This window comes from Medicago sativa, chromosome 3 (genome assembly GCF_051527215.1).
Source record: "Medicago sativa cultivar Bolivia chromosome 3, Bolivia_mono, whole genome shotgun sequence".
Lineage (NCBI taxonomy): Eukaryota > Viridiplantae > Streptophyta > Magnoliopsida > Fabales > Fabaceae > Medicago > Medicago sativa.
Genome location: NC_140751.1, coordinates 47,285,271 through 47,357,359, shown reverse-complemented (window position 1 = coordinate 47,357,359; position 72,089 = coordinate 47,285,271). Strand labels below are relative to the sequence as shown.

Sequence of the window (72,089 nt, the reverse complement as noted above, 5' to 3'; positions counted from 1 at the left end):
TTGTAGTTAGATAGGTGCTATATTGCTTGTTAGAGAATGTATACATTGTTGATGTAGAATTACTTTTGATGATGTGACTTTGATGATTTGGACTAGAAATAGTTGATTTAAGAATATGGTTTTTACATTTGATCAATGAAACTGAGGTAAAAAAAAAAGGGTTCAAGAGGGTTTCTCATCCAAATTAGGAGTCTCACATCATCAAGTGTAATTCTACATCATTAATGAATATGATAGTTACATGTAACTAATTTATATACTAACAATTTAATATTGCTTAAAGCAGTAGCTAGCTTCACATATACCTTACAAGAAGAGATAAAATAATGATCATTGACACATGTTCTGCTAATCCCTAAATCAGGATTTTTATCTCCAAAAAAATCCTTGAGAGCACTATCCTTATCAACCAAACCATGCCTAGAAATCAAACCAGTGAAATAACATCCAACAGTGTGTAACTCTGTAGCAACAACATCATCAACATTCAAATATTCCTTAAGAAACCCTTCCACCATAACTCTAGGCACACAAGTGAAGAAAACTCTACACCCTACAGAAACCAAAACCTCATAAGCCTTAAGGTTAAGATTCTCCATGTAAAACTTTGGTAAAACTACCCTTGCAATCATTTCCATGTCCTTTATTTTCAGTCCACAAAAAGTGATGAATATCATGACTTTAAGTTTGTGTTCATAGCTTAAAAAGCATAATATAGGACATGAACAAAGTAAGAGGAAAGCTCTTAAAATGCTACCACCTTCAAAGGCAACTAGCATGAAATAAGGAAAGAAAGAATGAGTCTTTAAGAGGACACTATGAATGTCACAAACAAGTGTTTGTGACTCTCTACCTTCCAAATCACAATTCAAAATGCTAGGAATATTTGAAGGTTGTTGAAGTGGCTTAGATGAAAGATCAACAAAATTAAAGCCATTATTTATCAATATCCTTGCAGTTTGATAACAAGTTTGGACAATCACATGGTACCAAAACCATTTTGTAAGGCTTATGAGTACTAAAAGAAACATCATTCTTTTTCAGTTTTTCTCCTTATTAATTGTTTGTGATAGTTAAGATATCACTGTTTCTGACATTTTTGTGTTGAAATGGAAGATAGTAGAGAATATTTATAGTCATTAAAATTGTATCTTGCTGAACGGCAGGGGAAAGTAGACTATAGAACCTTCATGAAGCTTGGCATGACTTAAAATAGCATTTGGTACCACCCTACTTTGATATAATTAATTATCTCTAATTTGACTTTAAGTGAGATAATTATATCATTGTTGAAAGACTAGTAAGAGTTGAAGGTTTCTGAAGTGGCTTAGATGACAAGTCAAACAAAAAAAATCCATGACTTTTCAATTTCCTTCTAGCTCCATAACATAACTTAACAATCACATGGTCTTGAGATATTGATGTTGCTGACAATTTGGTGATGAAAAGGGACATAGTAGAGAATATTTAGAGTCATTAAAATGGCATCTAGCTAAACTGCAAGGGAAGGTAGACTATACATATATAAAGTAGCATGTGGTTAAACACTGTAGTCGCATTAATTAACTCCGCCATCATATTTTGTATATGGTTCTTGTTAAAATTTCCATTTTCTCGCAAAAAATTGAAAAATTATTAAGAGAAAGAAATATTCTACATTAACAGTGCATACAGATGAAAGAAAAATATTATTTAAGCCTTCATTTATGAACACCTAACTTACATTAGTCAAGTTACTACTCTCATCTATCATCGTTCTCTTATAAGTAATGTTGGGACCATAGCCACAATGTAGTGTTATCCTAATAAGGGCAATAGCAATAGCAATGTTTATTGTTAGCAAGACCAATGAATTGGACCACAAGAGAGTCACCAAAGCACCATCATGGCTCAAGAGCTTCTATCGCTACTAGGAGGGTGCCTTTAATAATTTATTATATAGTAGTTTTGTTATGTTTATGTAATGCTTGAATGTAAGGTCCAAGCCCTTATGGGAACATTATCAACCCTAGCTATAAAAGGGGCTCCTTATGTCAGTGAAATGTTATGAGAATTCTGAACGCAGCTTTTGTTTATTTGATTTCTAGCAACTTAGATCTGAGTTAACCTAGCCATAGCTATCATTGGTGCTTTCATCCTTGTTCACAATGCCCCCTAAACCAAACGCCCAAACTTCCCGTGACCTCGACGACGCCATTCAGGCAACTCACCACACATCGATGATGCCATCCGCGCCACTCATCAATATATCCACGAAAGATTCCAAGCCTCTAACCAAAACCTTGACAGCCAACTTCAAATTATGCAAACAAAGCTGGATAATCAAGACCAGATCCAAGCTAGTAGAGAATCCTTGAAAACATATCTCACCGATTTCATCAAAGAAATGTCCATTTCTCAATCACAACAATCAACCCTTTCCACTGGCGTCGTCCCTTCCTCAACACCACAACCACAACCTCGTTTTCACAGCGGAAATTCCACCTTTCCACCACTTACATCAACCACCTCCAACCCCATTTCTTCTCCACTGCAATTTTCTCCAGGCTCGATCACAGGTTACTCTTCCCCTTTCACTTCCACTGCGACACCTATTTACACTCAAGCCACACGACTCACTACTTACCCATCCCCGCCGCTGCCACCACCACCTCCCTACACCACCCCTCATGGATCTGATTTCTATCATAACCAATACCCCTTCTTGACTCAGCAACCTCAACCTCTGCCCTTTCCCCCTTTTCCCCACACCTTATCTCCCCAATATTCACAAAATGCCCCTCTACCTAACATCAGAACACCAAAACTCGACCTAGCTCAGTTTGATGGATCTGGCCCTTTAGAATGGCTCTTTCAAGTTGAGCAGTTCTTTACCTTTTACCAAATCCCTACTGAAATCCGTTTGGTCATGTCCTCATTCTACATGAAAGGAGATGCCCTTTGTTGGTTCAAGTGGATGTATCAAAATCGGCAACTATTTGACTGGAATTCCTTCACTAAAGCCCTTGAACTCCGGTTCGGGCCTTCTACTTACGCCAATCACCAGGCCGAGTTATTTAAGCTGAGATAGACTGGTTCCGTGGTAGATTACCAAGCCCAGTTCGAAAAGTTGGGAAACCGCGTAATTGGGTTACCAGCCGACGCAATTCTAAATTGTTTTATTTCCGGTCTATTACCCGACATTCGAAATGAAATTGCAATTCAACGACCCCAAACAATCACCCAAGCAATAGGCCTTGCGAAACTTATTGAATCTAAACTCAAAGACTCACGCAACCGTTTCACTAAACCCTTGCCATCCGTCCCTACTACTGCTTGTTTTCATAAACCCTATGTGAACCCTACACTTACCAACCATACAACAACTCCACCAACAACCTCCAAACAACCAACTTCGACCCCCACACCTAAGCTACCTATTAAACGACTCAACCAAACATAGTTGCAAGAGCATCGAGCATTGGGCCTCTGCTACAATTGTGATGAGAAGTTCGTTGCGGGCCACAAGTGCGCAGCGAGGAGCTTCTTACTTCTCCTCGTAGAGGATGATACACAGGAAACCCTTGATGAATTTGCAGAAACAGATGACCCCATAGACCCTCCCATTGAAACCGACCCCCCTAACACCTATTTCACACTATCCCCCCAAGCTCTCACAGGACTCTTTTCTCCTCAAACATTAAAATTTAGAGGATCAATTGGTAGTATTCAAGTCACTATTTTGGTTGACACCGGGAGCACACATAACATTTTACAACCCCGAATTATCGCTCATCTTCGCCTTCCCACCCAACCCATTCCACAATTCTCAGTTATGGTAGGAAATGGTTCTCAAATAGATTATGAAGGCATATGCCCTAATGTACCTATCACCCTTCAACAGCAACAATTCCACATTCCCTTTTACTTATTTCCTATCCAAGGGGCCAATGTAGTGTTAGGAATGGCTTGGCTACTTGACCTTGGCCCCATTCATGTCGATTTTTCAATTCCCTCTATTACATTCACCCATAATGATCAGTCCATCACACTTCAAGGTGACCATCACCAAAACCCCCTTGTCTCAACTTACCATCAATTTTGTCATGATATCCAAACACACACAATAGCCTCCTTACACATTCTAACATTCCAGCCGCATGACACCACTAACCCACCCACCACCCATGAGCCCAAACCAGCCTCGGTACATAGGCCAGAAATTGAATCACTCCTCTCCAACTACCCCACTGTGTTCACGCCCCCCTGTGGTTTGCCCCCCAACCGTCCTCATGATCATCATATCCCATTAATTCCCAACACACCACCAGTCAATGTTAAGCCCTATAGATACCCACATTCACAAAAAGAAGCTATGACCCAACTCATTCATGAAATGTTACAAGACGACACAATTACCCCCAGCACTAGCGCTTTTTCGTCCTCGGTCTTATTGGTTCGACAAAAAGATGGCTCATGGCAATTCTGTGTTGACTATCGTGCTCTTAACGCCGTCACAGTTAAAGACCGTTTTCCTACTGATGAACTTGTTTCTCTGACCATTTGCTTCATTTAAGATTGATTTTAGACTTACTTTCAGCGCATCAGTATGTGGCCAAATTATCAAAATGCGTGTTTGCAGTGTCAACTGTGGCCTGTCTGGGCCATATTATCTCATCAAGTGGAGTACAACCGGACCCTGATAAGGTCGCAGCAATTGTTGATTGGCTAGAACCGACTTCAATGACGGCACTTCGCGGATTTTTAGGCCTCACTGGGTTTTATCGTCGTTTTGTTCGACAATACACCACTCTCGCCGCTCCCCTCACAGATTTACTCAGTTCTACAAAGTTTACATGGAGTCCAGCAGCAAGTGCTGCTTTTACACAATTAAAAACAAAAGTAACAACAGCGCCAGTACTCCAGCTCCTAATTTTTCTAAGGTCTTCGTGGTTGAAACTGATGCCTCCGGAGTGGCCATTGGAGTCGTTCTCTCTCAGGATGATCACCCATTATCCTTTTTCAGCAAGAAGTTGAATTCTCGTATGCAAGCTGCTTCAGTCTATGTGCGTGAAATGTACGCCGTGACAGAACCTGTGAAAAAGTGGCGTCAGTATTTGCTAGGCCAAAAGTTCCACATATTTTCTGACCAGAAGAGTCTCAAAAATCTCTTACAATAGAACATTCAGACTCCAGAGCAGCAAAAATGGGCTGCCAAACTTCAAGGTTTCAATTTCGAGATATTTTACAAACCTGGCAAGGCAAATCAGGTGGCAGACGCCCTCAGTCGCAAGTATTCCAATGATCAGCTCCACATATTGACGGTTTCCTCTCCGGTTCCCAAATTTATCCAGCAGCTGCAACAGTTTACTCTTCAACACCAGAAGGCAAAGCACTGTCGCAAAATTTACAGACAGATGAGCAAGACTCTCTCCCTTTTCAATTCACCAATGGGTTACTGTATTGTAAAGGGAAACTATTCATACCTGATTCACTTGACCTCCGTCAAGCTCTCTTGCAAGAATTTCACAGCACACCAACATCAGGTCACTCTGATGTCCAACCAACAGTAGCTAGGTTGGATGTTCCTTCTATTGGCCTGGCCTCTACTCTGATGTCAAAGAATTCGTGAAGTGCTGAGATACCTGCCAGCATAACAAGCATCAAACTCAAAATAAAATGGGTCTCTTACAACCTCTGCCAATTCCATCTCAAGTCTGGGACGAGTTAACCATGGATTTCATTACTCACCTCCCAAACTCCTTTGGACACACTGTAATTTGGGTAATCAGTGACAGGCTGACTAAGTTTGCGCACTTCATCGCCTTTCCTACCAAATTCAATGTCGAAAGTTTAGCTACTCGATTCTCAGTCGAAATCTGTCGCCTACATGGAATTCCCAGCTCCATCATTGGTTCAATCTAACATCTTTTCATGGTTCAATCATCAAAATAGGTCTTAAACCTAATTTTCAATTCTCACCAAGACTCAACCCTATCATGCTAAATTTCATTCTACAGAATTATACTCTTAATAATATTGAAAATTAGTCTCACCCTTACCTGGTAATTGCAGAAATCGCAGCCCTCACTCTCTTGTTCTCCTTTTCTGACTTTTTCTCCCTTTTTCTCCAAAAACGTACGTACTGTTTTTCTAACTTATGTCTGTCTATTTATTTCTCCTTTTTACTCTTCTCACTACTAAATTACTCATCTCACAACACAGCCTAAATTCTAATATTTTTATATTCTTTATCATATCTTATTTTATTTAATAATAAAATAAGTCATACCAACATAACATCTTCATGAATCATAAAATTCACACATATCAATCATGAAAATCACTTAAATCATATAAATATATATATATATATATATATATATATTTCTAAATAATCAAATAATTAAGACGGGCGTTACAATTATCGATATTGAATCGACTCATCTAATTGCTACCGAATCCTCTATAAAATTCGTGCCCTAATTCCTTAGTGACAGAAACGTTAATTCTAAAATAAACACCACTTCCGAATGAAACGTTAATTCCTTAGTGAGTTTTAAGATCAGAATTAAGCATGAACGAACAAGGATTCTCGAATGATTCCAAGGGTTTGCATCTATTCCAAGATTACAAAGGCAAAGATTTCTTATCTCAAAGCGTTTATAAATTCCACTTCCGTTTCACAATATAAACCGTAAATCAATTTAAAGGTGATCAATCAATAAAAGCATTAAGAACAGAGATAAGAAAAGCAATTCAATGAGTTTCATCAATAATAAAAACTAGGTCATATGACAATCATGTTCATCTAGGTTACTCATCCCCAACAATGGAGGGTTTAGTTACACATAGCAATTAAACAAGAGAAAGGGATAAAAGAAAGATTACAAGAACAATTCATGAATGATTCTTGCTCAAAATCTCCTCCAGTGTTGCTCTAGATCTCTCCTTATGCGTTTCTATGCCTTTTGATCTCCAATAACGTGAACCCTTAATCAGAAAACACTTCTTTGTATTTATAAGCAGGTAAAAATCGGCCACCGAGTCCTAAAATCGGCCCCCGAAGGCCGAAAACTCGTACCCTGAAACAGCAAAATCGGCGCCCGAACCAGGAAGGTCGGGGCCCGATTTTTCCAGTGCACAAACTTGATATTCTGTTGATGTAAAATCGGTGCCCGAACCAGGAAGGTCGGGGCCCGATATTTCCAGTGCACAAACTTGATATTCTGTTGATGTAAAATCGGCGCCCGAACCAGGAAGGTCGGGGCCCGATTTTGACTTGTGCTGGCAGCCTGAAATCTTCATTTTTGAGTGCTTTTAGCTTCCTAATCTTGATGAATTACCCTAAAAATTACATGGAAAGTGTCTACAAACATAGTAATGACAGAGATTCATCACAACCCCAAACTTGCATCGTTACTTGTCCTCAAGGAACCAACTTAAAATGAAAAATAATAGTAAAGTAACACTTACTCCACCAATGATCATGTCAAAAGTTCATCTCCCTTGTTAGCAATATGATGAGCTAACTTGCTTGGTAACACATCCATTCCACAACTTCTCGCAACAATTTTGAATATGACAGGGTTCACTCAGTCGACATGTAGAACTACTATATTACCAAAACTTGAAAAATTTCTAAGAATCAATCAAAGTCAATATTCTGTACACACAAATAAGGACTTTTCAGGTTATAACGGGGCTTAGGTTAGGGGTGGAATAATTTGGAAAGTATGTTTAGGAAAAACACGGAGTTAGACATCATCCTACGGGTCTAAAACACACCACACCATAACACCAATTCCCAATCAAATTCGGGGACTAGAGAGAATTATTAATAACTTGAACAACTGATCACTTAACTTGAAGCGTTCTTTTTTTTTTTTTTTGAGCTGCAAAATTTGACAATTCAGCTTGTTTTTATCATGCTTATATTTTTTTTTAGCACAAAGTGATCTCTTTTTTTTTTCTTTTCTCTAGTACCCCTACCCCAAACTTAGAATGTTGCTAGTTCCAAAAGCAACCCCAAACTTAAACTTTTCAAATATAACACACATAAACATGCCTAACTCCAACAAAATTTTGGGTACATTCCTAAGGTCTCTAGGTTTGTAATGTGGTTAGTCACTGAAACAAAAGGGTCTAAATCCTAGTGGCTCAACATGGTTTAAACAAAGGATAATTCAATATAAACAAAGGTGGGCTACAAAGGCTCAAGGTATAAGCAATTTGTCTTAGTGTGTACAATATATGACCAATCAAGTACAAAGAAAAATCGCAAATCTCAGAAATAGCATCTACATGGAAACACTCATAATTGTAAAAATTGAAAAATAAATTTAGGCCATAACCTTACAAGTTGAGGTTTCTGGAAGTTGTGGCTACCTAAGCATCTTTCCTGCCGTACACTTCCCATATAGAATCATGCAAGCACTACCTCCTTTGAACTTTTGACAAACCTTTGGTGAAATCTTTGTTACTGAACTGGTAAAATTCAAGAAAAGTAAATTCATTAAAATCAAACAAGTTCAGATGCAATTACAGACAGGGGGATCATATAATCATAATCAAGACACTTCTCAAGTCTGACTCAATACAAATAGAAATAACAGAAACAAATAACAAAGCAGGGAAATGGATGGGTTGCCTCCCATCAAGCGCTTTCTTTTACGTCATTAAGCTTGACGCATCAACCACTGTTAAGGTGGCAAATATGATACAAAGAACGCATCATCCTTCTTCTTCCTTTTGTTGGGTAAGAACTCCATGAACTTGAAAAATAGATGATGTTGCTTCCATATCCTTTTCAAGTGGACAACAACGAACAAGGCATAAATGGCATCTAGGACTTCATCAATCTCTTCCTTTTTCCCTGCCTTGTCACTAAAAAAATTTGGAGGAATGTTTTGTTGAGGAATTTCTGGTTGGACATCTAAATCTCTCCAAAGTTGGGACTTTTGAGTTTCCTTACCAACAAGACCATCCTTAATGTTTATCGATTCCCCGGCAACGGCGCCAAAAACTTGATGGCGATTTTTGCAAGTGTACGAAATCGTTGAAGTAGTAAATTTAAATCGGTAAGACCGAGTGTCGAACTCGAGGATCGCGTTATACTATTGAATTGTATTTATAACCTAATCGAACAAAAGGTTACGTGATTTGTTTTATCGCAATATTGAAAAGTGAGCAAAGTAAATATGGTTCAAATTTAATAAGAGAAAAGTGTTGGGGATGAGTTTTACTGGATGACTAATTCATGTTAACAACCTAATTATCGCTATTGAATCGACTCATCTAATTGCTACTGAATCCTCTATAAAATTCGTGCCCTAATTCCTTAGTGACAGAAACGTTAATTCTAAAATAAACACCTAATTCCTTAGTGAGTTTTAAGATCAGAATTAAGCATGAACGAACAAGGATTCTCGAATGATTCCAAGGGTTTGCATCTATTCCTAGATTACAAAGGCAAGGATTTCTTATCTCAAAGCGTTTATAAATTCCACTTCCGTTTCACAATATAAACCGTAAATCAATTTAAAGATGATCAATCAATAAAAGCATTAAGAACAGAGATAAGAAAAGCAATTCAATGAGTTTCATCAATAATAAAAACTAGGTCATATGACAATCATGTTCATCTAGGTTACTCATCCCCAACAATGGAGGGTTTAGTTACACATAGCAATTAAACAAGAGAAAGGGATAAAAGAAAGATTACAAGAACAATTCATGAATGATTCTTGCTCAAAATCTCCTCCAGTGTTGCTCTAGATCTCTCCTTATGTGTTTCTATGCCTTTTGATCTCCAAAAACGTGACCCCCTTAATCAGAAAACACTTCTTTGTATTTATAAGCAGGTAAAAATCGGCCACCGAGTCCTAAAATCGGCCCCCGAAGGCCGAAAACTCGTACCCTAAAACAGCAAAATCGGAGCCCGAACCAGGAAGGTCGGGGCCCGATATTTCCAGTGCACAAACTTGATATTCTGTTGATGTAAAATCGGCGCCCGAACCAGGAAGGTCGGGGCCCGATTTTGACTTGTGCTGGCAGCCTGAAATCTTCATTTTTGAGTGCTTTTAGCTTCCTAATCTTGATGAATTACCCTAAAAATTACATGGAAAGTGTCTACAAACATAGTAATGACAGAGAGTCATCAATAATTGACTAGTTTATTTGTAGCTGGAATAGAAGCAACTATTATTTTTTTTTTATAATGAAACAAATATTCTTATTATCATAATAATATTCACAGCACGCATATAAGAAAATCAAGAGGACAAAGAAAAAACAAACCTTAGAAAAGAGAGTATGCAAGCAGTGGACTTTCTGTCTCCTTCCACAAATGCATAAAATTAAGTAATACCCTTGAGAGTGAGCTCACCTATAAGATTAATGACATATGGTTTATGAAGAAACCTATCTTTGAAGTCCTTCACAGTAACAGGATATGTTGCAGAAAACATCAGGATTTGACGATTTGCAGGAAGAAAGTGAATCAGTTCCTGAATCGAGGGTTGGAACTCTGGGGAGAGAAGCTTATGAGCCTGAGAAACACATAAAGCAATGTAAAATTGTAGAATGATATGTTGGATTAATTATTTAATTAATCAATTATGGATTGACAATAATCAATTATTGTAAGTCGGTGTCATAATATAAATTATGGTCTATTGTGTTAAGCACTAATTATATGATGAATTTGAGTGATTGGGCTTTTGTAACTAAATGGACCGTGATGGGTTGGACCATTTAGATAAGCCTAATGAGAGGTCCCTGCCCTCAGCCGTTTAGCTATTTAAACGTCATCCCATTAGACGGTTAATTATTCTGAATATTGGTGAAAACCTAAAGCTAGACGGAATGAGGGTAGTTATCCCTCTCATAGTTGTCGGGGTTGTCTGCGTTTATTTTTCATCAACCTAATTCAAAGGTACACAGTCTCTTATTCCTTCTTTGTTGTCTTGATATGCTATATTTTGTATCTAATGATCTATGGTTAAATTCTAAATTTTTTATCAATTGGTATCAGAGCCAGTTCCTGAATCGAGGGTTGGAACTCTGGGGAGAGAAGCTTATGAGCCTGAGAAACACATAAAGCAATGTAAAATTGTAGAATGATATGTTGGATTAATTATTTAATTAATCAATTATGGATTGACAATAATCAATTATTGTAAGTCGGTGTCATAATATAAATTATGGTCTATTGTGTTAAGCACTAATTATATGATGAATTTGAGTGATTGGGCTTTTGTAACTAAATGGACCGTGATGGGTTGGACCATTTAGATAAGCCCAATGAGAGGTCCCTGCCCTCAGCCGTTTAGCTATTTAAACGTCATCCCATTAGACGGTTAATTATTCTGAATATTGGTGAAAACCTAAAGCTAGACGGAATGAGGGTAGTTATCCCTCTCATAGTTGTCGGGGTTGTCTACGTTTATTTTTCATCAACCTAATTCAAAGGTACACAGTCTCTTATTCCTTCTTTGTTGTGCTATATTTTGTATCTAATGATCTATGGTTAAATTCTAAATTTTTTATCAATTGGTATCAGAGCCAATTAGATACAATTTATGGCTATCTGTATGTTGAATGTGAATCTATCGATGTATTGCTCTTACCCTATCTTATTGAGTCACCGTCGATTCATAAATTTATACCAAACTATAGAATCAATACAAGAGCAAAACGCTAAAGCCATTATTGGTTCCATTGTTAATTGTGAATACATGCTTGAGTCCAATTTTCTGGACAAATTATTTATATGTTATTTGTAGAATTCATGACCATGAATCTTTAATGGCTTTATTTACCGAAATCTCAACACCTGAAACGGGAAACGGATAAAACCCCATTTTCCTTGATATCGACATTTTCTCAAATCTCTTAATGATTCTCAAAATTATGCTGGGGCTATTCTCAAGTAATGTATTGCGATCGTAAAATCATTAGAATCATTGTGATGCGTTAACCGGAATCATGAAAAAAAAAAAAAACCCATTTTTTTTCTTGTTTCGGGTTTTGCTAAACACACCGTATTTTCGATCTTTGATATCTCCCGAATGGATTAATCATTCGTGAAATTGAAAGAGGGCTTATCTTAATCGATCAATTCCGAACCTAACCCATACTCGATCGTTATTTTCTGAATTCTGTTGTGCTATATCGATTCGGGTTATTTGCGGGTCGTTACGACCCGTTTCTGGGTTAAATCAGGGAAACAAAAAAAACAAAAAAAAAACTGTTAGGACCACTTGCGTGCCAGACTCCAGGATTCCAAACTTTATTTCCTTTAAATGCCAAATAATTGTTATTTACTATTCTTATAATTTTGGCACATTATTTTGGAATTTTTGGACACATGTACTTATATGTTATTATTTAGGGATAATCAAATTACAATTATATTCTCACATTTATTGTGTGAAAATTTTATGAACATTCCTTACTCTTATATGACACTTATGAGAAATAATTTCAGTCTTTCAAATTTGAATTTAATGTGTCAATGAAGAATTGTTCATCCCCAAAATTTAAGTAAATACTCCATTATTTAGGGATAATTTTTCAATTTCTTTTGTACCCAAAATATTTAGAAGATTTGATTTATTCTATACTCTTAATATATGGGATTTAAATTAGTTTATGAGATCTCTAAATATTTGATGTATACTAATATGAGAATCATATGTTCTTTTAAATCATGCATTCTTTAGATTTGAGTCTAAAATATAACACTTATGTAAATTATTCTTTTAAAGTGTTAGTATTGTGAAGAATCTTTAGAGTCAGTCTTATATTCTTGTCTCAAATATCTTGTATAAACTAATATATTTTTGAGAATTGTTGATATTGTATTTTTTGATGCATGGATTTCAAAATTTTGTCAAATCTTGAAAAGATCATATATCAATTAAATTGAGAATAATTTATTTCAAATCATGTATTCTCAATATTTGAGCTTAAACTGTTTTTGAAAATTCTCTCTTATATTTACTATTGTGAATTTATAGAAGGCTCAATTTTGTTAATTTTAATGCCAAGTATAATTAATTTAAATTTTACCATTTTAAATATTCTTGGCATTATAAATATTCTAATGTAAGATATTCTTTAATTCATATTGTCTTAGCATAAAAATCCAAATTTCACTAATTGATCATTCTTTTGGCGACATATTTGAACTTAGACACTTGTGCCTGATTCTTGTCACAAATTGATTTAAAGGGTCTTAATAATATTTTGTTTTCAAAAGAGTATAGTAAGTTGTATATTATATATGTCATTTATATTAATTGAATCTAAAATTGGCATATTTCTCTTTAATATACATTATACTTTCTATTATACTCTCTAATCTAGACCGGTAGTTTATAACTCTAAATTTTGTGACAAACATCATTAACTATATAATTATGTACCTTGTCGCAATTAAATATTTGGATCACAATTATGTTGAACTATGAATGAGGCGTGGTTGCATTTTTTTTATGCTAAAATTCTAATGATGAATTAAAATTTGTAAGCCTCCTTGTTGTTTATCTGTTAACTATTATCAAAACAACTTATTAAGAATTGAGACAATTTTTGAAATATGTATCATCCTTACATCTGAATTCTTATATAAATCATATTAATTTATAATTAGAGTCTCATATATGTTTAGTTATAATGACTTATTCTCTATTCATGATTATTTTGAGATGACTATATTATAAGATATTCTCCTTAAGTCATCAAAAGTCATTGGCTCTAAGTATAAGGATGGATGTCACACTCTCCGAGGTTAGTTGTGATTTAATTATTTTATCCTCTTGTGACTTATTGCTTATTATTGCACATATGAAGAAATTTAGTCTTTCTTCTCTTTTGTTGTGCAATTATGATATCCTATATAGAAGTGAAATCCTTTTTTCAGAATATTTTAAACAGAACTCTATTGTTATATACTATTTTCTTACTATAATGCTCCATTTTATATTTATGTTCTTTCTAATTTATAGTGGGAGTATTGAAAATTTTATTCTAAGAGTTCTATTCTGGATAAATTAGAATACTATTTGACACACTTCTATTCCAAATAATAACTTTTGTTATTATACTACTTCATATAAAAGAAATTCTAAAGTCATATTTATGATGTGCTATTTTAAAATATTGTTAAGCACATTTTTCTATCATTTGAATATGACCGAAGTTAACCAAATTTAAGTATAATTGTTTATGCATGATATTATTGTATCATATTCTCTTAAGCATAAACATTATTTATTTGTATAATTGTAATCTCACCTATCGTGGGTACAATTATGCAAATTTTGTTAAATAGATTAGCATTATATTGGTAACAGTCATACCCTATCGGTGTGTTGTTATTAATATAATTGTTATTATTCAATGTACCTAAAATGTTTATACTTATGTCAATTATAATTAGAATACTTTATCAATGTTTAAATTTTGTAAGACATAAGAATGTTACATTGTGATGATATAGTTCTTACTTATTATCCTTAAGATCCTTGAATGAGATTAATATAAGTAAGTTATTTTGTTAAAAGACATGTAGAAAATTGTATAAATTTTGCAATCCAATATTATTATATTTTGAATTAAATTTCTAACTATATGTGATTTTATATATATATATATATATATATATATATATATATATATATATATATAAATATTCTAGATTGCTACTATCCCTTTGTTATGTGAGTGACGGACATACCCTATCGGTGTGACGTTACTTAACATATCATTTTGTGATAGAGAAATAGTTGAATATTTTATTTAAAATATCTTTCAAACTTTTTAATTCAACTATCATTGTCTATTCTCTATCAAGTGGGAGAATCATTGCTATGTATTGTGTAACGTGATGGACATACCCTATCGGTATGACATTACTTAACATAATCATCCTTTTGTGGGTAAGATAGTTTAACTATCATTCTCCATCAAGTGGAGAAAATATCATTCTTCAACAAGTGAGAAAAAATCTACATGTCAACTAACTATATCTCATAAACAAATATATTTATTTGTTTTCATATTTTTAGATATGAAATTTTTGTAGAGACTTATATTGAGGATATTAGTTATGCTATTGCTATTCTTTAATACTTATGGAAGCTTATAACTATTTTCTCTTATATCCTCAATAATAATAAAATATAAGTCTTGTGTATTTCCGCTGCTTGTAACCTAATTGTTTCTCAAATTTGTGTAAGTATAAATTGTAGCATTTGAGTTTTGAGTGAGTTATTAAAATTGTGAACAGAGTCTTATATCCTATTTTTAGAGACTCATCTCCCTCATATGATGATAAATTTTTAATCATCATACTCTGTCATATAACGGTTACTATGTTTATAAAATTCTGTGGAATTTTAATTGTGAAAAGGAGATCTTGTGTTATAAAATTCTTAAATGAAAATTTACGTTCTCCTTAATTCTAAATGCAGAATATGTGGTTAACTACGAAACCCAATTCTTGATAATATCCGCCATTGATAAAAATATGTATTTATGGGGTTTCATATTATTCTTGAGTTACCACTTGTGTTAATAATTCTGCTATGCTCATGTGCAAAATATGTGGTTGAGTTCATGAAACTCTATTGGCTAAAATTATATAACCACTTATGTTGATAATCTTGCACTATTAATTGAGTATCCCACTATTGAATATTACATTATTATAATATTTTGTATCAGTGATCACTAATGAGAATCCCACTTACTCTTGTTTATATATATGTGGGATCAGTGGGAGTGTGTACACAATATTATATATTATGAGCTCAAATGAGAAATCTCACTCTTGTTTATATATATATGTGAGATCAAGAGAAATGTGTACACAATATTATTGTCGTTATCGCCATATACTCTTGTGCACACTATAAAATATGGCATAGCTTAAGAGACTTTAAACTTTAGTCTCATTCTATTATATTGAGACATATGTTAAAATTCTATCGATCTCAATAAGCATCATAATTGGATGCTTAAGTCAATTTTGTTGGAATATGCACAATAACTTCTTGGCATGCAAATATACATTGTGCTTCTGTTTTACCAACATTCCACATTTTTTGAGGTCATAAATAGTAAGTCCAATGGATAATATCAATACTCCTATCGAGTATGATATTGTGTTCTTGTGGTACTTATAATTTGAGATAATCATAAATGTTCTTTTGTTATTGACATTCTAGTGGCCACATTAATCCACATTTTTTTTCTTTAAACTAAGTGTCTATGTTAATCCAATTTGGGGATTATTGAATTTCCTATTTTGCTTTTATGGATTTTCATAGTCACATTTTTGTAAAACGTGGATTAATTGAATGTCGTAGAACATTTATTGATTTTGACTATATGTAATTACACTCTTAATAGGCTATCCCTATAAGTAATTACTATTCGTGTACCTATGTGGATATAGGACTTCTGTAATATTGAAAACTCATAGGCAGAACCACTAACCACAGACTTATGTATATGAGTATTGTAACTCATAATGATTTGATCAAGTCTATGTTATTTTGGGTTAGTGGGAGTTTGTTATAGCATTTTTTAAATGCTTGGGCTATTCTTTAGTGACATATTCTTTTTAATTCAAACGTGTCACTATAGATTCATCATTTGTTAGAAAAGTGAGTCTTTGATCTGTATGATTTGTTTTCCCTATCGGATTCAATTTCTGCAGCATTAAAGCTTACTTCTCTTTTGAATGATTACTGCTTTGACCATACATGTGATTTTAAATTTTAAATTCTTTATGACAAGTGAATTTTTTATTCTTTCAGTAATTGAGTATTGTCATCCAAGTGGGAGATTGTTGGATTAATTATTTAATTAATCAATTATGGATTGACAATAATCAATTATTGTAAGTCGGTGTCATAATATAAATTATGGTCTATTGTGTTAAGCACTAATTATATGATGAATTTGAGTGATTGGGCTTTTGTAACTAAATGGACCGTGATGGGTTGGACCATTTAGATAAGCCCAATGAGAGGTCCCTGCCCTCAGCCGTTTAGCTATTTAAACGTCATCCCATTAGACGGTTAATTATTCTGAATATTGGTGAAAACCTAAAGCTAGACGGAATGAGGGTAGTTATCCCTCTCATAGTTGTCGGGGTTGTCTACGTTTATTTTTCATCAACCTAATTCAAAGGTACACAGTCTCTTATTCCTTCTTTGTTGTCTTGATATGCTATATTTTGTATCTAATGATCTATGGTTAAATTCTAAATTTTTTATCATGATAACGGTAACTACTCACTACTGAAGACATTAATCTTAACAATGCCAATGAACAAACACATGGAAATGTTATGGATATTTACGCAAAAAAAAAATGAGAAATCAGTAAACAGAGGCATTTGTTTCAATGTCAACATTTAGGAAATAGATTCCTAATCCTGGCAAATCAGACAAACAAAATAAAGGAACATAGTTGTACATCAGATCATGATGGTTCAGTATTGGCTCATGAAAAAGGTAGCAAGAATAAATTTGTGGTAGAAGTAAACAAAATTCCTGATATGAATAACATAGATATGGTTGTGATTGCCACCACAGCCATTGCAATAGGATCTAACATTGATAAATTTTGGAATGATATGAATAAAAAAAAATTGGAGATATTCAAATGATTAAAGAAAAAAGATACTAAAAAGGTGATGTGAAAAGAAAAAAAAAAAGATACTCAAATAGGACTACAATGGGCAACGAAAATTCTTCTCAAATGACCTATCAATGCTATATTATGAATCTCATGAAATCACTTGAAATTTGTCAACAAAAAAAAAAATCAATCTCCCCTTAAAAAAAAAAAAAAACAATCTCATGAAATCCAATCATAAAAAGACACAGATAATCCCATCACTCATTCTACTCTGCAACCAATCTCATTTTACTATATGAATGAATAAAAGGATCTCATCTTTCATTCTCATTTCTCAAAGTTTAGCATAATGTCAGAGATGTGTGAACCAAATTTAGAGAAAGTTAGTGAAATTAGTGCTAAACGTCCAAATCCTTTTTTAGGTCCTTAATATAATCATAATCCTATGACATTGAAAGCCGTATATAGAAATACAAAAACACGTTATGTAATCATCGTATATGAAATTAACTAAAATTCTTCAATCATACGATTATTACATCTCTCTGGCAGATATATTACTACTAAATAATATTACATATGACCTCAAATGATGCACACTAATTATCTCATTTAAGTAATACACTCATGAATTAAATACCATGAAAGATTCACGTTATTGTCAATTTCTAAAGTAATACCATAAATCCAATTCAAAAGCAATTGTTTATGAGCAGTTTTTTTCATTGGATGAAAATCCATGAATATGTTTGTCTTTTGGTAATGAATTCAGTTAATAAGAGCAATATTTTCACACATGACATATTCAGAGGAACTTACTAAAAAAATGTACTATGATGTATTTTGCACTAAACAATCAGATAGTAACATACATAACAAAAAAGAAAAAGGAACATATGCTTCAAATAAAACTGTATTTAACATGAGTCATTTTTAAATATGAAGTTCAACTTGAGGGGTCATCACCATCAGCAAGGGTCAAAAGACTCAAAACCACTTAGAATAATATTGAGATTAAAAAAAAAAAGCCACAACAACATTATAGCAGCATCAGCAATATGGCAAAGTTAGAGGGAGACACCGTATGAATGAATGAAAGGATCTCATCTTCCATTCTCATTTCTCAAAGTTTAACATAATGTCCGAGATGTATGAACCAAATTCAGAGAAAACAAAGTTTGCAACCAAAAAAGCATTTTCCCTTCAAATGATTATATGTTTCTAAACTAATTTCACATCTCAAAGTTACAAATGTTAGAATAGAGAAGGGAAAGAAAAGCTTTTTACCCTGGCTTTTCCGCCACAAACATTTCAAATGTGCTTCTCCACCATGACACGATGTGCGGCCCGACACTATATCAGAAGTTCGTCGCAATTATCATCAACACAAAAACTAACAATTCAAGCAAACTTTGAAGACCCGCCAATAAGTATAATTAAAAAAAATGATCTTTAGAACGAAATCCAAAACCCCATCACAGATGATCAAATAAATCATGATTCTACTTACGGATTTGGACATCAGCTTTCAGCACTTTCCTGCAGTAAAAAAACAATTAAAAAAGACAGTTTTCTACACAAATTTTCAGCACTTTCCCACAGATATACTTTGAGCATTTCTTGTCATTTCAGTCCAACAAAAAACATATAGAAACATAGAAAATCAAGTAATAACAATAAAACATCAATGCATTCATTTGGGGGAATTTCTAATCATGCAAAACAACCTAATTTTTTTATGTTATCTCACTCAATTTCACAAAATCAAACCCAGTGGCAGTACTACACTAACAGGAACTCGCATGTTTTGAGTTGATTCCCTTCAAAAGCTCCGAGCTACTATCAGACCCCAAGCTTCTACTTTAGTTCAAAATTCCTTTTCTTGCATCTAATACCAAAATAGAATCAAAACAGCTCCAATTAACACACATGCAACCCCAATTATGAGCTTAACCAAAACTTCCAAATCTTTTTATGGGTGACGGCAGTTTGGTTTAAAAAGAGGAGGAATGAGGGAAAAAAAGCTGGCTGGAGATTTGATTTGATGCCTATGACATGATTTTAATCTTGCATGTTTGGATTTTGAACAAAAATTGAAGCTTGATGATGATTAAGAGTAGAGAGAGCCGTGACTGAGAAATGGGAGGAAGGAGAGTAATGTCTGTTGTGGGGAAAAGAAAAATGAAGAAAATAAATGTGAATATGCTAATGAGGTGGCACTCAACAAACTTCAAAATTATTAGATTACTAAATCGCCCCTCAGGAGGGCAAAATTTGAAATTCATCTAGCATCATTTTTTATAAATAGTTAGAAGATAATCTTAAAACAAAACTAAAAATTAGATATTCTCCCCCTCTCTTTTAAAAACTCTCTGTCAAACAAGGATATGAATTTTTGTATCCTTTTCCATCTTGTCTCCTCCCTCCATAGTCATTCTATTCTATGTCCCTCCATTCCTCTACTAACTCCTAAACAAGCCTTAGATTTTACTCAAACCATTTGTAGTCATGATACCACACCTACTATCTCTGGATTGCTACAAGTCGATCCTATGAAGAACAAACGTCTACACTTTAAAAGACTTGATGCTTGGTAGACTGCAGACTAATACATGTTAACCTCATGAAGGACAAAAGCCTGTGTCTTAACAAGCATGAAGCTTGGTGGACTATGGGCTCGTATAGAGGACCATACCACATAAACTCTATAACACTTTGACCACTCAACTCGTGCCTATCTCAGCTTGATGATCCATGTCATGCCGAACTCAACACCACCATCTAGCATACCAAACCCAGCTTGACAATTCAATTCATGCCAAGCTTAGCTCCACCATACAACATGTCTAGATCAGCTTGACCTTTCAAGTCATGCTAAGCTCAACTCCATCATTAAGCTTGGCCATTCATGCCACGATGAACTCCACCCTCAAATGTGCAAGTCAATTTGACAAGTCCATTATTCCTTGGGACCATAATTTTTATGCTCAACACATGTGCAAATCATTTCAGCAAATGATCATTTATAGTGTTAGAAAGGCACCTATTTACAACGACAAATGTCTTTCTAGCACTATTAAACAACATTTATAGTACTAAAATGATATTTGTGACTATTAAACGTAACGTTTTGACACCCTAGAGCTTTTGAAAGGCATCGTTTTTATCCAAGTCAACAACTTAACGGCTACATCAGCATCAATTAATTATTAACTGACAGCAGGGGTAACGGTGAAATAGTTTATCAACTAAAAGGACTTATTTGAAACTTTTGAAACTTAAAGGGCTAACTTGGGAATTCTGTCAAACTAAAAAAATCTATTTAAAACTTTTCAAACTTAAAGGACTAACTTGAGAATTCTGTCAAACTAAAAGGACCAAACATGGTATTTGGCCTCAAAAAAACTAAATATTCTCTTTGGAAGAAACTTGGCATTTTCAACTTAATCTAACTAGTAAATATCCACAGGTCGCGTAACATTTTTGTGATTATATGAAAAAACAATTACATTTTTAATATAGTGAAATATTTGCGAACAACAACATTAATATAATAATTTTCGTGTAGGCGTGTTTATTTTTAGTTGATATATAAGTTTGATATTATAAAATGGAGAAAACTCATCATTGTTTTTAAAATACAAACATTAATGTAGTATTTCTATACAATATTTGTTTATTTTGTATGCGAAAATCCGTTAAATGTTTGCACCGTGCCCGTTGCATATTTTTTGTGCTTATATTTGCGAGTACGAATTTTTATGTTCAGATATGAGAAAGTCAATATGATTCAATTTTAAAACCCATGAGTATTTTCAACATTCCAACATTAATGTAGTACTATTTCTTTAAAACATTGTTTATTTTAAGTCAATATTATTCAATTTTTAAAACTCATGAGTATTTTCAATATTCCGACATTAATGTAGTACTATTTCTATAAAACATTGTTTAATGTATATGCAAAAATTCGTATATGCAAAAATTCGTTAAACATGTCAATTGTGCTCGTTGTAGATATTATGTGTTTATGTCTGCAGATACAAATTTTTATGTTGTGATATAATGATTAAATTTTAAAAAAAAATCATGAATATTTTCAACATATCAACATTAATGTAGTATTTCTATAAAATATTTATTTATTGTAGTATTTCTATAAAATATTTATTTATTGTATGAACAAAAACCCGTTTTTGAGTAAACCGCTTCTGTGTTACAAACCCCCTTCTTACTTCTATAAGCAAATGTCATGAAATTTTTTGTACCGCCTAAATTTATTCCTTTTTAAACACCATAGTAAAATTTTATTTCTTCTTCAACATTTATCTGTTGCCTATTTCTAACAGTTGTGTGTGTTGTTTTACATAAATCCTCAATTTTAAGCCTTTCCACATAAATCTAATCAACTTTCAATTAATTTTGTTTAATTTCTATGCAAAGCATGCACTTTTGTGGATTCCATTTGTAACGCCCATACTAAACGTATCTAGAAAGTTTAGCATGTTTGTTATCTTTAGTACTGAATACATTAAAATTTACAACAATAAACTTCAAGGATAAGTCTTATACAACCATAAGCATTCGTACATCAAAAGTATAACATAACTTGTCTAAAACATAATATATACATCCTTGAAATCCATATCAACCTGCAGCGGGTACGAACGAGCACTTGGTGAAGCATCCATACGGCTACTAGCTTGCCATACCAACCTGTTTATCTGAAACAAATAAGGATTGGGATGAGACATAATGTCTCAGTGAGTTCCACCTAACCCTAGGCTATAGGTAACCTCAGGGAAAACCTACGGTCATCACGTGTCTACAATACGACCTGCCGGTTGATTATACGTGTGTGGTCATGCTTGCCTAGACGGTCGTGCATACTAGATCCGTCGTAGGTTCATCTTAACTTGTTATAAGTCTTGTCTGCATCATACATGTTATGGCGGATAAGGGGAACTTAATACCGCTATGCCAAGATACGCTAAACGCATCGAGGCTTAAACATAACATATTCATGACACAATCCTAAACCGGACGATTAGGGAAACCTAAGATCGTCATCTGCATAACATTCATAACTTGTTCTATTTCATATACTTATGCGTGTCTAACATCATATCATAATCATACATATTCATAATCATAATCATACATATATGTTAGCGTTGAACAAACATAATTATCTTGATTCATTTTACGGAGAGCCCCGGGTGGAGTAACCCTGAGAACAATCCCATACATAACCAATGAAAACCTAGCTAAGGCACATCGGACTCCCTCAGTGACGTGCGGGCCCCCCCGAAGGAAGCTTATCCCGTTCTCACGACACCTACGTCTTACATACTCATTTACCACGGATCCTTAAGTGATCCTATGTGTGGTAAACTACACATATATCATAGTCTTAATCATACATACATGAAGGTTAAACCTATTCATACTTGCTCGTTTACCACTGGTCCGTGATCTACCTGTTAACGGCAAACTACCTACATATTCGTATTCATACATAGTGAAGGGATAACTTATCTAATCACGGCTTAACATACTTGCATGGTCGTTCTTACTCATATGCGAAGATAATATACTAAACACTTCGCATCTTAACATACTTAGGACTCATGCATAGCACTCTAGTTCTCATGCATACCCGACTTATATCATATCATTCTCTCATAAGCCAAGTTTTACCAATATGTAAAATGCTTGCTTCATTCTCAAGAAAACCTTTCGAAAGATTACCAAATGGGACCTTGGTTTGAGGGTTTACTTTTATAAAAAGACTGCATAAAGAAAAATCCAACGCGAAAGGTCAAAACTGCCTGAAACGAGCCAACAACATGTTTTGGTGCTGTCTGCTCGCCTAGGCGAGTTGGAGGTGAGTAAAACATCCTTTCTGTGGGTGTTAACTCGCCATGGCAAGTACTTGCTTGACCCAGCGAGTTGTGACAGTCCAGAACTTGTAAAAATGACATTTCTAGCCCAAAAACCTCAAAACCAAGTGACCTCGATCATATTTTAACTTCATGAATCATAGAATACCTGAAAAACATTCATATAGCAAGATTCTACATGTTTAGAAAGCATGGCATAATAGGGCAACTAATCACTAAACATAAAAATTTTAGTTTTCATATTATCCTTACAAAGATAAACACATAGTCCCAAAGGGTGGGAAAACTATCTATGGAACTCACCTTAACATAATCTTACAATTCTTTAGGCTCTAAACTTCTTAGCTTCAAACCCTAGCTCTTGATTCACCAACATCCATAGCCTTAGCTCATCAATCCAACTTTAACTCATTTTCTTGATCATGAAGGAACCATATCATGCACAAGTTCATGCTTCAACTTCCAACTTAACCAAAACCCTAACTTCTTGAGAATCTCTTGGTGAAGAGAAAAAGTAGTGATCATAACCCATACCAAGCTTCCAAGCTCCATAAAATCTTGAGGGAAACTTGCACAACATATTTTCTTGACTTGGAAGAAGTTTTGGAAAGGATTGAGGAAGAGAAGAAGAGAGAGAGGGTGTGGGGTTTAGAGCGAAGGAGGAGAGAAATCCTCAAAGAAAACCTAGAGAGAGAGAGAAAGGATAAGAGAAATGAGACATTCTGGGACCAATATCACTTAAATACCCCTTTTGCGTGCAATTACCATTATGCCCTTGCCTTAAACGTGTTTATACCACCCTGGTACTTAACTCGTGTTTGCCTGATATTTCGTAATAAACATTTCCATCATACTTATTTTCCATGAATACTTGTCCTCTGACACATCGACGGGTAATATTCTAATATTCGTTGAGTGGGATATTACACTCCACCCCCGTTAAAAGAAATTTTGTCCTCGAAATTTAGAGATTACTTACCAATCATTGTAATCAAAACATGCCGTCTTTGGTTCAGTCATACAGAATCTGATCATTTACTCTCAAATGAGTTCAACATATACTTTCTCATAAAAACATGTAATTCATCATGTTTCTTAATCTGCATATAACCGAACATAATCTTCTTAATCTTAGTATCTTTCTCAAAATCCCTGAGTCATCTTAAAACATCATGATTAAAACTTACCCTTGCTTCATGTGGACTGGTTGTTTCGATTCCATAACTTATCCGCTTAACATTAACCATTCGTTGAAATAGCTTATCATTAACTGGAACACTCAAGATTTGCCTTTCAACTGGGGTCCTTTTGATTTATAGGTTTGCCCTGTAGCGCTCGTTTGCATCATAGGCATCTTATCATACATACGCATAGTTCATACTTAATCTTCCTTATTGTATCTTGTGACTCATACTTCTTACTTGCGTTGGTTATCCAACAATTCTTGCAATTCTCTTATCTCCTCTCAGAGTCTTAAGAAGTCTTCTGATCTCATTGCACCCATATTCATGGTAACTCTTATAACTTGACATGGAGAAGCGAAATCAAATACGCCGATACACCTGACATCCATTAACTAATCTTTTAGTTTGCATAATCTTGAATCTTCCGTCTTAGGCCACTTGTACCTGAATACTTTCCATAGAAACTTGTACGTCTCATATAACCCTTCGAAGAACATTGTTGTTCACTTCGTCAAACCTACTTTCCATAATGCCTTACATACTTTCAAGTTCCATATACTGTTATATATTAACGATACTTGTTCTATCATTTGCTTTAAGAAATCTTCTAAACATTGGTATACGGGTTCCTGGAACGAATAGATGCATGACTTTTAAAACAACATTGCGAAACCAAATCCATAACGGTAATGCATAACCACAGGACGAGTCACTATATTTTGAAAAGGTTTTCAACTCGCCCTAAGCTCGCCAATGACGAGTTGGTCCTGAAGTCCGCATGTCTTAAGTGAGCTTACTCGCTTATGGCGTGTGTCATTGGTTTCAGAACATATAAATTTCTTGTTATTGAAATAAACTTCGTTTCCAAGTCCCTTATTACCCATCTTAACTTTAAAAGTTATAAAATCTTTGTTTGACATTATTCTATCAAGTATCGTTATCACTTAACAAGTATGGCAAAAGAGGGTATGAATCTCATCTTGCATAACTCATGAATTGTATCCCTTTCCGTGATAAAAATCTTAAACCTCGAAGAGTGACTCTTTCGTATTCCTTCTTAACTTATATGTATATCTCATATACACTTTACTGCATAACATAATTCATGCAGAATCCTTGACCTACATGACGACGTCTTGTTCCTTTGCTCCAAAAACTTTGAACTTGAATCATTATAACACCATATTCGAATACCGGTTATCATACGTGTTAACTTGATCATTACTTTGAGTCGCAAGAAGAAACCTTTCAAATCCTACATGTATTTCTTTTATCATAGCACATACTCTTTCTAACTGACTGACAGTTCTTGCGCGTGTTCGACATCGCCAAATAGGCAACCCAATTAATTCATCTGTAGTGACTTTAGTCTTTCCTATCTTACTTGGTGAAGACACATTCACTATACCTTTACCCTACCCATTACTGACTGTATAAGTCTCGTTACTTACTTAACGTTTCAAGAACTCCTCGTTCGTCTCATAATGCTTCTTACGAAGATTCTTACTATCAAGCTCCACTCTCCATGGTTACTATCAACAACTTTACTAATTAACTTCTGTTGTTCCACTCTGAACCTCACCTGTTGGCTTTAACCAATACCTTCATCCGTTGAGACGGGTAAAACTTCACGTTGCTTTGTAATATTGAGTCTCTCGATAGGCTTATCATATTCTCATATTACATAACAATACCATACTTAAACTTGTTTCCGAGCAATCTCGGCTCATAGTGCACACCTTTGTTACCACATAATTACCATTTTCATGAATCATCCTTTCGAATTCCCATGGTAGACTCATCATGTTCTCGTACATGCCTTTCTTAACATCCAACATTGCATCTTCGTATTCTCGCATGCTATGTTTTGCTTAATCATACCAATGCTTGCTCGTTAATTTTTTCTTTTAAGGAAAACTTCATAAATTAGCACACAGGTCATTGGCGTTGACGATTTTTCATCATATACATATAATGAATTCCGGGTCCTAAACATTATCATAAAAATCACGGAACAAGTTGACAACACAATTGTGCCATCAAATCTTGCTCCAAGTGAGTTTAGCTTACTCTACACGAGTCATAACGGACCGGTACCTACAGAATTCCTTTTTAGTTTCAAGAACGCCAACTCCAATCACCCTTATGCGTATATATTCTTAAACTTCATAAGCATTGAAATTCATCATTGTAACGAGCCTTAGCAAGTTAATTAAGCAAAACATAGATTCGAGGAAAACCCATAACTTCGCATAATTCGGAAATCTTGTGGCTACACACAACTTTTCACCATGCTACTCTCCGTCTCATGACTTCGCACCTACGACGTCTATCCTATAATCTGAAACCTCAAACTTCTGATTCAAGCCCATTCTTAACTCTTAACACATTAACTTCTAATGTTACCTTGAACCGAAATCAATTCCGTTAATGGTTGTCCATGCCTTCTTATTAAAACTTTAGGATGTAATGTGCATTCGATACTTAGTGTTTTAAAGAGTTTTTATTGCGTAAAATATCGTGAAGACGACCCCCAATAGCCAATGAAGTCCCTATTGATGAGCTGACAGTTTTCGGGAAAACTGAAGTTCCGTCCCCAGGTTGGCTATTAGCGAGTTTCTTCGATTCAATGTTTTAAGAAAAAAGGCTTTTACATAAAATTCTTATTTTGTAAGTAACAATGCACATTGACCACCCCTAACATCATAAAAACATTCCATAACATTTGCATGACAAGCATTACCATCAATCAACGCAATTCTCGGTACATCAGAAATTATTGTCTTAGTCGTAGTAACACTTAACATAAAACTTTAACTTCTTCTGCTACGAATAGCTTATCTCATAACTTTGTCGCCTCACGCAACCTTTCAGACGTTAGAACCTTGTCCACTCTGGCATTCACATCTTGGACTTCATCCACACTACTACCCCTGAAAGCTTACCGATTTCGTCAACATATGTCGACTCCTTCTTATCTTGTAACCTTGTACTTACGTTCTAGAATACAATTCCAAATTCTTCACTTTCGGGTATACGGAAAATCATTAACAACTAATCCAACGTTGCCGAAACACTCCGTCTTAACATTGCCTTACATTCCCGGAGGACTCATACTTTAACGGCTTAGCTCACTGGCCACCATCTGACACGATTAGACTCTTACTATACTTACTCCGAGTTCACACTTCTCAGTTCTCCTTCATCACGTACTTCATTCCTCTTGGGTCCTATTCAGCTCTCAGGCATCCGTCCTAATCATCGAATGTGAAATTGAGGTTATCAGGCTCAACTAAAAACAACAATTAAAACATTTACCTGGAACCCAATGGTCCCACTACCTTAGTTTAAACTTAATGACCCATGACACGATCTAAATCAACCTGCTCTGATACCAAATGTAACGCCTATACTAAACGTATCTAGAAAGTTTAGCATGTTTGTTATCTTTAGTACTGGATACATTAAAATTTACAACAATAAAACTTCAAAGATAAGTCTTATACAACCATAAGCGTTCGTACATCAAGAGTATAACATAACTTGTCTAAAACATAATATCTATACATCCTTGAAATCCGTATCAACCTGCAGCGAGTACGAACGAGCACTTGGTGAAGCATCCATACGGCTACTAGCTTGCCATACCAATTTGTTTATCTAAAACAAATAAGGATTGGGATGAGATATAATGTCTCAGTGAGTTCCACCTAACCCTAGGCTATAGGTAACCTAGGGGAAAACCTACGGTCACCACGTATCTACAATACAATCTGTCGGTTGATTATACGTGTGTGGTCATGCTTGCCTAGACGGTCTTGCATACTAGATCCGTCGTAGGTTCATCTTAACTTGTTATAGGTCTTGTCTACATCATATGTGTCATGGCGAATAAGGGGAACCTAATACCGCTATGCCAAGATACGCTAAACGCATTGAGGCCTAAACATAACATATTCATGACACAATCCTAAACCGGACGATTAGGGAAACCCAAGATCGTCATCTGCATAACATCCATAACTTTTTCTATGTCATATACTTATGTGTGTCTAACATCATATCATAATCATACATATTCATAATCATAATCATACATATATGTTAGCATTGAACAAACATAATTATCTTGATTCATTTTACGGAGAGTCCCGGGTGGAGTAACCCCGAGAACAATCCCATACATAACTGATGAAAACCTAGCTAAGGCACATCGGACTCCCTCAGTGACGTGCGGGCCCGCCCCCCGAAGGAAGCTTATCTCGTGCTCACGATACCTACGTCTTACATACTCATTTACCACGGATCCTTAAGCGATCCTATGTGTGGTAAACTACACATATACCATAGTCTTAATCATACATACATGAAGGTTAAACCTATTCATACTTGCTCGTTTACCACGGATCTGTGATCTACCCGTTAACGGCAAACTACCTACATATTCATATTCATACATAGTGAAGGGATAACTTATCTAATCACGGCTTAACATACTTGCATGGTCGTTCTTACTCATATGGGAAGAGAATACACTAAACACTTCGCGTCTTAACATACTTAGGACTCATGCATAGCACTCTAGTTCTCAACAAACTATGTCGAGGCTATACATTCATTCCCTTCCTTAAAGATTAGTTTACTACCCGACTTATATCATATCATTCTCTCATATGCCATGCTTTACCAATATGTAAAATGCTTGCTTCATTCTCAAGAAAACCTTTTGAAAAATTACCAAATGGGACCTTGGTTTGAGGGGTTTACTTTCATAAAAAGACTGCACAAAGAAAAATCCAACGCGAAAGGCCAAAACTGCCTGAAACGAGCGAACATCACGTTTTGGTGCTGTCTGCTCGCCTAGGTGAGTAAAACATCCTTTCTGTGGGTGTTAACTCGCCATGGCGAGTACTTGCTTGCCCCGGCGAGTTGTGACAGTCCAGAACTTGTAAAAATGGCATTTCTAGCCCAAAAACCTCAAAACCAAGTGACCCCAAGCATATTTTAACTTCATGAATCATAGAATACCTGGAAAACATTCATATAACAAGATTTTACATGTTTGGCAAGCATGGCATAATAGGGCAACTAATCACTAAACATAAAAATCCTAGTTTGCATATTATCCTTACAAAGATAAACACATAGTCCCCAAGGGTGGGAAAACTATCTATGGAACTCACTTTAACATAATCTTACAATTCTTTAGGCTCTAAACTTCTTAGCTTCAAACCCTAGCTCTTGATTCACCAACATCCATAGCCTTAGCTCATCAATCCAACTTCAACTCATTTTCTTGATCATGAAGGAACCATATCATGCACAAGTTCATGCTTCAACTTCCAACTTAACCAAAACCCTAACTTCTTGAGAATCTCTTGGTAAAGAGAAAGAGTAGTGATCATAACCCATACCAATCTTCCAAGCACCATAAAATCTTAAGGGAAACTTGCACAACATATTTTCTTGATTTGGTAGAATTTTTGGAAAGGATTGAGGAAGAGAAGAAGTGAGAGAGGGTGTGGGGTTTAGAGAGAAGGAGGAGAGAAATCCTCAAAGAAAACCTAGAGAGAGAAAGGATAAGAGGAATGAGATATTTTGGGACCAATATCATTTAAATACCACTTTTGCATGCAATTACCATTATGCCCTTGCCTTAAACGTGTTTATATGACTCTGGTACTTAACTCGTGTTTGCCTGATATTTCGTAATAAACATTTCCATCATACTTATTTTCCATGAATACTTGTCCTCTGACACATCGACAGGTAATATTCCAATATTCGTTGAGTGGGATATTACACCATTTGTAACAGCCCGTTTTTTCGTTAAGATTATTTTTATTTTATTATATGTGTTTAATTGCTTGTTTGTGTATTTGACTTAGGATTAGTGGATTTTTAGGTGAGAAGGGTATTTTAGTCTTTTTTAGGACTAAGTGTATTATGGTTTTTTGAGGAGCGAGGGTAAACTAGTAATTTTAGAAGAAAGAGTATTTTAGTGTTTTAGTGTGAATAGTTATTTTTACTAAGTTAGTAGTAACTTGAGGTAATTATTTTGAGATGCTAATTAATGAGATGTTTAAGAGTTAAGTGAGTAGTAACTTTTTAATTAAGAGGTAAGAAACACTAGGCCCATATGAGATGAGATGGCCTAACTCATTAGTTGGAGTATAAAAGGATAACTGGTGAAAATTAGGGTTTAGCGTTTCATTTCATACATTCACACAAAAGGGTGGCTATAGAAAAATAGAGAGAATTGAGAGAGAAGTGAAGATAGAAGAAAAGAGAAGAACCCAAGTGAAGTGAAGATATGAGCAAGCTAGAATTCAAGAAGAGGGTGAAGATTTAGCTAGAGCTAAGGGAATTTGAGGTAGGGGGTAAGTTTGTTCTCTATAATAAGCTATAATCATGTTTTAGCTTTTGGGTCATGTTTGTCTATGTAGAATTGTGAAATTAATGAGTTTATATGTTGATTTTCGTGCTTGGAATAAAATGGTGATTTTGAGTATGTGAAAGTTGTTGATGCTTGAATTTCATTGTTAATATGTGTTGAAGTGATTACTTTGAGATTTTAGCTTAAATTGGTGAAAATGATGATGTTGTTGTTGATTAATGATGAATTCATGATTTATGTGCTATGAATGTTGTTGGGTAAATGTTTGTGTTGAGAATTCATGAATTTTAATTTGTTAAATGCGAGGTTTGGTTAAGTTATTGTGTTTTGGTGATTTTTGTGACGATAGGTCAATAGAGGAGAAGTATGATTTTGATAAATTTGAATTGATTAATGAAGTTGTTATGTTGAGTTAGATTGATTAGAATTTCTGTTTTGAATCAAAGGTGTCGGGTGTGGAATCATTTGGGTGAAAATCGGGTTTTTGAGCAAAAAGTTGTTTTAAGCACTTTTGAGAAATAAGTTGTTTTGATTGACTTGAACTTAAGTTGTTTTGATTGACTTGAACTTAAGTTGTTTTGAAAACGAAGTTTTACGCACGAAAACGTGAATTTCAGCAATGTTGTGCTGAGAGTGTGGCACGGCCGTGCGTGGACCTTCTATCATAACCTCAATTTTTACGTTTTTTTTAGCCTTTTTCACTCTTCTCTGTTCTGAACTGGCTTTTCGTGTAGATATGAAAATTGTAGATAAAGATGTTAACTTTCTAATGGTTTTGGTTTGACTTTATTATTATTTTTAGAATTTGAGTTATGATACTAATTTTACTCGTCTTTTAAAGCCGGGAATTTTCGTCGTTTCAGACGAAATTTCGGCAGAAAGGTTGCTTAGAAGTACCACATAAGTTTGGTTCCGAAGGCGACGGTTTTAAGATTTTATTATTATTATTATTGTTGTTGTTGTTGTTGTTGTTGTTGTTGTTGTTGTTGTTGTTATTATTATTATTATTATTATTATTTATTCCTTTTTTTATTTCTTTTATTTTATTTATTTTTCTTTGGCTTAAATATGTCATTGGTCCTTCCAGTTTCACCATTTTTTGGCTTTGGTCCCTGCAATTTTTTTTATTTGGCTTTAGTCCCTGCACTTTGCAAAAAATTTGCCATTGGTCCTTCTGTTAACTTCAAGTTAAAAAAAAAATGTTAAAACTAACGGTGTGCCACATGGACCAGTTATTTCACGCCACGTGGCACAGTAAAAGACAAAAATTTTAGAATTAAAATAAATAAAATAAAATAATTGATTTTTTAATAGTTTTTTTGTTACTATTATTATTTAATTAGAAATAAAAAATTAAATAGAAAAGATATAGAAAGAAAGAAATGAACGCAAAAGTTTTGAGAAAGGGGGACAATGGCTTTTACTGTTTCAACTTGAAGAAAGTGACTTCCAACGAAAAACGCAGCTCATAGTGAAGAAATTCAATGAAAACACGAATAGAAACTAAAACGAGAATGTAAAATCGAACTGTTAAATGACGATGATGGTCGAAATCTAATTGATGTATGGAGGTCGAAATCGAAATTGAAACGTAAGTCAAGGCAACGAAACGAATTGGTTCAAGTTTGTATGGAGCAGGTTCAAGTTGTGTTCTCCGTTGTAACCCTACCAGTTGGAAACACTACAAGCCATTTTCCACCCAAAGCTTCTACGCTTCATTTCTTCTTTCTTTCGTTTTTTATTTTAATTGGGTTTTTATTTTTTTAAGGAAATTGGGTTTTTATTTATTACTTGTTTTTTGATTATGTATTTCGAATTTTTATCTTTTTTAATTAATTATTTAATTAATTGTTTTTCTGTTTTTTTAGTTTTTTATGTCCAATGTCAAATTTGTCAAGTTGGTCCAGAATGTCTTGCAAGGGCATTTTCGTCCAAATAATTTGTACTCAGCAGAATTGGGTATCAGCCACTGTAAACTCAATCATTGAGGGACAAAATTCAAGAGTAAGAAACCCTAGAAATTGCAAAACGGGGCAAAGCATTACAGTGATACCATCAAATTTCCAGAAATCCTAGGGAGAAGGGTTGTGATGAACTAAAAAGTACAGATTTGTACTTATATAGCTCAACCGACCCGCCTCCATGACCCATCAAATCCGACCCGCGTAAAATTGAGCCTTCTATAAATTCACAATAGCAACATTTTAAGAGAGAATATATGTGAGAGAATTTTCAAAACAATTTAGGCTCAGATATTGAGAATATATGATTATGAAAGAAATTATTCTCAACAAATCCCAAAATATATTAACTTAAATAGAATATTTGATGCAAAAATATGTAAGATTGAGTCTAATTAAGAATTTTTACAATCATAACACTTTAAAACAATAATTCACTTATGTGTTATCAATAAAAGAATATTTAAAAATTTTCCTTATAGAATATTTTAGACTCAAATATAGAGAAATATAACATTTAATAGAGTATATGATTCATATCAATTTACATCAAATATTTAAAGATTTCATAAATTAGTTTAAATCCCAAAAATTAAGGGTACAAAATAAATCAAATCTTCTTGAGAATATTTTGGGTGTAAAATAAATTATATTTTTATCCCATAATAATATAATATTTACTAGGTAATTAGGGGATACACAATTCCTCAATGACACATCAATTTGAAGAGTGAAATTTATCTAATGAGTCATATAAAATTAAGGAATGTTCATAGAATTTTCACACAACAAATGTGAAAAATATTATCTTAGAATATAATTTAATTATCCCCATATAAAATTACAGAATATATCTTTTGGGTGTCAAAACAAATTCCAAAAATAAAAACTTTACCAAAATATTCAAAATTATTAATTATTATTATTTGGTAAAAGAAAATAAAGATTGGAATTTTTACTACTTCACACGCGTCCCACGTGCTACAAGCAAGAGTGGGCATAGACGGTAAGCAATGATTTCTAGTGATTTATCGTGAAACATAATAGGCGATATAATTAGGGTTTCTACCGTGATTCAGATAAATAACGAAGGCACAAACTAATTTTAAGATTCACCGGCTGTCCTTCATTGCTCTAATACCAATTGATAAAAGTTTTAAGACTTAGCCATGGATCACTAGATACAAATTATAGCATATCATCAATAATAAAGAACAAGGAAGAAATTGTGTACTTTTGAATTAGGTTCTTGAAGGATAACCGCCAACAAGTATGAGAGAGATGATTACCCTCGTTCCGTCTAGCCGTAGGTTTTCACGATGGAATTCAGAATGCTTAACCGTCTCTGATGGCATGACGTTTAAATAGCTAAACGGCAGGGGACAGAGATCTCTCATTGGGCTTAGCTAAATAGTTCAACCCATCACAGTCCATTTAGAAATAAGAGCCAATCACACATATTCATCAACTAATTAGTGCTTAACACAATAGACCATAATTTATATAATAAAATTAACTTATAATAATTGATTATTGTGAATCCATAATTGATTAATTAAATAATTAATCCAACAATTTTTTCCACTATACCCAAACACAATTTATATTTAAAAATTTGATATCCAGGATTGGTAAATTGAAGAAGTCCAATCCCATATTCCACTTGCAAGACCTCAGTTAAAATGAACACGTTCAAAATTCGATGCCAATATGACTAGATGGGTAGCTTCAATAGCAAATAATTGTTATTTTTGTATCTATATTAATGTGGGGATATTAAAATATTTTAAGCTTGAGAACTCGACGAGTGTTGAATAAGGAGCACTCGTGTCAACGGACTCCAAACACAATTCAAATATAGCATAATTGGGATAAGCAGAAGAAAACTCGAACTTTTCAAAAAAAAAAAAAAAACTCGTAAAATAATATTACAATTTAAATAATTTAATTTGTATATATTCTTTTTTTTAGCAAAAGATAAATTAATGCATAAAAAAATTATAAAAGTGTTGCTTTAAATTTATGTGTATCATTATGTTATCTTGATATACAGATTCTTAAAATATTTAATATATATATATTTAATAAAATGTGATTGAATACATTTTTTTAACAAAGTGATTGAATACATTTAAGACTTATTTATACTTATAAATAATGATGCAAGTCAACTATTATTTAAATACCTGTAATGTTTTAAATATCATTTTTTTTGAAAAAAATTTAAATAAACAAATTAAAAATTTAAAAGATAGCTTTAATTTTTTTTTGACAAAAATAAATGATATTCATTCATACAAATCGATAGAGTAAATTGATACAATGCAAATTCACTAAAAATAAAAATGATGAATCTGCGAACAAACTCACATCATTCGTGTTTAGCGTAAAACGACAAAGTACAAAAACCTATACATATGACTTTATTTTTTTAAAAAAAAAAGCTTATACATATGACTATATTCAAGTCTCCACAATACTCATGTCTCCGGATCTGCAACGTGGACGACGTCAAAGTCATTGATTGGATCTTTACTGGATCGAAGCTGGTCTGACAATCTGAATCAAACAAATATCTAAATGAAACAAAAAAGATAAACAACGTTGCACAAAACGACGAACAGACCAACGTTGCACTAAAACGATAGAATTACAAAATAAAAAAATAAAATAGTTGTAAAAATCACTTATTTCAATAAAAAGAAAAGAGAAAAACGAGTTATAGAGGTGATTTTTGATCAAAAAATGACCATAAATCACCCTCTTTGATGGATGAAAGAGAATAAACTAGAGTTTTTATTACGGCTCATAATAGAGAAAAGGGAAAAGAGAGAGCGTCTTAAGTTTAATTTATATATTCAAAAAATAAAATACAATGAATTAATCATTACAAAAAGAAAATTAATACAATGAATACACTAGATCATCTTTGAACCAGAAAATATCTCTTACATCAAGAATCTAAAGAATCTTTCGCAATGTACATAAATAAACTAGAGTTTTTAGGCTCACAATAGAGAAAAGGGAAAAGAGAGAGCGTCTTAAGTTTAATTTATATATTCAAAAAATAAAATACAAAGAATTAATCATTCCAAAAAGAAAATTAATACAATGAATACACTAGATCATCTTTGAGCCAGAAAATATATCTTACATCAACAATCTAAAGAATCTTTCGCAATGTATATAAATTAAATTATTTAAAATTGTCTATAAGCTTGATAGTCAGAATTTGACTTGTAATATTAAAAGATAATCTACTTTTAGCTAAAAACAGAATTAAAAAATATTCTTTGACATTGTAAAAACTCTTGTTTGATCTTTCCTTTGCACTCCTTGTGCGGGGGATCTATTGTGAATATATATATACACCATTTTAGTCTGTTCAAAAAAAAAGAATTAAAAAATATTCTTTGTATTAAAAATATCAAAATTTAAACTTTTTTAAAATAGTAAATACATAGTTTTTAAGATATCTTTTTTGTCAATTAGTCTAGTGAACTCACACAATTTAATTGTGAATAAATGGAAAATCCGTGATTTTTAATTTCTCGATCACACTGTTTGGATAGATGTTAATGCTTTTCAAAGAGATAATTTAAATCCACTTTTTGTTGATAAAACAAAAGGTTAGATAAGTTAAATTTTTACACGTTCATTTAATTCAAAGCAAATTTCAAGATTCAAAGAACATGTAAATTTAAAAATGTATATATACAGATTAACGTCATTTAAGTTAATAACATTTCCTCTTTACAATTCTTTAAATATTCTTAAAAACATATATATTTATTAATTTGTTATATTATTTTCCAAACATACATAATACATAAATTTTCCATGTGCTTGTCTTGTCTTCCTTCCCTCCAATCATTTTCCTCTGTTTTCTTTTCTTTACCATTTTCTCTTCTCTTCTCAATATTTTCCGGGAAAATTTCTTCACTCTTCTAAACTCTTTCTTTCTCTCAGTTTTCCCGGCGACACAAGAGGAAGTAGAAGAGTATAAGGAATTAATTTCTCTGCTTCTACGAAATCTCTTTCTCTTCCTTTACCTTCTTACTTTCCGTGATCATTTGAAACTCTTCAATCAACAACAACAACCACTACTTCAATATCCATCATCACCAATGATTTTCCTCTAACATCATCATCATCATCTTCTTCAGTTTAACAAGGTACCCTTTTAATTATTTCCTATATATTTTTTTTATTTTTGTTTTGAATTTTATGTTTTTTTATTTTTGAAGTATTGGGGTTGACTAAAGTTTGTTTTTTTACATAAAATTTTGGTTTTTTTGTGTTTGATCGGTTAAATATGCATGTGGGTCCATTCTTTGATTGCATAATCTTAAGCTTTGATGAATAAACAAAAAACATGTTCTTGGTTTGTGTGGGACCATGTTGATAAATTTTCTAGGTAATACCTGTATTTATTTTTTGGAATTTTTTTGAAGTTGATTAAGCTTTCTGGGTTACTAACTATTTTTTTATATATTTATTTAATTTAAAAAATAATAAACAATGATGTGGAATTGTGCATGATTTTTCTGAAAATTGATAGATCTGTCCAATTTGTTATGGTTACTGAGATGATGATTTTATGAGAATGTTTGATGCATAGTTTAGGTTTGTAACATAGTTGACTATATATGTTGTTGTGTTTTTTTGGGGAATGCTTTGTCTGCTGATTTTTTTTTTTGCCTGTTTTATTGAACTTATGTTATTTTTTTGCTTTCATGTTGTATATGATATGATTGTGTCAAAAACCTTGGCAATTTGATTGGATTCTTTTTAGTGTTAACCCTCTAGTTCCTAGGGAAAGCCCCCTCGCTAGAAATCCAGAGTTCGTCCGGGAGGTAAGTCAACCACCCGGATTCGTCCTTTGGTGGAGCTCATTAACCACTTGAGACCAATTGCTTAGTTAACCTGATTGGATTATATTTAAGTGCAAACTTTAATTTCTCCATTCGCATGTTTAGCAGAATATTCTATAATGTCTTGGATACAGAGTTGTTGGTCAATGGATGTAGCATTTGTTCTGTAGGTTATACAAGTGATTGCATATTACTCTCTTTACCTAAATCTACGAGACAAAGTAAAGAAAGAGATAAAACTATGTGAAAATCGCTCTCTCTCTTTCGGGAGGCTGAAATGTTCTGTATGTTTACTTGATTGTAACAGTTTTAATGTTTATGGTACATTGGTTTTTGTATAGTTTTATGGTCTCTTGTATTAGTCGATACTAAGGAATCTGACTCGTTTTTTTCCTCTTTTTTCAACGTTACTAGAAAAGTCGCTGAAAATGGACAAACTTTCGGGGGATTCTTTGCCAGCTCATGGTGCTGCAGGTTCTTCTTCTTCTTCTTCATACATAAAGCTAAATATTTGTATAGAGATTTGTTTTTAAATTGATGTTGTTTTGTAGGGCTGTCTGGGATTTCCTCACTCAATATTCCAAATAAAGGGGGAAGCAGTGCATGGAGAATACCGCACACGACTGATATATTTCACGAATCAAATGATGTTAGCTTGTTTTCTACTTCCCTGCCTGTTCTTCCACATGAAAAGTGTAAGTTTTTGAGATATCGTATTCTTATGGAACAGTTTGGAATAGCAAAATTGATTATTGCAAATTTTTTCCTTTTTTGCTGTGCTGTTATGCAGTAAATTTAACTGATTCTGAACAAGATTCTGAACAATCTGGTCAACCGGTGGATGATAACTTGCTAACATTAGGCAAAGTTCACAAAAAGGATGAAGGAAATGATCTTTTTGGTGATTTTGAAACCATGCTTCCTGATGATGAAGACGAGCTTTTAGCTGGGATAATGGATGATTTTGACCTCAGTAGGTTACCAAATCAACTGGAGGATTTGGATGAAAATGATCTGTTTGTTAATGGAGGAGGATTTGAAATGGATTTTGAACCGCAAGAGGGTCTTAGTTTTGGTATTTCAAAGATGAGTATATCTGATGGAATTGCTTCGAATGGCATTGGACCTTACGCAATCCCAAATGGCGTGGGTACAGTGGCTGGGGAGCATCCCTACGGTGAGCATCCATCAAGGACATTGTTTGTTCGAAACATCAACAGTAATGTTGAGGACTCTGAGTTAAGAACACTATTTGAGGTATTATACACTTACCTAATGCTTCGATATATCTACATACATATATATAGGCTTTGTACAAGCAACTAATCCTTGAATTGAGTTATATGTATCTCTGAACACAACTGTTTTTAGTAATCACGGGGGTTGGGAGATTACCAAGTTTATGTGCAAACATGTAAAAGTGATTTTCTTGGTGGAATGCTTATATAGTCTTTTAAGCGATTAACTTTGTGGGTTAGGAAACTATGAAAAATTGCCTTAAAGTTAATAAATATATTCTTTTCTGTTGGAAGGTATGTTATCCTTGACTGTTTTTTAATTTTAAATCAAATATATGTACAGAAATTTTTGTCTGTCTTGTCAGATGCTAGGATTTACTTTAACTTTGTATTACATGTCTTGTTTATTTTTAAGTCTGGCATTTTGAACTAGGCATCCCTTAATAACAGATATATTCATCTGTTATTTAGTGTCATATACTTAAGTAACGTCTTCAAGTCTGCTGATATTTGCATTTTTTAATGTGGAAATTATGGATGATGTGTTGGATTTCATATATCTCAACCGATCGTTAGTTTGAATATCTTAGGCAAGATACATGGTTTGTTGAAATTTCTACTATGTACATGCCTAACTTCAAAAAACATAAAATAAAGGTAAGTTAATCTTCTGGCATATCTACAATGCCTGATAAAGATGGAATGGAACTAATAAATAGATGAAAAGCAAAGTTGTCAAATAGTGGCTATTGTAGCTCTATAGTGTCACATCATATCAGAATTTGTAAAAACTACTATATTCTGTGATCCTTGATGTAAAGTGTTACAGCATATCGCAATTGTTCTGCGAACACTTTGTAGTGTTACAGCATATCGGAATTTCGAATTGAACTAATCCAAATTTGAATTAAACTATAGCGATTAGTTCAATTTTAAAGTTGTCAAGTGTTACAGCATAACCACTATAGTGTTACAGCATATCGCAGAACACTTTGTACTTGTAGTTGTAGTTGTACTCAATAGCAGCGCCATAGCACTATAGAGTAGCAGTATTTGAACTAATCGCTATTGTTCTGCGATATGCTATTGAGTAATACTATAAAGTGTTGCCAAATAGTGGTTAGTGTTGCTAGTATTCCAGCATAACAGAATTTGGAAAGCCTACTATATTCTGTGATCCGCGATTGACAACACTGATGTAAAGTGTAGAACGAAACTAGAACAGCTAGATATATCATGTAGAGAATATCAAAAACAAAAAACCATAAGTTACCATCCGGGTTTGGCCAAATAGTGAGTGAAAAGTGAAAACCTCACTTACAGTTGTGCAGAAATTCTAGTTGGATGTAAATGATTTTTGTTTGTTTTTCTGTGTATAACTTGAAAAGCTCTTGTTTTTCTCCAATTATTATTTTATTCCTATTGTTGATTCTTTTCTTTCTTGTTTGATAGCAATATGGGGATATCAGAACTTTGTACACAGCATGCAAGCACAGGGGATTCGTGATGATATCTTACTATGACATTCGATCTGCTCGTACTGCAATGCGTGCTTTACAAAACAAACCCTTGAGACGAAGAAAACTTGATATCCATTTTTCAATTCCTAAGGTTTGATTTTATAGAATTACTTAATGTATGATTAATTATAATTGACATTGCCTTTTTGTTATTCATCTCTGTCATTCTGTTTTGAAAGGATAACCCCTCTGAAAAAGATATAAACCAAGGAACCCTCGTAGTGTTCAACTTAGATCCATCGGTATCAAATGACGACCTTCGCCAAATATTTGGGGCTTATGGTGAGGTCAAGGAGGTAATATATGATTATCTAATACCTATTAATCTAAAATGTATTTTCTTTAGTCTCGCTTAATTTTTATCTAGTACTTCTAGTAGTGTTGATTTTGTGTAACAATTGCAGATCAGGGAAACACCACACAAGAGACACCATAAATTTATTGAATTTTATGATGTTAGAGCAGCAGATGCAGCTCTTAAAGCATTAAATCGAAGTGACATTGCTGGCAAACGCATAAAACTTGAACCTAGTCGCCCTGGTGGAGCTCGCAGAAAGTAAGTTCAGTTTTATCTGTCTTTTTGATATAAACATGTAACAATAAATTTTCTTCTTTGTCCCAGTTTCGTAATTCTTTTATGCATGGTAGTAAATTAGCGACAAAGCTTGAAGGTTTTGACAATAGGGGTAACACACATGAATGTCTATTATAAGGGTTAAATATATTTTCGATCCCAGTAAAATTAACAAAATTTGATTCGAGTCCTTTCAAATTTATATTAAGTCCTTGCATTTAACATAAAGAGTATGTATGAAATTTTTGATCAATCACTTCTGTTTTTCATTCATATAGACATTTGTGTCTTTGGTCTTTCAACCAATTGTGGCCGTTTTTGTTGTCATTTTACAATTGTTTTTCCTTGATTTAGTCTAATACGACAATAGATATCTTATGTGAATGGAAATTTTATACATATAATTAAACCAGTATAAAACTTATGATGCATATTGTCTTGTTAGCTTGATGCAACAACTGAGTCATGAACTGGAACAAGATGAAGCACGAACTTTTAGGAGTCAAGTAGGTTCACCTATAGCCAATTCTCCCCCGGGTAAATATCTCCTAATCCAATTTGTTTTCTCATGGAAGAAAGGTAACTTCAATTATGAGATTAAGTTAACAGGCAATTTTTTCACAGGTAGCTGGGCGCAATTTGGTAGTCCTGTTGAACCTAATCCATTAGGTTCTTACAGCAAGTCTCCTGGTTTGGGTCATGCCAGCCCTATTGGCACAAACCATTTGTCTGGATTGGCTGCAATTCTTTCCCCACATACATCGACCTCTCCCAAAATTGGGCCGATTGGCAAGGACCCTGGAAGAGTTTCAAATCAGATGTTTACCAACTCTGCCAACTCTGGATCAACACAAGGAGTAGCTTTTCAGCATTCTATCTCTTTTCCTGAGAAAAAAGTAAACGCAAGTCCTAGGCCTATATCTGCTTTTGGTGAATCGAATTCAAGTTCATCGAGTGTTGGAACACTGTCTGGTCCGCAATTTCTTTGGGGAAGCCCGACTCCTTACTCAGAGAATTCAAACACATCTGCCTGGTCTTCATCTTCCCTTGGGCATCCATTTACATCTAGTGGCCAAAGGCAGGGTTTCCCATACACAGGTAATCGCAATCCTTTTCTTGGCTCCCAGCACCATCATCATGTAGGATCTGCTCCATCTGGCCTTCCTCTTGAACGGAATTTCAGATACTTTCCAGAGTCACCTGATGCTTCACTCATGAATTCCATTGGGTTTGGGAATTCAAATCGTGCTGATGGAAATTTTATGATGAACATGGGTTCTCGTTCATCTGCCGGGCATGGTATTGGCCTTTCAACAACTACCAGTGAAATTGGTTCGCCGAATTTCGGAATGATGTCCATACCTGGTCATGGTTCCTTGTTCCTCGGAAATAGTTTGTATGCTGGACCAGGAGTATCTAGCATCGAGGGATTTGGTGAACGTGGACGAAGTAGGAGACCTGACAATATTGTGAACCAAGTTGAGAGTAAGAAGCTTTACCAGCTTGATCTTGACAAAATCATCAATGGTGAAGATACAAGGACTACTTTAATGATTAAAAACATTCCTAACAAGTAAGAAAAACAACTAAATAATATTTTCGTGATGCCAACAAAATCCTAGTAATCAATTTCTTGACAACTTTTGTTTGTTGTAATTACTTTTAAGGTACACCTCGAAGATGCTGCTTGCTGCAATTGATGAGAATCACCAAGGGACCTATGATTTCCTCTACTTGCCAATCGACTTTAAAGTTAGTACATCCTATATATCATTTTTGATTAGGGGTTTATGGTTTTGGTTCTGTTTCCAGGATGAATTATTTATTAATGTCTGTTTTTGCTTGCAGAATAAGTGTAATGTGGGTTATGCTTTCATCAATATGGTCTCTCCTGCACACATCGTCGCCTTCTATAAGGTTTAAATTACATACCTTTGCATGCCTGAGGATATTGTTTTATCTATAATTAATTTTCATGTACATAGTTTGTAATGTAAGGATTTCCTAAGTGTGACATTGTTCCAAAACTACATGAGTAGAAGTTCAAAAGTATTTTCAATGGCAGTTTCTGTTAAATTGTATCATTAAACTTGTTCTGGTATGGAGACGTATGTAATATGTATGGTTAAACTTTAATAACTCTTATAAAAATTTATGCAGGCTTTTAATGGGAAGAAATGGGAGAAGTTTAATAGTGAAAAAGTTGCTTCACTGGCATATGCACGAATTCAAGGAAAGGCTGCACTTGTGATGCATTTTCAGAATTCCAGCTTAATGAATGAGGATAAGCGGTGTCGACCAATCCTCTTTCATTCAGAAGGCCAAGATACTAGTGACCAGGTAATTTTTGCTTCATTTGCTTGAAATTGCAAGATTTCTGGCTTTACACCTTGGTCTCGAGTCTTGACCTTTGATGTCTTACAAATGTCGTAAAGAAATATGGATTTTAGACAGTTTCTCCTTTTACTTCTTGTTACAATAATCAGGATAAAATAGAATCACGGCCCTCTTGGAGAAAGCGTTTTTTTAGGTTTTGGATTAGTAAATTAGATTTAAAAAGAATAAGTTGATGATTATATATTATTTTGAAATTTTGAGGATGAGCATTGCATCATACCGAGTTTTTATCGACATTTTAAGAATCTATACAATTTTTCATATAAATGTTGTAGTAAATTTGCGGTGAAAACTTCCCATAGCACCGCATGTAGGAGTTCATGAGACTTGATTGTTGTTGACAGTCCAACATTGGATAAGATATGGCCTAAAAATGATTTTTTATAAATGGCAGAGCCATCGCTCACCTTACAAGTCGATTTTGTGTAAGGGTTGAGTTAGACCCAATCCAAATTCGAAAAAACCTGAGTTTGTGAACTAACTGGTTTTGAGAAACGTATTGTGAAAATTGCACTGGTTATCAATTTCTCCTTTGAAAGATATTTAGCCACATGGGTTGTAAGACCTGAGAATTTAGTTTGTTTCTAGTTCTACGAAGAACTCGTATTAAATCACTTAAGTAATTTCTTAGAGGGTTTTGAGGATATCTTGGTTTTGTTATGTAATGTTTGAGTTATCAATATTACCTTAAATTGTAACATAAAAGCTGCTATTCATGTAACATTCAACTTCTTGTCTAACTGTTTCTCTCTGCTACCTTACCACTCAGGAACATTTTCTATCCAGCAACTTGAATATATGTATTCGTCAACCGGATGGATCTTACTCAGGTGATATGTTGGAGAGCCCCAAGGGCAATTCGGACGATAACCTCGAGAAAGATTAACCTTTTGTTAAATATATTATTGTTCCTAGGCACCTTACATATGGTCTAGGAGTGCTAACTGCTGCATAGCTGATCCCAAAGGTGTACAAAGTTGATTCATAAAAAAATATTAAAAAAAAAAAGTGGTGTATAAAGATTAAGTGCTGAATCCATTCATCAGCAGAAGGGAGACTCTGATTGTGTTAATAGTTTCATAATAATAATCTTAAGAAAAATGCAGAAACCAAGATGTGTAGAGAAACAATTGTGTTATAACACCAGAGGAAAAGAATAACTTGGAGTTGGGAGGTGTATTGCTGGATGGTAAGTTTCTGCCAGATTGTGCAGAATGACTCTATCTGGGATTTGTTATTTTTTTTTTCTGGTCTTTTGAGGAATTTTACTATGTACATGTATCCAACAAATTTCCATTTTATGGAAAATGTTTGTATATAAGGGAAACAATGAACTATCTTGTTTGAAAATGTGAATGTACATGTTTGTAAAGATGTGAATCAGTTTCTTCAGAATGTTAGTGACAGTCTCAATACATTGTAAAATTGGAGGTACTTTTAAGTATTATTTTATTTATCTTATTTGAATGTGTCATCCTTTTTATAAAGATAAGCATGTGAAATTTAGTTAGCTTGAGTAATGTAAAATAATAAATGATTGAGAAAAACAAAATTATGCATGATTGTACTTCTTTGTTAAGATGGCCTTTCTCTTTGCATGTATACAAATTTGTAATTGAAAAGAGAAAAAGTTAACCCAAAACATCCTATTTTTTATTTTTTTATATAGTATAGATTACAAATTCAAATATTTTTTACGCTTCTTATTTTTTTAACAATATACACACTTCTTATTAAAAAAACATATTTTATATTAATATTTATCTTTAGTTTAACTTATTAAAAAATATATTTTATATTAATATTTATCTTTAGTTTAAAATATGAAAAGTAGGCTAACAAACGTGTTTTATAAAAGTATATTGTTTTACCTTTTTTAAATGTTATACTTATTTTTAAAATTTTATAGGCGGAGTCATCGTTTAAATAAATGCTAGATATCAAGAATGGATTTTTTTGATGAATTTAAGAATGACATGGCAGAATAATCATCTTTAGATTTCAGTCTTATTTATTAACGTTTCATAAAAACAAAATACATAACATCTATCACCCATGATTTCTGACCAGACTGAGATTTTATTGGCTAACATTAATTTCGGGACAATTTCATGATAAAATCTTTCTTGATATATATCATTACTCATTTAATATATACAAGGTACATATAAAATTAGAGTTATATAACTGAGTTATCTTAAATATCACAAAACATTGGTACTCTCAACTACTTTCTCATCCATTCAATTTAATTGCTTCACTCTATTTACACATTCTTTCAAAACAAAACCTTCTCTTAATTAAGTTTATTGTCACTTGATTCTTATTTATGTTATTTACAAATTAAGTAGATTAGTGCTCTTTTTAAAAATTTGTGTTTTTTTTATTAGAGGCTCAATTTTAATGTTATATCAGGATCTCCAATTTAATAAGTACGGTCTTGTTTATAGACAGTAATTCAACTTAAAATTAAATGTATATTCAATTTATAGAATACATTCAAACTTCTCCTATATAGAGATATAAAGTCTAATCATGCTTAGAATTCATCGAACAAAGTCTTTCTTGATGTGCATCATCAATTCTAGACTATCTTGAAAGGAGCAGGTTTGAGGGATGGATTTGCAGAAGGACCTTCAATTAAACCTTTGGCTATTTGCTTATATGCTGCTTCGGTTAAGTGAGGTCCATCAAAATTTATTAGTTTTGAAGGATCAGAGCAAACTGTTGTACCAGGCATTCCACACCAATTAGCGTCACGGTGGTATGGTCCAATTCCTCCACAACATGCTTTCAAAATCTCGACCTTATCAGAAGTAAAGCCTACATCATTAATGCACATAAACTAGTGAGGATGAGATCAAATGAATTTGTCAAGAATAAATCGTAAGCTTAACAAGGAAGTAAAATAATTGCTTTACACACCATATTGTTGTGGTGCTTCATATAAACGTTTGGCATTGTTGTAGTAGTCAAAATATACTATCTTAGCTTGAGGATGTTTCTGTCGTAATGTCTCTATGGATTTTTTTAGTTGCTCATTAAAATATTCGATGAAAGAGTTGTAAGCTATCAAGCATCCAAATTCATCATAATCCTCTTTCTTCTGGCTAATCTTTTTTGTCAATATGTCAACATTGCATCCCATTGGAAAGTTACCTGGAACCACTAGCTCAACTGCACCTTCTTCAATTAATGCCTAGTAAGAAAAATTAAATAAATCACAATTACATTTTTTCAGATTATTATTTTTCAATATAATCTATAACTTAAACAGGATTATTCTAAATTTAAGTAAACATTTAATTACTTATATCTGATATAACATACATTGGTGGTCTTCGTAATTGATTCAACTATCAAGGGAACAATCTCTCGCAATTCTGTAATAGTTTTATTAATATGTAAAAAAACATCATTTCCACCAATCTCTCCCACTATAAATAATGATTGTTTGAAGAAGCTATCACACTCTGTGATTTCAAAAAAAAAAAAAAAAGTTTTGTTAGTCATATAGAGATAAATCCATGAATTTGACACAAATAATATGCAAGAAGGTAGGAGAAAAACCTTCTTTGCTTTTACACAATAAGGGTTTTAGATTTTTAAACCAGTCAAATTGCACACTCAACGAGTTATTTGTCGCGGGTTTATCCACTCCACTATGATCATAATAATATTTGCTATCAAGAGCAGTAGAACCTCCAAAAGCAAAATTAACTCCCTTCTTTGTATCAGCTAGGGTTTTGTTGACATTTAAAGAGGCCGGCAAAAATGGCAACCCGTATGCCTCAGCTACATTTAAAATAACAATGAGCAAATGATTTTTTTGAATTAGAAATGTATCAACATTTAAAATTATTGATTTTCAATTTAAGAAACAAAAAAAAAAAGAGTTGTAAAATTACCTATGAAATCTATGATGAGTCGTCCATCTGACATGCGTCCCGTTGGATGTTTGAAATACGTTGAACCATAAGGACTTCTTTTATCCATAGATGTTCTGCCGAAAGCAGCGTTTCCCGTGTCACTTGTAGAGTCACCAAAGTTAAAGATGGCTTCGTATGGTAGAGGATTAGCATTAGAAACAATTTTTAAAAATCCACATGCAAAGGTAATACTAAAGAGAATGAAAATCTTCATGGTGTAAATGAAAGATATAACAAAGAACTGATATTGATGTTTTCTATAAAATGAGAATTGTAATCTTTATATACTTCCAATTTGTCTATTTTTATTTTTGTAAATATAGGATGTAAATCTAACTTTTTTGAAACAATGTTAGATCTAAATTAAAATATCCAACGCATACACATTAATGAACATGTAATTGTAATGCTTGTTTGTTATCACTTTTCTTTCTATTTTTGTTGTCTCCACTTTTTTCTCATCTAAATTTTCTAAAAACAATACGCGTACACTAAAATTACATCAAAACAAAATGAGGGATCATCCCAAAAATAAAAATAAAAATTAGAGAGGATCATAACAATATTCATATACTAAAAATAGAGATCATAACAAATCATTAGATCTTTAAAAAAATATCTCCAGTTTTAGTTATTCTATTATATTCACACTAAAAATAGAGATCATAACAATTATTTTTGATTTATTATCTTTTTTTAGAACGAAAATAGGTTCAAGAAGTAGTTTATTACAGCACCTTGATAGGAACACTCATTACAACATGGAACATTTAATTAATGAAATAGACAATGCTTGTAATTTTATAACAAGATTGGAATTTCATTACACTTGTAAGAAAGGGAACTCAACCAAAATCTGACTTGCTTAAACAAAATCTAAACAAAAAGTCCAACGTGAATCTTGCTGAACATTACTTCTCAAGTTAAATATTAATGGTCAACAATAATTAAAATGGAGTGAATCAGTCCCTACATAAAGTGTCAAATACATGTAAATTATGAGGAAGCATAATTGAAAGCATCATAAAAATAATTTTAAATTTTGAGCTTCTATAGGAATTCAACAAGCCTAACTGAATCTAATTGACAGAAGCTACCTCTTACAAGTTCAAATTAACAAAGCTAGGCCGCAAAACATTTAGGAAATCAATGACAAAATGCAATAGAAACACAAATCACTAGAAGTAATCTCAACTCATGAACATCTTACGATCAGGGCCGACCCATAGTCAATGGAGGTTGGACTCATCCCAACTTGGATAAACGAAGAGAAACAGACTTAGGAAGAAGTGACTTGGTGAAAAATCCAGCTATTTGGTCTTGAGAAGAAACTGGGAGGAGCTTCAACATGCCAGCTTGCAATTTTTTCTCTGATTATATTTGGTCTTGAGAAGAAACTGGGAGGAGCTTCAACCCGCCCGAACCAAGTCCAATTTGACGGGTTTTCCCCGTTTTGACTGGATTTGGGTATGAGCTTGGGTTATCCCCGATTTCAAAACGTGGGTATGGGACAGGTAATTAACGGGTATATAGGTACCCACCCCGAACCCATACCCAAACCCGTCCCGAATGCAGAAAATTAATTTATGTTGATATGCTATGTTATTTTGTTTGATAATTGTCGTGTTATAAAAACTACCATTGATATTTAAAGTAGCAACTAAATCAATCGGTCTAATAAATGTTAAAGTGAGCATATTGCTGGATAGTTCATTACAACATTTCTCTAGGGGTTGCAAAAATACTTCTATTTTTTATTAAAAAAAATTATTCAATGCGGGGACGGGGATGAGGCGGGGATACCCGAACCCGTTGGGGACAGGGATGGGGTTCAATTTCTCATTCACGTTGGGTATGGGTAGGGTAACATGTAAGTATATGAGAATCAGGTATGGGGACGGGGAATGTAAAACTCGTCCCCACCCTGCCCCATTGCCATGCCTAGACTATATGACAGTCAATCTCTAAGTGTTTGGTCCTCTCATGAAATACAGAGTTAGCAGCTATGTGAAGGCCGCTCTGATTGTCACAGTAAAGCATAAGAAGTTTGGAGCATGTAATTTGGAGATCCTGAAGAAGGTAACGAAGCCATTGTAGTTCATAAGTTGTTGATGCCAAAACCCTGTATTCGGCTTCATATGAAGATCTATAAACAATAATTTGTTTCTTAGTTCTCCAAGAAATGAGGGAGTGACCTAAAAAAAACATTGACCAGAGATTGATCTTCTTGTATCACGACAACCTACCCAATCTGCATCTGAAAAACCTTGAAGGTTGATGGATGAATTTATGAGAAAAAATAAACCCTTGCTAGGTCTTAAAGCTGCAGTGTGATGAAAAATGGTGGGATTGGAAAGAAACTGGCTCAATTTGTGGGTGATGAAGTTTGTATCAGGTATGGTAGTGTTATCATATAACAATCTACCTACCAATCTTTTGTATGATGGAATGTCCTCATAAGGTTTCCCAGTATCATGATGAAGCTGGATAGAGGGATCTGAAGGTGTAGATACGGGTTTGGAGCCAATGAAGCCCGAGTTAGATAGAAAATCAAGGCAATACTTCCTTTAACAAAGTTAAATGCCAAGTTTGGAATGAGCATCTTCAATGCCAAGAAAGTAATTTAACTGACCCAAATATTTGATCTTGAATGATGTATCTAAGATAGTTTTGATGTGTTGGAGCTCAGATAGAGAATTTCCAGCCAAAATTATGTCATCAACATACACCAAAAGCACTATGAAGGACTCAGATGTTTTCTTATAAAATAGAGAATGATCTGAAGAAGCTTGAGTACAGTGTTGCTTCAATTTATAAAGTGATTTGTTCAATTGACACGATTGAGTTTACTGGTTATGATGCCTGGAGATAGAATCATGTAGGCATCTTCCTACAACTCTCCATGCAGGAGAGCATTATTTACATCAAGATGATGTAAAAACTAGTTGTTGATTGAAGCCAAAGCAATAACAAGTTTGATTGTAGTTAACTTAGCAACAAGAGAATAAGTGTCAAAGTCAAGCCCTTCAATCTGAGTGTAACCTTTAGCAACCAACATTGCTTTATACCTTTCTATTAAGCCATCAACGTTATGATTAACCTTATATATCCATCTGCAACCAATAGCTTTAGCATGAGGTGGTAAATCTACAATCTTCCAAGTACCAGTCTTCTCAAGGGCCAATAACTCAACTTGCATCGCTTGTTTCCAACAATCATGCTTGCTTGCGTCAACATATGTGGTTGGCTCAGTGTGAGATTGCAAGGAAAAGTCAAAAGAAGAATTATTAGCAGACAAATGGTCATAGCAAAGAGATTGAGAAATGGGATATGTGGAAGACTGAGCATTATTACAAACAAAATCTTGTAAATGGGAAGGTGAAGTTCCAAGTCTGTTGGAACGTTTAAGTGAAGTTATAATGCAAGGTTGAGGAATAGTGATAGGGGTCTAAGGTATGGGAATGTCATCAACAACAAAAGATGAGGCTGAAGGTTCAATAGAAGGTGGGGTGTTATTTGTGAAAATAGAAGGTTTAGAGACATACTCCCAATCATGAGGGGTAGAGGATGAAGTGGTGTGACAGGGAAGAATATTTTCATGGAAAGTAACATGTCTGGAAATGGAAATTTCTCTGGAACTTAAATAAAAAAGAGCATAGCCTTTGTAACCTGACTTGTAACCCAAGAAAATGAATTTGCTAGCTCTAGATTGAAGTTTAGTTCTATGATTTTGAAGTGTGGAAGCATACCAGAAGCAACCAAAGACTTTAAAGTAGTTTAGGTCAGGAAATTGATGGTGAAGGACAAAATAAGGTGATTGATTATTAAGCAAAGGAGTTGGAACTTAATTGATAAGACCAGAAAGGTGGAGGTAATTTGGATAGAAAAAGTAAGGCTCTGCCAACATTAAGAATGTGTTGGTGTTTTCTTTCAACTCTTCCATTTTGTTGGGGAGTTTCAACACAAGATTTTTGGTGGATAATGCCATGAGAAGCATAAAAATCATGAAGCATGAATTTTGTTCCATTGTAAGTTTTTATGTATTTGGGAGTTATGTGAAATTGGTTTTTTTATCAAGGTTATGAAGTTCTTAACATGATTAGAAACTTCAACTTTGGTTTTGAGTAATATTATCCAAAGGAATCTGCTATGATCATCTAAAATGGTAAGAAACCATGAATAGATGAAATAGAAATTGGAGCCCAAATATCAAAATGAATTAACTCAAAGTTTGCAGAAGTATTAGAAAGACAATTCTTAATTTTGTACCAATTCATAAACTCCTTTCTGAAGATTTTGTTCTTCATAAGAACATTTAACAGTATAATAAAATGCATATGCTAAAGAAATTTTAAATAAAGAAAATAAATAAAATAAATCTATCATGATTTAAAAACATATTTAATTAGGTCTTTAATTAAATATGCTTACACTATTTTACTCAAAACAAATGACCTTCAACATTTGAATAGGAAAATCTCATTGGAAGATTTTCTAGTCGGTCGAAATCCATATTTCACTTCGTTTTGAGTCAGCGGGGGCTGATCCCCCAAAACTTAGCTATTTAGGTAGGAACTCTTTCCAATTATATCTCATACAACTTTCAAATCATTTGGGTGAGTAACTTCTTACTCTAATCTATCATATAGATGTTCCCAAATATTGCTTCTAAATATATTTTAATCTTATTAAAATAATTTAGTTAAGTTAAACCCAAAGAATAATAGTCGGGTAAATGGAATTACCTCACCACAACTTACTAGTATAGAAAATGCACTTCGCGGAGGCGAACCCACACATTCGAGACTAGTCTTGAAGGGTATTATCCTTTGGAAAGCATTTAACTTACTATTCTATTTTGAAGGATTTTAATTAAGTTGATCTGACATGTGTATCGTATACACACATCTAATATTATACATGACATTCATGTTCATAGATAACAAGTATACATAAGATATTTAAAATATAAATGCACTAATCTAAACACACATTTCATGCATCACATACATAAAATAATAAACTAGGTAGTATGGTTTTGACCTCCTAACGCGTAAGAATTAAATAAACTACTTTATTACAATTCTTTGACCCACGAGCAAGCTTCAAAAGTTTCTCCATCAAAATCATCTTTTGGCGTCGTCTTCTCTTCAACTTGAGCATTTAAATTATTTAACACTTAAATAAAATAATTAAAGTAAACCACGACACACAGGTCTAATTTTTTATTTTTTTGGTCTAGTAGCCTAGTGGCTGGAGCTCATACAATTAAATGTGGAGAAGTGGGGTGTCTGGGGTTCGAACCCCAGCCCCTGCATAAATTATGCAATATCCCTACCAACTGAGCTAAGCTCACGGGGACGACGCATGTCGTATTTAAATAAAATAAATCACGACACGCAGGCCGTATTTAAATAAAAAACTATGACACGCAGGTCATATTTAAATAAATGAGCAAACTCCAATATAAACTAAGGTCATAACCATATACCATAAATTAAATAATAATAACAACTATTTATTATTATTTTAAACAATTTTAGAGTCAATCAAGATTTCTGGGGCGACCTCTTGAGCACACCTTATGCTAAAGGGGAAATGCTGCCGATGCTAATATAATCCATTTTTGATTCTTCAGAAGAAAAAAAAAAGAGTCAATCAAGATTTGGAGATAATATTTTGACCGAGATATATGTCATATAAAATTGATTCATATATATATATATATGATATTTGCTAGAAGAAACTAAGAAAAATATATTAAATCAACAGACAACTCCTCAAGCACAAGGAGTGCTTAAGAGAGCTGCCAAGAAACTGTTACAATAATGTTAAGCCACAAGCAGCTAGAAGCCAAGAAAACTAAAGCTAACAATTACACAATAGCTTTAAGGCAACTAAGAGGATTCTGCCTCCATACAGAGTAGTCAAAATCAAACAGGATGTAGTACGACTTCAACCACCAATAAGTTTGGAGTTTAACCTTTTCAACAAGAGTCTCAAGTGGCTCCGACTTGTTGTGGAAAATCCTTTTGTTGCGATCTTTCCAAATAACAAAGAGAACTGAAGTCCAAATAGTGGTAAACGCAATCCTAGAGTTTTTGGAAGACCCTCCAAGACCACGAAACTGATGAGCATGAACAAGAATGTCTCCATGAAGAACCGCCTCGAACCCCAACAACTTTGTAACCAGGTACCAAAGCCGCCTCGACACATGGAGTTTCCACACCCACCTGTCAATCGTTCCAACCTGCAAAACAAAAACAGACAAACGCTCCACACACTCCATAAGAAGCCCCTCCTCCCAATCAAATAACCTCCTCCGCCACTTCCACGCCTCACCTCCAAAACCCTATCCTAGCACACACATCTCCGACACCGTAGCTAGTTTATTGTCCGCAAGATGAAAAAGCCTACTATAGGACCTTTCCAGCAGATAATCATCCAACCATGGATCCAACCAAAACAGCGTTGAGCGACCATCCCCCACCCTCCTAATAATGTTGTCTGATAGCCACCTATTATCTACCATTCCCACCCTGGATCGAATTTGATTCAAAGTGCGCCACCAAACCGATCCACCACCATCACCAAACCGCACCCTCCCTCCCTCCTCACCATATTTGGCGCAAAGAACTACCTTCCACAAACTCTCCCTCTCTTCCAACAACCTCCACACCCATTTACCTAACAAAGAAATATTAAACTCCTTCAACCGTTTCACCCCCAAACCTTCATTCTCCGTTTGTGAGCAAATAGTATCCCATTTAATCCAAGAGATTTTCCTAACATCCTTACCACCCCCCCAAAAAAATTTGCATAAAATAGAATCAAGGGAAGAAATAATACCTGAGGGAGCTTTGAAGAAAGAAAGGAAATAAACCGGAATAGCAGACAGAACGGACTTAAGCAGAACCAACCGACCACCCAAAGATAAATTTTTACACTTCCACCTAGACAGGCGACTTCGGATCCTTTCAACCAACGGATACCAAAACTGAATCTTCCTAGGATCTCCACCAATAGGCAGCCCCAAGTACATAAAAGGAAGACGGCCATGCTTACACCTCATAACTGAAGCCGCCTCATGAAGCCAAGAATCATTGACGTTAACACCAAATAACATACTTTTGTTAAAATTGACTTTCAAGCCTGAGATCGATTCAAATAACAATAAAACCTCCTTCATTGCTTGAACATTAGCCCAACTCTTAACCCCGACCAACAGGGTATCATCCGCAAACTGAAGATGAGAAGCAGACACTATAACTTGCGCCCCAATACTGTAAGGAGTAAAAATATTATTGGAGACCAATGCCAACATCATAACATTTAGCCCTTCAGCCACCAACAAAAACAAGAAAGGGGAAAGAGGATCCCCTTGTCGCAGACCACGCTCAAAACAAAACTCATCTGTTGGACACCCATTCACTTAAACGGACGTTGTAGCTGTCGTAACACACTCCATAATCCAAGACCGCCATAAAACAGGAAAATTCATTTTACCCAACACCTCATCAAGGTAACCCCAATCCACCGAATCATACGCTTTTTCAAAATCAACTTTAAACATGAGGAGGTCTTTTTTTGCTTGCCTAGCATCATCAACAATTTCATTTGCTATCAAGATTCTGTCCAAAATTTGCCTACCTTTAATAAAAGCTGACTAAGTTGTAGAAACTACGTTACCAACAACGTTCCTTAATCTGTTTGCCAATACTTTGGAAAGAATTTTGTAAATGCTACTTACCAAAGAAATTGGGCGAAAATCAGCCACCCGTTGCGGACTGTCAACCTTTGGGATCAAGGCTATGAAAGTTGAATTTAGACCCTTCGTCAGCTTACCATTGCGGTGGAATTCAGCAAAAAAGTTCAGCAAATCAATCTTCAACACCTCCCAAAAATCTTTAAAGAAGCCCAAATTAATACCATCTGGACCAGGACATTTAAAGCTATCACAGACCCATATTGCATCTTTAATTTCTTCTAACAGAAAGGGTTTAATAAGCTCAGCCCCTTCCGCAACTGAGATCGAACGAAACACCAACCCGCTAATGTCTGGACGAAGCAACGATGACCTCTGAAAGTGATTTTTGAAATGTTGAAAGACAGTATTCCGCACCTCTGTTACCCCATCAATTGGTACCCCATTAACATTTAAAGAAATTAGAGCATTTGAGCGCCTACGAGCTGACATAAGACCATGAAAAAATTTAGAATTTGCATCTCCTTCTTTCAACCATGTAACTCGCGACTTCTGCCACGACATACAAGCTTGCAACTTTGAGAATACCATGATGTCAGTCGACAATCCATGCAGCTCGACCTCCTCCTCAACAAACAACTCGCGACCCTCCCCGATCACATCTAAAACCGCCACTCTATTTTTAGCATTCTGAATTTTACTGTCAATATTCGAAGTATGATTCAAATGCCAACATCTCAACTTCTCCTTTAACAACTTTAATTTTTCCTTAAGAACAAAACCGCTCCAACCAAATACATGTGTCGCCTGCCAGAATTCTTTTACAAAGTCAAAATAACCTGGAATGTCCACCCAACACTTTAACATTCTAAGAGGTTTTGGCCCCCAATTTTGTTCATCAATTGTTAAAACAATAGGACAATGATCTGATAGCCCTCTTGGAAGAGCCACTTGAATACAATTAGGAAAATTGGAACTCCAGATCTCTGACAGTAAGAAGCGATCTAAGCGGCTCATCGATAAACCATCACCACGATACCAAGTAAATTTACGACCACAGAAAGGTAAATCGATAAGAAAATTACTATCAATGAAATGGTTGAAAGAAACAAAACAATCATTACCACTGGTGGTTGAACGACTTTTTCTCTCTTCACAAGAACGAACGGCGTTAAAATCACCAGGAATGCACCAAGCATCTGTACTATATCTCTGAATCAGAACACTTAACTCATTCCACAAAAACTGGCGACCACCATTATCACACGGGGCATAAACATTGGCCAAAACAAAATCAACATTATTTATGATAAATTTCCCTTTTACAATCAAAGCATTAGATAAATTCAATGTCATCCAAACGTCCACCACACTACTATCCCACATCGTCACAATACCCCCGGACGCTCCAACTGACGGTTTAAAAGAATAAGACACATCCTCCGAACCCCACAAAGAACGACACAAAACATCATCCACCACTTCCAATTTAGTTTCTTGAATAAAGAAAACATTCGGACGCCTCTCTGTAATTAACCTCCTAATCTCCCTCTTCTTCTCCACCGCCCCCAACCCCCGAATATTAAAAGAAAAAATCTTCATTACAAACCCCCTACCCCTACCACCCCACCACCGCCTCCCTCACTCCCTACTTCCCACCACCTCTAGCTAACACTTGAAAGCTATTGTTACACTTAATGCCAATAACCTCCCCAACACCCATAATGTCAGCCTCCACCCCCTTAGCATCACCATGTAAAGTAGCCCAAGTCTCCCACTCTTTAGTTTTAGTAGCATTCCCCGACCCGGCAGATAAAGATACACATTTCTTATTACCTGAAGAGGAGTTAGATGAATTCACCTTTGCTTTCTTCTTTTTAGAACGTTTCAGAGAGCGGATCAATTCATTTCTATCTGCCGCAGATAACCTTGCAATCTTTTTTAACCCAGTCAACGATGGTGCCACTTTTCTTCTTTTACGGACTTGTTGAGAAAAGGTAGACTCATTGTTGGGCTTGGTCATTGATGTGCCTTCACTATTTCCTGCCAAAGACTTGCTCTTAGGACGACTACTAGTTTCCATCTTCACAACTTGAACGGTGTCCGACTGTAACTTTGTAAATTGTTGATTAACAGTATCACTATTAACCTCGTTATCTTCATTTGTTTTAGAAACCCAATCATCATGTATCTGTTGCACAAGAGCATCCACAATTGGCTCGTCCTCTTTAAAACCTTCGGGAATTGAACATTGTGACTTATTATCATCTTCACATTCAACTAAACAAGCATCTTCCGCAAAACCAAAGTCAATATCCTCAATAATGCGAATTGGAAAAATTTTCCCATCAATCCACACCTCTACGATCACATTAATTTCTTTTAACATAGAAGTAGCAACTAGAATACGCGCATAGTCCATCCTGACTTTGTTAACAGTACAATCATCAATTTTGAGAAGTCTACCTTGTGTTGCTGCCAGCTCTAAAAAGAAGATATTGTTCCAAGCCTGAAGAGGCACCCCATAACATCTCACCCAGGTGCCCCTCTCATAATTCACAATAGTCTCCTTCGTCCAAGGTCTACAATCTTCTAAAAAATTACCAATCAAATCAGCCGCCGCCTTAAAGAGTTCCACAACATCACCTACCACTCCCGGATGCAATAAAACATTATCACCTCCCAAAGAAATTAACCTGAAATCCACAAACCCCGCATCCAAGAACGATTGTTGAACAACAGACAAACAAAACTCATTTTTTAGTTTAGCTAAAATACTTTTGGATGCCCATTCAATATCTTCTTGGAACGGCATGAATTTACACATCACCTTCGCTTCGCCTTCAATACCAACAACCGGCTCCTTCACTACCCCTTTGTCAACCTTCACCGCCCCATTAACTTCACCTTCAACTCCTTTCGGTGCCAACTTCTCCTTCCTCCCCGAGCACTCAATCTCCCCCACCTTAACCACCAACTCTCTCTCCCTCTCCTTCTCACTTCTAATAGCTGCCTCCTTTACCTTTTCCAATTCTTGGTTACGGTTTCCCTCACTCACAACTTCTCCTCCCTTCAACTCCCTCTTTTTTTTACCATCCAATAATCCACCATTTTTTTCTCCCTCAACTCTCCCTTGTTTCGGTCTCTCCACAACACCCTCCTTACTCCCTTCCTCCTTCACAAACCTATCAAACTTGGCAACATTCGCAAACAAACGCAAGTCCCCAAAGAAAACATTATTAAGAGCTTTATTCAATTTGGCCACATCCCGCACTTTCAAGAATTTTACAAAACCAAAATGCTGACCATGAATATTACAGTATAGAGAAACATAAACATCCGACAGAATTCCACAAACCTCCAAACCTTTCCTTAAATCAACATATAACAGACGATTGGGAAAATTAGTTGTGTTATTAGTTATGTAAAACACCGCTGATACCTGTGTCGACACAGCTGGAGCATTACCACTTCCACCTCCAACGGTTAGTGTTGTTGATAAATTCTGCACAGCCCCACTGTTACCATTATCTCCCTTTGACTTACGTTGTAAAATCCTGTCCTGCTCTGCCAAATCACGTGAACATGAAAACGGACGATCCCGGCGGTGTGTCGGTGATCGTCCACGTCTGACTTCCTTCGCATCCCCAACTTTAGAGTGCACTGAACAATAACCTTCTCTGCTGCGTGACCTGCTTCTGTTACCCACTCCACCACACCAGTCAAAACTGTCACCCCTTGAACCTGAACCTCCATGTCCATTGCCCTGTCGCTGTCCGTTCCGTCCGCTGCTTTCCGGTCCCAATGCTTTCCTTCCTCTGTAACTCACCCAAGTCCATTCCCCCTGTTCCCCTCCCCTTTGTGCCTCCCTGTCATATGGCCCAACCCCTCCCTGATGTCTCACCACCGGAGAAAGAATCCGGCGCGGTGGTTCACGGCTGTACCGGTAACCCCTGCCTCTCGCAGACACTCTCCTACCACTCAAGCTCACGATCGCTCGTTAAATTTCTCTCCAGGATTTTCGGAACCCTCCCTTTTGAAACTATTTTTAAAGTCTACCAGGTCATAACAAATAAAATTAAAATATGCAAATTTTAGGAGCAAATCTAAAAGAACATATATGATATTGAAACTTTTTTAAAATCATGATCCTTTTAAATTAGAAATAAATTGTATAATATCATGCAAATCTATTACTATATAAATTCAAAATATCATGTCTGATATTGAAACTATTTCAAATCATGATCTTTTAAATTCACTATCACATTAGGATCGTTTATTACCTTTTCAAACAACTTTTGAAAAACAATCCAAAAGGTAGATTTTTTTTATTTAATTAAATATAGTAATATTGACCCTCAATAATTATTATAATTAAATATGTTTTATCATGATCCTTTTAAATTAGAAATAAATTGTATAATATCATGCAAATCTATTACTATATAAATTCAAAATATCATGTCTGATATTGAAACTATTTCAAATCATGATCTTTTAAATTCACTATCACATTAGGATCGTTTATTACCTTTTCAAACAACTTTTGAAAAACAATCCAAAAGGTAGATTTTTTTTATTTAATTAAATATAGTAATATTGACCCTCAATAATTATTATAATTAAATATGTTTTATTTAGGCAATCAATTTGTTTCCAAAACAAATTATGGTGCTAAAATTATGTAAATATTTTATTTCCAAATTCAAAAAATCATATATGATATTGAAACACTTTCAAAATCATGATCTTTAAAATTTACTACCTTTCTCCAATTGAAATAAATAAATTAAAATAAATATTTTCAAGGATTGTTTGTTTAGCATGAACAACCAGATCTTTGATGCTTCACCAGATTTGTATATCGAAGCTCAATCTCACGAATCGTTCAAATTCACAGCAATCTCTATGAAAACAATTGATCGAATGATACAACCATAATAATACTACAACTCTTGTATAGTTGGGTATCCTAATACGACAATCAAACTATCAATAGTTTTAACAATTGTTTGATCAGTATGGACAACCGGATCTTTGATGCTTCACCAGAATCGGATATCGAAGCTCAATGTCACGAATTGTCTACAAATTCACAATCAATTTCATAAAACCTCTTGAATGAATGAATTCACCAATATATAACATATAATGATGTTGTATTAGAATCATATATCACATATATGAACTCCATATATGAACTCGATCTATCAATTTTAATTAATTATTATTTAAACATGTTTATACGATTCTCAAAAGAAATGCAGTAATTGTCCTCGTGAGTTTAACTCAGTTGGTTGGGACAATGCATAAAATATACAAGGTCCGGGGTTCAAACCCCGACCACTACAAAAAAAAGAAATGCAGTAATTTACCATTCAATTATCATATAATAGAATTAAGCTAATTCATATTTACCATTCAATTATCATATAATAGAATTAAGCTAATTCATTCAAAATAAATTAGTTTATTCAAAGAAATTCAATTTGTGAACAACTATATTAATTCACACCATGTATACATCACATATATACATGACAAGCAAATCACGTGCTCATGATTACATATCTTTTTGAACGATTTCAAAACGTGCAAATCCTTCACACTTTGCGATTTCGGTATTTTGACGGAAACATATTTGAATCAAAACTATTCGCAAATCGAAATTTGGCAACCACGTCATATGTGTATAAATATTGCCGCATATATATAATTCTGAATCCAATTATATTTGTTTCCTTTCAGCCAAATTCATATAAAAAATTACTATTAACGATTTGTATAAATTTGAATCATATTCAAACTTCATAATTTAGATTCGAATTTAATGATTTAATCAGAACCAACGCTCTGATACCACTGAAGGGATTTCAAGAGGGGTTTTTCAAAATTTTAATCCTCTTAGCGAAAAAAAAAATTGAAACGGATCTTGATTAAATCATTAAACAAAAATCAAACACACACTTAAACAATTTAAGGATTCATTTGTTTACCTCTTGAAGAGCAGAACCTTTATAGAAGAATTGTTTCTTATCACGAGCAAAGCAACGTAGCGATGCCTCTACTTAGTCCATACGAACAGAACAAGGTTTAAAGAGCGGCGGCTAGGGTTTCACAACTTTGTGAATTAGGTTAAGCACTTCAACAAAAGTTTGTAATGCTTCAGCACAAGGGTTCTATTTATAGAACCACTTGTGTGGTCAGCAAGCCAAGCACTTAAGTACACTGTACCTTACGGTGCACCGTATTTCACTTAAACACACTGTACCTTACGGTAGACCGGGTTTCACTATTTTTTGTAAATTAAATAATACAGTCATATTTAATTATTTAACTACTAATAACTCTCACTTATTATTTTATAAATAAGTCTTACTTGTTTAGTTTCCCGTAACATTGGCAATAATATTAAATCACATATTTAATATTATAAACAGTGAGCGGTATTTAGCAACACATCACTACTACCTAACTGACGAGAATGTCATGTGATCTGACGAAACCTTCTCTGTGATAATGATCGTGTGTATAATTACCCTTTTGCCCTCATGTTTATATTGAACACAAGGCATATCATGTCACCCTTGTCCACTTCAATATTGGCCCGTGGACATTTCTCCTATCATGTAGGAGGGGCAAATTCCATCTAGGCCGCTCATGTCCCTCAGCATGATTCGTGGAGTAACCATCAACCAACTTTATAGTTATCCTGGTACAGAAAACATTTGAATGGTGACAAAGCACTCGACTCCAACATCTAGGGTACATAGTGGTTTCAGGTCAAAGGGTGGAATACACCACTATCACTATGAGAATATCTAATGACATTTTTCATAACTTTTACTATGTAGTATTCTCATGTGGGTCAATCCAATATAAATATCTATGTGAAGACTTGATAACTCTTTATCCATGATCTGTGAGATGTGATCTTCAGTCTACCCACATAAAGTCTCTATGATTTAATGATATCCCACTTCACAATAAAGCTTGACTACGGATATTTTAAGAGTAATGTCTCTATGTTTAATGAGGTCTCACAATTAAGTTATACTTAATGTTCCATTAAACGGACTAGCTAGTCTAGGGACTTTGTTATTTTGAAACAAAACAAAATCAACAAAGAAATGCCTTATTATATATATATATATATATATATATATATATATATATACTATATTGATAATATATATTTATATCAATATCATGATACAAAGCCAAACTCAATCAATATAGATTGGCTATTCGGGCTTACTCCAACAGTTTTGAATGCCTTTTTTATGTTTGCAATCAAGTGTATAAGTCTTGAGGTCGAATTTGGGGTCAAGAGGATCAAAATTTGGGATTTTGGATGAAAAATGGTGGGTTCCCGAGAGGGAACAACCAAGAACAGGGTGACCTGTTCTGGTGTAACTCGCCTGGCGAGTTGGAGCTCGATAGGGTGAGTTTCCCAATAACAATACACCCCGTTTCGGGTGTTTCGTGCTATGGGGGATCGATCCGGACCGTCCAAATTGATTCTTTTGATGTAATTGTATTTAAACCTTCTAAACCTTTGGAAACATCAATTGGGTTGGATTGAACTTGGTTTTGTGAATTGTATCCTAAACTTTTTAAAAATGGTTCAAGATCATGAAATTTCCGAAAAACTCGATTTCTCAAGGGAAAAGGGTAGGACTAGGGTTGTCTAGTATTGTTATGATTTATAAAAATGTTTTGGATGAGAATCATGAACTTTAACTTGGTTTTGATTTGAAAACTTGAATTCTTAGAAAAATGGCAAAAACGATACAAACTTTGTGAAACTTTGGGATTAAGGTGAATTGGCCTATCAAAAGTATATTATACGCTACTTCACTCATATGTGACTTATGTGTATACTTAGTTGAGACATTAAAACTTGTTTGATTTGTTTTGATAAATAACTTAGGAAATGAAAGAAACGATACGAACTTAGAAAATTTTGGTATTTGTCGGAATTAGCCTATGATACGTACATGTATATGCCACTGCACTTATATGTGAATGGTGTGTATACTCGGTTGAAGCGTTGGAATTTGGTTAATTTGGTTTTGGAGAATTTTTCGGAAAATGCTAGTTTCACAAATTAGACGAACTTTGTCAAACTATTGCTTTATGGTTGGATAGCTAATTGGAGGCTTTGAATTCATGTTTATATGATAGAATGAGAATGAATTGATGATGATTGGGTGCCTAAAATGTGGAATGTTAAGATTTGGATAATAATCTATCTTCGGTGTTAAGTGTGAATTTGCTCTTATTGAATTTATAGTTGAATGTTGTTTATGATGATGATGAATGGTGTTGTCGAATTATTACATGCTAATGAAGATGATATCGATGGTGAATGCATGTATACTTAAAGAAGGTGAAAATTACGGTGAATTTGTTGGTGAACATGTGCATAGTGTGTCATATGTTCATGCATCATAAGTCTTAGGATATTTATATCCAATGAAGGTGATTTAGGATGTTATATCCAAGGAAGGCGATTAGAATACTCTGTATTCAAGGACAATGTTTATGATACATTTGTATCTAAGGTGACGACCTTGAGGTGACTGGTACCACATGCATATAGGAGTCGTGTTTAGGCGTTCTGCATAATTTGAAAAGTGTCGTAATTATTATGTGCTCAGTGAATATTTGCATGGTTGATGTGTATACTTGATTGGATTGTATACTTGGTGAAATGTGGAGAACCCTTGAATATGTAAGGATGTGTGGTGAATATCTATATTCGTATACTTGTTGAAAATGAATTTTGTTAAGTTGCTTAAATCAATTGAATTTAATTGTATCACTTATGTTCATTGATTAGGTTTAATTGTGAATTATGAACTAAACCCCAGTGGTTGTTTGGTTGACCGCCTTCCTTATCCGTATGATGAATAAACAGTGTGCATGCATAGATTTGCTTTCTTTGTTGAGTTGCTTGAGGATAGATTGGAGCTACCTCATTTATTGTTGTTTCGGGTCTAGTGTGTCGGCTCTGATTAGAACGTCTTTATGTTTGAAGTCTTATGACTATTTTGTTATTTTTATGACTCTGTTGTTGAGATGAGAATTTATATTGGTAATGTATTATGATTTGAGACATGGCTACTTGGAGATGTTTTATTAAACACAATTGTGATGTTGTTTTTATTCTGCTGCGATGTTTAGAGAAAATTGTTATTTATGCATGCTTGGTGATTTGTTGAAGGTGTAACATCGAAATTCTTGATATGCCGTATCATTAGCGTAAATTATCGCTTTTAGAGTTTAAGTTGTTACAGTTACTTAGGAGAGTTTACGATTATGTTCTTCTTCTTGATAGTTTCTATATCTATAAACATTTAATAGTTAAATATAGAGAGAATTAAGTTCCCATGATCATCCAAAAGTCACTCTCGAGACCTTGCTAATTCACGTGTGATGTTAACAAGAAGTGACTATTGTATCCTGGAGACTAGTTATGAGGCCAACTGCACCGGATAACTTATCTTTGGTGGCGAAATACTCTTAAGCCCAATGCATTAGCATGTAATAATTCGACAACACCATTCATCATCATCATAAACTACACCAGATTTCTTCTTCTAAATTCTATGTATCCTTCAAAAAAAAAAGTGATTGGTTACCGTGATGGGTGGAGATCTATTAGTCATTGGTTTTTGAATTTTTATCCCTACCCCTATCACAAAAAAAAAAAAAAAAGATAAGTCTGCCCCTATTTGAAAATTATTGTTGCAAATACCCCTATTCTCCTTTTAACTTGGCGATCATGTCCATTTTTTCAACATCCCTCTGCAACCTTGCAGGCTTTGCAGCTTTCTCTGAACCATTCTGTGTGAGTTCTACATTTAATTTAGCGAGCAGCATTTTTTAAAGTTTTTTTTCTTTTTTTTTTGACGTTAAGTTTTTTTTCTTGTTTGTTATTTCTTATCGGATGTCCTCGAAGGGACATTCTTGTTTGTTATTTCAATTGGCGAGCACGCTAATTTTTTACTTCACCAACCATATATAAATGGGCTATATAAATGGAGAGCAGCATTTTCTTAAGTTTTTTTTCTTGTATGTTATTTCAATTGGCGAGCAAAGCCTTTTGTTTTTGGTCTACTTCTAAAATGGCGAACATGCCTATTTTGTTTTTTTTCCTTTCGGTTTTACATTTTTTTTACAATCATTTATTAAAAATACCACATTTCTTGAATTTAAAAAAACAACCTAAACATGATTTTTTAATTAAACATTTAACAAAAATACATTAAAATGGAATGGATGTTGTGGAAAGGTCGTCCAAACAGTACTCGCATATTGACGGAAATGGATGTTGTGGAAAAAGCACCGAGAAAATATGGACTGTGTTCCAAGATCGGTCATATTCGCAGGAATTATCCAACTATTAATCACCAATAGTTAATTTTCTTCGTAATGTATTTTATTTTGAATTATCTTAATATAATTACTATTATTATTATTATTATTATTATTATTATTATTATTATTATTATTATTATTATTATTATTATTATTATTATTATTATTATTATTATTATTATTATTATTATTATTATTATTATACTTCTGCTCATCTATTTATTAATAATGTTTAATTTTTTTAATTAAAAGTATTTATATACAATGTAGGTAATTTCATTAAATATTAATACACAACGTTTACATTATATTATACTACTAGATGAACCTTCTTTCAAAAACGAAATTAAATTTCCTTAAAAAAACAAAATTAAACTATAATGGAATGGTCGCCATTTTATATATGGAACTAGGGCATGGTCCAAAAAAAAAAAATAATAAGTGCTCGCCAATTGAAAGTGAGTACAAGAAAAAAAATTAAAAAATTCCTGCTCGCCAACTTAAATGTAGGACGCACAGATATATTCAGAGAAAGCTGCAAAGCCTGCAAGGTTGCAGAGGGATGTTGAAAAAATGGACATGCTCGCCAAGTTAAAAGGAGAATAGGGGTATTTGCAACAATAATTTTCAACTAGGGGCAGACTTAGCATTTTTTTTTTTTGGTGATAGGGGTAAGAAAAAAAATTCGTGGTTTTTAGTTGGTTGTGGCACTCAAAGACTCGTTGTTGACTAATAAAGAATGATGGTCTAAATAGTTTAAGGGTTTTATAAACACATGTTCATAAAATTCGTGTTACAAACGTAATTTGAGCCAAGTGCGGTCTGTGTATTTGATATTTTATTTTTTGATAAAAACCGACGTACTTACCACTTTAGGGGAAAGCAGAAATATTTTTTTATCAGTGTCATTGAAAAATATAAGTATATTTTTTTACAACATGGAAATGCTAAATATATATACTTATAATTTCAATGAAAATGAAAATTTTATAAAAACTACTATTTATTATTTTAACACATTAACGCAATAAAAGAGCGGACCGGCGGGCACTTGGTGCCCTTCGTTTAGGATAATGTGAGCATTTTTTTTATTGGCTCAAAAAACCATTTATTATATTGACCATATGAATATGAAAACATATTCTACAAGGCAAAAAATAAAAAAAGCATTTATTATATTGACTATATGAATATGAAAACATATTCTATAAGGCAAAAAAATAAAAAAATTGAAAATCTTTTATTTTTTTACATATATGAATATGAAAACATATTCTATAAGGCAAAAAAATAAAAAAAATTGAAAACCTTTTATTTTTTTACATATATTTAGGAGAATTAAATATATTTTACCTTCTTGATTGGTTATTATATAATTAATATCTTACTCAAAAAAAACATATATTATATTGACTATCTAAAATTGAGAACAACCTCTGTATGGACAAAAACTTAAATATATTTTACCTTCTTTCTTGTTAGTTGTTATTATATAATAAATGCTCCATTAGACATATCATTTTCATAAAATCCTCATAAACTTTTACATAAGAGTCTTTAATCATTTGTATCATTCCTTTCTTTTCTCTATCAAACCCTTTCCATCACCACTATTATTCCAGATACTTAGATATGGCACAAAACTTTGACATGATCAGTTTGTTACCAGATGCATTACTTTTCATCATCATCTCACTCATTCCATTCAAGGAAGCTGTAAGAACATCCATCCTTTCCAAACGTTGGTTGCACTTGTGGAAAAACACAACCAACATTGAGTTCAATGAACACTTTTTTGTTGGATCTGAATTCCAAAGATGGGATTTTCTTCACTTCATTAAAATATGTATTGAAAATCACCAAGAAAATCCCATTGTTGAAAAATTATCTTTGACATTAGCAGATCCTGGTCATGTAACTAGTTCTGAGATTATCGGAACATGTGTTGATTTTGCTATTCAACAAGGGGTTAAAGATTTGGATCTAGATTTTTCTAGTCCTTATTGGACTGAAGAGGATATTGAAGAACCTGAAGCCTTTTTTGAACTGAGAACAAAGCTATATGAAAATAAAACCCTAAAATCTCTCAAGTTGTTTTCTTGCAGTTTTCCTAAAAATGAGTGGATGAAGTTCCATGCACTCAAAGAAGTTTCTTTAGGTTGGATGGAATTGAAAAACAATGCAATAAAAACTCTTTTATCGAATTGTAAAATGATCGAGATTTTAAGCATGAAAAAATGTTGGACATGGAATAGACTTGATTGTGTTGGAGTTGATGAATTACGTTTGAAAAGGCTCATTGTTGATAGTTGCTTTTTTATGGAGGGTGGATTTTTTATCGATGCGCCTAATTTAACTTATTTCAAGTTTTATGGGAATATCATGTATTTTGATATAGAATATTCCTCACACTTGGAAGAGGTTGATCTATACTTTGGCCTTGAATACGAAAATCCTGAAGAAGATGTCTTTATTTACAGCGCCATTAGAAATTTCAAATATGTTAAGGTTCTCACTGTCTGCGGTTTCATTCTCAAGGTAATACAAATTTCTGTTTTCTTTTCTGTATGAATTTTGTTCTAGAGTTTTAGATATATATCCTAGAAGTGCAAGTGAAAATAATTTTTTTTTGTTACTACATTGTATGCATTGATGAGCTCGGCTAAATGCAATTTTTGTACCAAAATATGACAAAACATTTGAATTAAAAACACTTACCTTGAGGAGTTATTATTTTCTAAACAATTGATACTTATATATTATTCATTTCTATTGAGTAAATTTATTCAACATATGCGTTTATTAATCATGTATCTCACTTTGTTGGATTGGATCATGCGAGATTTCTTCCAAAATTTGATTTATCTATAACTGTTGTTATATCCTTACCTGATTCTCTACAAAAATATAAATTAAATGAAGAAAACAATCTCAATTAAATGCATTAAACATTTATTATTTCGTATGCAATGGACGTTGCCATTTATTGTAGGAAATGGAGAGGATCTCAACTCATTTTGAAATGAGGCATTTGAAAATGAATACGAGACATTTGAAAATGATGACAAACTTGCAAAGTGATGAATGTCTTGGAGTCAGATTCTTCCTCAAAAGCTGTCCTATGTTGGAGCTCCTCACCTTTGACTTAGGATCAGGAAGATTAATTCATGTAAGTAGATTTTTTTATATCTTTATTCATAAAATTTAGGGACAATTAGAGTATTTTGGTTTTAAATTCAGTTTTTTTCTAGAAATGACTATTTGGTCTTATTGATATAATGTGTACTTATATGGTTGTATTCATTACACAAGGTTCCTGGTGAATACTACTACAAAGAAGTGGATTTTGATCATAAGAGAACTTGGTTAGAGAATGGAAATAGTTGTCAATGCTTGACATCAACCTTGAAGATGGTAGAGATGAATAATTTACTGGAGCTATGAATGAGATTTTAATGCTTCGTTTTCTTATCTGCAATGGGACTGTTTTAAAAAGGGTTAATATCAATGTGCAAAATGAAGAGACTGAGGTAGTGGAAAAATGTCGTAAAGTAGAAGAACTTATGATGACGATACCAAGGGCTTCAAATGATTTAGAAATATTGTTCTGTTATTGAACAAATAATTATTATTGTATTATTCTACTTTGTATTTTGTTTTTGAATATTAAGACACCTTTGACTTATTTTTGGAAAAACATCAATCAATGATATGATAGATTTTGGTTTTGGTTTGATTAAATAAACACTAATATGTGTGTGTTCTTTTTTTGTTTGCATACTTCATGGTTTTTATTTAAGGTTACTCGTTAAAATCGACGTTGTAATATAAGCAAAGTTTAAAAAATGACCCTGTCAAAATAGAAACAAATATTCTAACTTTGAAATTTGAGATTCTTCTTATTTTTTAGCCTCTAATATACGCTAGGTCTCGAAAAATGACTTAGAAATTGAATTTTTTCATGAATTTTTGCATGCATGTTTAGGACGTTGAACTACGGTTTTCTACAAAAAGTTAAAAAATTTTGACAAGGAAATAATTAACTATGAATTTTCATTCCTCATATTCATGAATTTCTTAAACCATCCATAATTAACTCATCCCTCGTGTAAAAATTCTAAAATTTGAAGATGAAGGTTCTTGTGATGTTTAGCCATACCTACAAAATTAGAGAACAAAATTTGACCATTGAGTATATGCTTACTTGGAACAAACTTGAAAATCAAATAAATTGAGGTTTATTCCAAATGCTATAAAAAATCAACTTTCCATTGTTTTCATCTTTGAATTTTGTGTGCTTTAAAAAGTTATAATTAATTGGTCTCTTGTATGAAGGTTATAATATTTTAACATTGTAAACATGCCAACAAAAAATCATTAAAAAAAATTCAACTTTGAAGTTACTCTTCTGAATTACGCATATATTAAAGGGTAAAAAATAAAAAGAATCTCAAATTACATAGTTATAATATGTGTTTTTATTTTTACAGAGTCATTTTTCCCTCAAAAAAAAATTTTACAGAGTCATTTTTCAGACTTCGTGTATATTACAGGGTCAATTTAAACGATTAACCTTTTTATTTGCAACTAGTTTATTAAAGATATTTATTGCTATACATTGATATAGTATGTCAAACTTTTTAATACATGCATTAAATCATATCATGTTATGAAATGTTAACCGGTGCCCCGGGGCACTTGTTAAGGATACTATAAAAGGAAATTATATAGTATTTATTGCATTGAAAACTATGTAATTAATACTAAAAAAGTCAAAAACTATGTAGCATGACTCTTTATTTTAATACCTTAGCTCATACAATGATATTAACAAAATACTATCTACATGCAGAGATATGATTAATTCCAACTCTAAGATTCCTTATCATAACAATGAACATTGGTTTGATTTTCTTTCACGTGAGATGACTATGTCACGACCCAAAAATTCAAAATTGTGACCGGCACACGAACTAGAACAACCTAGTTCGGCAAGCATATTGACAACACTTGACAAACTATAACTTAAACAATTTTCAAATTTACTTTCACTTCAAAATAATAGCCACTGAAATTTCGACAGAGTATTCCCTGTATTTTTAACATTTGCAAGATTTTAATCTTATTTATCAACTTGTAATCTCATCCAGAGTTTCAAATTGATATTTTTACATAATTCTACATCTCAAAATAAAACATTCCTAGACTTCAAATAGCTGCAGATACTCTAACTCAACATATATACATAAACAAGAGAGACATTCATCAAGCAAACCTACCACAAAGAGTGACACAGATGAACTTCAAGTCTACTAGCAGCTTTCTACTTAGCTACTTGGGAATTTGAAGAAAAAAATAGAAAAAGAAAGAGAAAGTCACGATGACTTAGTGAGAGACAACAACCACCACCAACTATAAGGGATACACACATGGGCACGGGTAATTATTTGCTCAAATCTAATTTCAATTTACAAATCTAGTAACCATATAAAATTATATTAATCCGCAATAGTTTATACGCTTAAAAATTCACACATTTGTAAATATTTCTAATCCAATAAGAATAATTCAAAGAGAATCCAATATAGTAAAGAGGTAAAACCCAAATCCACAACTTTAAAGAAAACATAGAAATTGCGTATAATGAAAAGGAATTGAAATAATCAAATCCAAATAATATCAGGTGGCAATCAAGAAAATTCTTCAAAAAAAAAAAAAATTTAGGTGTTAATGGAGAAACTACATGATTTTCTCAATTAGAGTTTTATTCGTCAAAATTCTTTCCCTTATGGAAACATCGGTATTGTTTATAGAGAAGAAAGATGAACTCATGCAATTATGTGTGGTGTATAGAGAATTTAATAAGATGGTAGTATAGAAAAAAAATATCATTTACCCTCCATTGACACGTTGTTTTATAAAAATTCAATGAGCTTAGTGTTTTTTTTAAAGATTGATGACAACTCTTTGCACATGCTACAAGCATTAAGGTTCCGGTTGTGTCTTTTAGGATTACTTATCCAACATCTATATGGATTTGATGAACTGAGCTTTTTCTTCAACCTTTCTTAGAACAATTCTTGATATTGTCCATTGATGACATTCTTGTTTATTCTAAGAGTTAAGAAAAGAATGATCCAAACTATCCTACACATGATTTGAATATGGCATCAATGATTTTCGCTCTTAAGACTCGGTGACATTATCTATATGGCAAGACTAGTAAGAATGAAACTAACCAAGAGAGTCTTAAGTGTATCTTTCAACATCGATGTTTAAATTTGAGAGAGAGAGAGAGAGAGAGAGAGAGAGAGAGAGAGAGAGAGAGAGAGATTTATCGCAAAGATTTAAGTGGAAGTTCATGAATAGTCTTGCTCATTT

At 33.7% G+C, this 72,089-nt stretch overlaps 5 protein-coding genes across 5 annotated transcripts in view; 2 read left to right on the top strand and 3 right to left on the bottom strand.

The window, feature by feature from the left end:
• LOC146937817 (glycerol-3-phosphate acyltransferase 1-like) overlaps positions 1-1,077 on the bottom strand; it is a 2,498-nt gene extending 1,421 nt beyond the window's left edge. The window contains exon 1 of the mRNA XM_085757799.1: positions 306-1,077. Within this exon, the coding sequence (XP_085613925.1) occupies positions 306-1,034 (729 nt within the window). The 5' untranslated portion in view covers positions 1,035-1,077. The remainder of the gene's footprint in view (positions 1-305) is intronic.
• A 35,858-nt stretch (positions 1,078-36,935) lies between these two features.
• LOC146937816 (protein MEI2-like 2) lies at positions 36,936-45,146 on the top strand. Its single transcript, XM_085751931.1, has 13 exons — positions 36,936-37,257; positions 38,371-38,430; positions 38,508-38,651; positions 38,747-39,213; positions 40,647-40,805; positions 40,894-41,010; positions 41,119-41,270; positions 41,734-41,825; positions 41,913-42,861; positions 42,956-43,040; positions 43,137-43,205; positions 43,449-43,628; positions 44,455-45,146. The coding sequence occupies exons 2-13, from the start codon at positions 38,385-38,387 to the stop codon at positions 44,569-44,571; spliced, it is 2,577 nt and encodes an 858-aa protein (XP_085608057.1). The 5' UTR covers positions 36,936-37,257; positions 38,371-38,384; the 3' UTR covers positions 44,572-45,146.
• Positions 45,147-46,142: 996 nt separating this feature from the next.
• On the bottom strand, positions 46,143-47,865 carry LOC146937815 (GDSL esterase/lipase At5g45910-like). The gene is made up of 5 exons (XM_085751930.1): positions 47,594-47,865; positions 47,256-47,480; positions 47,016-47,158; positions 46,611-46,884; positions 46,143-46,508 (listed from the first exon to the last, which is right to left on the bottom strand). The coding sequence occupies exons 1-5, from the start codon at positions 47,826-47,828 to the stop codon at positions 46,270-46,272; spliced, it is 1,116 nt and encodes a 371-aa protein (XP_085608056.1). The 5' UTR covers positions 47,829-47,865; the 3' UTR covers positions 46,143-46,269.
• Positions 47,866-56,967: 9,102 nt separating this feature from the next.
• On the bottom strand, positions 56,968-59,081 carry LOC146937814 (uncharacterized). Its single transcript, XM_085749530.1, has 2 exons — positions 58,995-59,081; positions 56,968-58,881 (listed from the first exon to the last, which is right to left on the bottom strand). The coding sequence occupies exons 1-2, from the start codon at positions 59,079-59,081 to the stop codon at positions 56,968-56,970; spliced, it is 2,001 nt and encodes a 666-aa protein (XP_085605656.1).
• An 8,259-nt stretch (positions 59,082-67,340) lies between these two features.
• On the top strand, positions 67,341-68,279 carry LOC146937813 (putative F-box protein At3g29830). Its single transcript, XM_085749529.1, has one exon. The coding sequence runs from the start codon at positions 67,341-67,343 to the stop codon at positions 68,277-68,279; it is 939 nt and encodes a 312-aa protein (XP_085605655.1).
• Positions 68,280-72,089: the final 3,810 nt, after the last annotated feature.

Bases quoted from the DNA above. Each gene is read 5' to 3' on its own strand.
- LOC146937815 (XM_085751930.1), bottom strand. From the start codon at position 47,828: ATGAAGATTTTCATTCTCTTTAGTATTACCTTTGCATGTGGATTTTTA. The intron at 46,885-47,015 runs GTATGTTATATC...TTTTCTTACTAG, and splicing joins CAATTACGAAGACCACCAAT to GCATTAATTGAAGAAGGTGC. The intron at 46,509-46,610 runs GTGTGTAAAGCA...TTAATGATGTAG, and splicing joins TGAAGCACCACAACAATATG to GCTTTACTTCTGATAAGGTC.
- LOC146937816 (XM_085751931.1), top strand. From the start codon at position 38,385: ATGGACAAACTTTCGGGGGATTCTTTGCCAGCTCATGGTGCTGCAG. The intron at 38,431-38,507 runs GTTCTTCTTCTT...GTTGTTTTGTAG, and splicing joins GCCAGCTCATGGTGCTGCAG to GGCTGTCTGGGATTTCCTCA. The intron at 42,862-42,955 runs GTAAGAAAAACA...ATTACTTTTAAG, and splicing joins ATTAAAAACATTCCTAACAA to GTACACCTCGAAGATGCTGC.
- LOC146937814 (XM_085749530.1), bottom strand. From the start codon at position 59,081: ATGGACATGGAGGTTCAGGTTCAAGGGGTGACAGTTTTGACTGGTGTG. The intron at 58,882-58,994 runs GTTATTGTTCAG...TTGGCAGAGCAG, and splicing joins CAGGTCACGCAGCAGAGAAG to GACAGGATTTTACAACGTAA.
- LOC146937813 (XM_085749529.1), top strand. From the start codon at position 67,341: ATGGCACAAAACTTTGACATGATCAGTTTGTTACCAGATGCATTACTT.